At 43.1% G+C, this 72,089-nt stretch overlaps 1 protein-coding gene across 1 annotated transcript; it reads left to right on the forward strand.

Annotated features, from left to right (window-relative positions):
- The first annotated feature begins 24,223 nt into the window (after window positions 1-24,223).
- Window positions 24,224-41,762, forward strand: LOC132086146 (arrestin domain-containing protein 3-like). Its single transcript, XM_059491612.1, is given in 11 exon segments — window positions 24,224-24,348; window positions 26,238-26,333; window positions 26,561-26,610; window positions 29,151-29,232; window positions 34,004-34,040; window positions 34,043-34,153; window positions 35,791-35,893; window positions 36,364-36,620; window positions 38,940-39,102; window positions 39,924-40,078; window positions 41,706-41,762. Coding segments are annotated over 11 exon segments (1,236 nt in total).
- Window positions 41,763-72,089: the final 30,327 nt, after the last annotated feature.

The raw sequence follows: 72,089 nt of genomic DNA on the forward strand, positions 1-72,089 counted from the left end.
TTCATGCTAGCATCTGTCCATAAACAGGGTTCAAATAGATCTTTTTCTGTAAGAGCTGGGTAGGTTTTCTTTGGCCACAGCAGCAGGGATTCAAATGTCCTTCTGGGGACTTTACCTGTGTGCTGCTGATCCACTTGGGATTTGCATTTTGCCTGCCGTATTTCCTTGACACAGTCATTAATTGTGTTGATGCCATGTTGAAATCTTCTTTTAATGCTTTTCAGTATCTGCCCAATCAGTAGAATTGGATGTGTCTCTTGAAAAATCTTTTGTGTTATTATTTGAGATGGCTTCTGGAATATGAGGAAAGGAGACTCTGTTTGTATTTTGTGGGTTTGAGTCCTGAAAAGATGCTCCTCCTTCAGGCTTCGAGGCTGATATAATTCCTTTTCCTTCTGTATAAGGAATTGGTGGTTGCATTTGTTGTTGCATATTATTAGAATTGGAGGGTGCAATATAGGAAGTGGCCAGGGGTGGCGCTGCAGCAGGTTGACCATCTTGTTGGTCGCAAAATGGCGTCGGCAGAAATACATAGGTATTGTTCACGGAAGCGCCAAGAATGCCGCCATTTTTCCGTACAAAAGACGTGTGCAAGGCACCACCATCTTAGTGTATGGAAGATGGGTAGAGGACGATGCCATTGTTGAAAGGGACAGATCCTGCACACAATATCTGAGCTGAAAGAAAAGGTCTGTGAGGAATTTCTGCCAGACCGCACCATGGTATGTAACAGACTGTGCGAAGGGAGAGGCCATCGGTGCTGCCGAGATGCCTGAGGGCATCCAAGTGTTAAAAAGAGAGCAGGCTCCTGGTACTAAAGTGATTTCAGCATTTATTGTAAGAAAAAGAAAGGCCTAAAGCATGGGGGCCCACGGGCCGAGCAGGAGTGTTCCCGTCGAGGATGCTGCAGCGCCAGAGCTGGGTCTTCTTTTCAGCAGCGATGTAGCGATGTCTCCAATGGAGCTGCAGACCTTTAGTGGGTCAGAAGCCCCTTTTTATCCTGTTTTTTTGTCCTTTTGGATTGGTTTCTTTTTGGATCCTTCATTTGCATTAAGGCGCTTGATTGGCCGATTACAGTTCTGTCCAGGCTGGCTTGTTTTGCTTGGGGGGTGGTGCAATTTACTTAGGTGTGTTATGGTACTTTGAGTACCATATTTCTAATAAATACCCTTGTAATCTTTTTACAATATAACAACCAAACTAACAGTACATGCTTTACAATTATCAACTATTTTACAACAGTTTCTAACCTATTTTTAACAATTCCCCCCTCTAAGTATTTGATCAGGCTTCCAGTCTGCATCAACCTTTTAAAATTCAACTTCTACTATTCTCAGTTTCTCGCACTGTTCAAGCATATCTCTGGCATTCTGATTATTCTGTTCTTTTATTAACATTACCTTTTCGCCATTTTTCCCTTCTACATTACCTTGCAGCATGATGCTGCTTTGGACAATGCTGGTTACTATCCGGACTAGACATGGGAATTGCACATGGTAGTAATATTACACTTGTTAGTGCACACACCACAAAGAAGACCAATTTCTCCCACCATTTACTGTTCCAGGTGAACAAGTTGTCCCACCAATCGGATTCTCCAAACAAGGGGGTCCATTTTTGTGTTCCAACATGGGTTAGTTTTCTAATATTTAGAGTAATGTTTGTAATTGCATGACTATGGTCATCGATCTCTAGGCAGCATTCTGAAGTATTAAATTTCCCACTGATCCCTCCTTCCCTTGCGAGGAGATAGTCCACTGCCAATCAAATCTGGTAAATTACTGATCGTGTTTGTTGTTGCTGCTGGTTTAAGAGTGGTCAGAGTTGTTTGATTGGACATTATTTCAAGTATTGCTTGTAAATGGATGATTTGATTGAGCATATACACTGGGGTTCTGTGCCCCCAGGATCCATCTTGAGCCCAGGTAGCCGGCCCATACGTATCAATAATCCTTTCTGGGGTCCAAATTTCATTGTTCCAATTTTGGGTTCCACCAAATAAACTCCTTTTCTTTCTGGACAGATCATCATATACTGGGACTCCCAGGTTTGATTTCGCATTCTTAGGCAGTAAGAAAAAGAATTATTTTATTGCTCCAATTGTGCAACTCCTGGTCCACCCTCTCGGTAATTTCACATATGCCGTGTTACCACAGATCCAAAATAAATTTTTAGGTGCATCCCAGAAATTAGAATCTTGATTTGTTATATGTTTCCAGTATTTGGATAGGGTTTCTATGGCCCAGAATGGGTTAATATAATCTCCTAAGCATTCAAGCATTTTTTCTTTTTCACTGTATACACATCTACTTTCAGTTTTTTCTATTGACCAATATGAATGGGGAGTTTTTGGGATCCACCTGGTGTGTGTGTAATTTGCTGCCAGATATCTTTTACATGGAGTTTCTCTTACTTCAATAGTATACATTTTCCTTTTTCTTGATAGACACTCTTCCCCTATTATTGTTGATTTAAGCTTCCACTCTCTTTCCCTTCTTTTGGGTACTACCATGTTTTTTCTTGATGTAATCCATTTAAAAATGTCTAGAGGACTTAAACTGATACCATCCCATGGCCTAATTTCACTTAAGTGTGTCCCCCTGCACACCCAACAATCAGATTAAATTCTTTTGTAATTGTTTCCACCATAACAATAAAAAGATTCTTTTATATATTTGTCCCTCTCTATCCCTTTGTCTTTTCAATTGCACTTCTTTCTCTTTGAATGTATCCTCTAAGTTGGTTTCACATTCTTGTTCAAAACATACCCATCTTTCTTTCATAGGTCACTCTCATGACATCCTCTGGCTTGGGTCTGCAATATTTTTAGCCGGCCAATATATTTTATCCTCTTTACAGGCTGTTAACTGGGAGTGATCGATACATTTGGGATTCATGTTTGTGTGTACTCTGATTAATACACTTACTGTATCTCCTCTATACAAGGGCTAGTAAAACTTCTCCCAAGTGTTTCCTCCACTTCCACCAAAGTGGATGAGTAGTAGTGTTAGCGTTCAGAAACACATAATCACGAAAATTATTCTGTCAGTGCTTTTATTTAGAGCTCTGGGAATCGGGGTATTTCAACCCAAATCTGATTCCAACTATACATTTGAGATGAACATGTTTTTATATTCTATCGTTATATAACTTTCATTTTAATTATTAAACTTATATTGTTCTATTGTATACATGGACTTCAGCCAAGCATAGCCCCCCTTAAATTTCCAACATAGTTTCTCATGATTCTTCTTATTATACAATAATTATATTTAATTACTAAACAGTCATCACATCTAACAATTACATAATTTATCATACTGCTTACGCAGGTGCAACACAAAGCCTAACATTTCAGAGTCTATTTTAACATTTTCCAAGGGCCCCACTATCAGTAGCATTGCTGCCAGTGGGAGTCTGGTATGGGCTGGCCTCCTCACCTCTCACTCCACAGGGGTTTTCTCGGTGCCCAGAGAGTATTTCCCGGACGTAGTTCCTGATCCAGTCTTGCCTCCCACCTCTGGTTTCCCCTTCTTCTGCAGACATTCTGCCATGACCCTTATTGCCCCGACTCCCTTCCCTCAATTTGCTCCCAATTAGGGTTGCATGGAGAGTGCTCTATGGAACAGAAGCTGAGATATTATTTTGACTGCAAATTCTTAGCTAAACAAAACTTAAACTTATACTATAACTATAACAAACATTAACAAACTTTAGGGATACACAGATAACAATGTAGATTTTTCCCGTGGGGGGTTGTGTTCAGGGTTGCGCTTCTTTCGGTGTCTTCCTCAGGACCAATTTCAAGTCTTTATCGTCTCTGTTGGCGATAGTCCATTCGCTTGTCTCAGCTGGGGGTTGTACTGGACCCTTCACACGACTTGCATGAGTTCACCCCTGTAGCAGGCACAGGGCCTGCAAGGGCCCCATGGCGAGCAGAAGCCTATGTATAGGAAATGCCAAATCATGGTGAATAAGCTAGAAGCCCCTCTTCTGCCTTTGGACCCCTGTGTTGCCTTCTGGATCAAGGCAAGGCGACCTGGTTCTAAGGATCAGCACGCCGACCCAAACTCTCCAGGGTCGCTCGGGCCAATGACACACGCAGACATCAATATGATGGACGGTCAAAAGGCATTTATTACTTCTTCTCGTGGGGTTTTATAGTCTTAGGGGTGCTCTACGTCAAAAGGGGGTTTGTCCTTCTTATCTATGGTTAGTAAGGAATGGAAAAGTACTGGGTAATGAATGGAAAGTTACTGGCACTACTGTTAGTGGGGCCACATTCCTACTGTTAGTGGGGCCACATTCCTAGGGTAATCTCTTATCTTAGAGGAACAAAGGGTCCTGCCTTTCCGTGACATCGCATAATCTTCCGCAGCGCCTTTCCCTATCTTCCACATCTCCCCCCCTTTTTCACAAATGAATGAGGTAGTCATATACATAGGTACTGAAATGAGGTATAAGGTTTTAACTTGACAAGGGAAAGGGGTTTTGGAAAACCTGAGTAAGCTTTTGCCAGACAAGTTCGGAAAATCTTGTGACTGGCAGTGTTCCCTGGTTGAATTCACAGCAACTGTCGTCGGCCTAAGAACTGGATGTTGGTCCGTTCCAGGCGGCTCTGAACGAACGAGACCAGTTTGTTCAGCAGGCATGGTCCGAAGGTAACTGTTAGAAACAGCATCGCCAATGGACCTATCCGGGCAGAAATCAGAGTGGTTAGCCAAGGTGATTGATTGAACCAGGACTCGTACCAGCCCTGTTGGGCTTCCCTGTCTTTCTGTCTCTGAGCCAGTCTGTTCCGGAGTTCTGCCATGGAGTCTCTCACTACTCCTGTGTGGTCTGCATAGAAACCACACTCCTCTTTCAAGGTGGCACACAGGCCCCCTTGCTGCATGAACAGGAGGTCCAGGCCTCGCCTGTTCTGCAGGACCACTTCTGAGAGTGAGGAGACCGACTTCTCCAGAAAGGAGATGGATTTCTCGATCCTTTGCAGGTCCTCATCAATGGTCTGTTGCAGCTGGGACAGTCCTTGGTGCTGGGTGGCTAGGGCTGAGACACCCGTGGCCATTCCGGCTGCTCCCAGGTCGAGCAGCATTGCGATAGTTATACCTGTTATTATTTCTCTTTTGTGGATCTGGCTGGGTCCCTCAAGAAGATGGTACATTTCTTCGTCTGAGTGGTACAGGACCCTAGGAACAATCAGAACTTGGACACAGAAGTCGTTAGAGTCATTGAATTTGGGAAGGAACACACAAGGACTCACTCCGGATCGCTGGCAAACCCACATCCCAGATGCGGATGGGACTACCCATTTATTGTTTTTCCTGTTAGGCTTGACAATTTTGGTGCAAACGTTGCCTTTCTGCCTAGCTAGGGTTGCATTGCCAAAGCATCTGCCTCGGCCTGTGACTTGACTCAGGGTGATTCCTTTGCGAGGGGTATCCCATCTGCACTGGTGAGGGGCATCGGCTGAGGAATAACTGAAGGGAGTGTTTAGAGCGACTCCTTCATAAAAGGGGGGTTTGACATCGTAACAAAGCCAGCAGGATTCGGTTAGGTTAGGGTTGGATTCGTTCAGGGATACAAAGGTAGCTTCTAACATACGAAGGATTTGGTCTGAGTCTGACTGGGTTAAGCGGCTCATCTGAAAGGTTTCCGCTTGACCGGTCGGGACATTGCTGACCCCTGTGGGTAAGGTTTTGGGGTAGGTTATGTTTCTCCCTTTCGGCACGCTTTTAATCGCTTTGTTGGGTCCGACCGCTCGGGGTACCGACGGTTGGAGCCTGGTAATTTGCACGTTCACCCTCTCTTTTGACCCTTGAAGGACCACTGTCCACGTTTTGCCTGTGGCACAGCTAGGGTGATCTGGCTGCAAGACTGTCATGTTGTAATCAGTGCATGCCCGAAATCTAGGGATTTTATGTTGGTTTCGATGGAAGTTTCCGTGAGAGAAGAAGGGTGTTTTGCAGCCGATGGGTGCCCAGGTGAACTGTAAGAATTTGTCTGGCTCTTGTGGATCCCACCCAGGCCCCAACGGTCTGGCATCTGTAACTATGGTTTCGCAGCCCCAGTGCCCACAATATCCCCACCCTGGGTGATTGCAGTAGCTTTTCCCAGGGTTTGAAGCTGGGCACCAGTAGGATAGATACGAGTGTGTGACGTGTGGGGAATAGGGGTTTACCCTTGGCTGTCCTGGAAACAGGTCGGTGATGCGGAGCACGAAGGATGGGGTATTTGATGTGGTGATTTCTCTGAGTACTTTGCCACTACTAAGGTGTCGCATGACCCACCTGAAGGGCCGATGGGGGTAGTGGTCTGGGCTGGCTTGCCCTCTGGTGACAAGCCCTAACAGCAAAATCTCACAGAAACACCCTTGGTGCTTGGGTCTCACCCGTGCGGGTCTCTCGGGCGCTGCCTGGCGGCTTGGTGGTCTGTCACTTTCCTCTGGAACCGGGATGTACGCGTCACGAGGACATCCCACGAGCAGGTCCTGTAAACTAAAACTCGCAATTCTCGTCAGTCTCATTCTGCTCGCTATGAAGGTCCGGTTTAATCGACTTAAGTGGACACCACCTGATTTTGCCGTCCTTTTTGACAGCTGCGTACCCTCGCCCCGTGAACATCAGCCTCCAACCCCGTTCCCACTCGCCTAGCTCGTTTCTAATTACTACCTGTGGGCCCTCGTCCAGCGTTCGAGTGGCCCAGTGTTTTTGGACGGGACTGTTTGTTTCATCTCCCCTAGGGAATTGATTCAGTGCCAGCAAAGCGGTTGCCAGCATACGTGCCTGATCTCCTGGGGGAATGGCATTGGCAAAGCCCTCTGCTTTTGCCAACACTTCTAGCTTGGTTTTCAGGGTCTGGTTTGCTCTCTCAACTATGGCCTGCCCGGTACTGTTATATGGGATGCCTTGCACTAACGTGATGCCCCATTTCGAGGCGAATTCCTGTACTGGTTTGGAGGTAAAATTGGAGCCATTGTCCATTTTGATCTGCTTGGGGATACCAAGCCAAGCCATGGCTGTCAGCCAGTGCTGAATTGTGGCTTTGAAGTTAGTTTTGGGGTGCTGTGTGGCTGTGATTGTTCCGCTATAAGTGTCCACTGTCACTGCAAGCCATGCTTGGGGCTTCAGCAGTTGACACAAGGTGAAGTCCGACTGCCAGATTTCTGAGGGCTTGAGACCTCTCGGGTTGACCCCGTAGGTCCAAAGGGGTAACTTCTGGCAATGAGGGCAGGTGGCTACCACATGTTTTGCGTCCGCCGTCGAGATTTTGCATCTCTTCGCCAGTGCTTTGACTCCGATGTGGAGCGACTCATGCAGTTGACGAGCTCTTTGCAAGGTCCAGACGCCTTTTGCTGCGGCGTCTTTGTCGTTGCCGATCTGGAAGTAACCTTTGACTGGGTCATGGCTGTTGATGTGGATGACTGACACGGTGCCCTGTCGTGAGGAGAGTGCTTCTTCCAGCATTAGGGCTGCTGCTGATGTTGACACACCTGGTCCTGCCATGGCTAGGCAGAGCCTTGCCACGAATATAGAGTCCGTTACGATGTTGAGGTGTTCGTCTTGGAAGAGTCCGCACGCCAAAACCACTGCTGCTGCCTCCAGTTGTTGCACTGACAGTGTGGGGTCACATGCTTTGATGCAGTGCCATTGCTCTCCTGCCTGCCACACTGCTGCTGCGGTTGAAGTCGTGGAGGAAGCGTCTGTGAAGACCGTTTGTCCCGGCTGCGGTCTGTCCTTGACCTTCGGTGGCATGTCCATGTCGACGATGGTCAGCAGCTGAGTCCAGGGTGGCTTTGCGGTGTAGGAGATTTCTCCTCCAAAGCCGGTGAGAGCAAGGGCCAGGTACTCCGATATTGTGGCTGACTCTGTGGTCGGCTGCTTGCGAAACGGAAGGTGGATGCTTGTCGGCTCGGTCCCTCGGTGTTTCAAGGCAAGTTTCCTGCCTTTCATGATGAGTCTGGCGATGCATTCGATTCCTGGGGAGAATGCACGAGCAGGTCTTCCGAGGACCACCCATTGGATCGGTCGGGCCTTTTCAGCAAGTCCTTGGGCCAGTGCTCCCACTCCCCCCTTTGGTGTAAAGTGGATGTACAGGTCCAGTGGCATGGCTGTGTTCCACCTGGCAAGCGTGCCAGTGGACATCTGGTTTTCTATGAAGTCGAGGGAGCTCGTTGCTTGCGGCGTCAGCTCCTTGGGTTCCCAGGGGTTCTTTCCTTTCAGGAGGTCGTACAGAGGGTCCATGACCTCGGGAGGAATCAGGACAATGTTGCGAAGCCACTGCAGCGATCCCACCAGGCGTTGCACGTCGTGGAGCGTCTCGACGTCTCGGTTGATCTTCATCTCGGGGGGTGTCACGTAGGAGCTTGTAATTCCTACTCCCAGGAAGGTCACGCAGGATCCTCTCTTGATCTTTGCGCTCGCGATCTCGAAGCTGTTGGCCTGAAGGGTCTCTGTGATTGTGGTCACCAGGTGATCTACTTGGCTTGTCGATGGTGCTGCGACCAGGATGTCGTCCATGTACTGGATGATGGTTGCGGTGGGATAGGAGTGTCGGACTGGCATCAGTGCTTTTTCCACGGTGATTTGGCATATGGTCGGCCTGTCGACGAGGCCTTGTGGAAGTACTCTCCATTGGAAGCGAAGGTTGGGCCACTCGCCGTTTCGAAACGCCACGGAAAAGGCGAATTGTTCTCTGTCCTCAGGGTGCAGGGGTATTGAGAAGAAACAGTCCTTGATGTCCAGCACTGTGCATGGCTGCCCTGCGGGAATGGCTGAGTTCGTGGGTAGCAGTGTCTGGACTGGACCCATGGGTCGGATCATCTTGTTCACTTCTCTCAGGTCGTGGACGAGACGATAGCCTTCTCTGGACCTTTTGGGGATCACGAATACAGGGGTGTTCCATGGGCTGGTGGAGGGTTCTATGTGACCCTTTTGCAGTTCGCGGTCGACCAGTTCCAGCAAAGCTGCCGCTCGAGGCTCTGTCAGGGGCCACTGCTCAACCCATACAGGGTCTGATGATTTCCAAGTCAATTTGATTGGCAGCGGGGGGTGTACGGCAGTGGCCCTCATGATAAATTTGTAATCCGAAATCCGAGCATGGAAAGGACATCCCGTTTCCCTGGGGCTGGGATGCTTGGAGTGAGGGTGCTTCCAGGGAAAGCTGTGCCGGCTGGGGACAGCTCGCTGAGTTGCTGCCCTTCCCCGGAAGCCTGGGCTAACGCGGTCGTTCTGCCATTCCTGCTTAAATACAATCCGCCCCGCCCCATGAAAAAGCATGCGGCTTATTTGCGTAACATCAAAAGTGAGCAGATCGTTATTGCTAGAAAGGTCATCCTCAAGAGTGGGTACTACAGCTGAGTTGATCCCTATTTCTGAAATCACTTTGGCTTCTTTTGGGTTAACTGGGGTATATGCCCTTTGTTGGTTCCCCCGTGTTCCCGCAATCCCCCCCGGGAAAGCGTGCATGGAGGCTGCCGGTGCCTGGTCCCCACAGACTGCTTTTATTTTTCCCCCATCGGTGAGTTTGTGTTGCGATTGTTTCCCGATATTGTTTAAAGCTTTATTCGGTTTCGCTCGAAACCGCATTAATTCTGCTCTCTCGGTTTCCGAGTCCCAGCCGGACTCGGTCGGCTCTTCTGAGATGTCTGAGCAGCTGTTACTTGACTCTGAGCCGGAGGCTGATTGCTGGTACACTTCCGGAGCTCCGTGCCGTTTTGTGCGGCTTCGACCCCGCTCCTCCCTTCGGGGGTGGTGCCGGTCCCTCCCCCTGGGGTCCCCCCACCTCCTGCTGGGGGAGGTCCTTGCCCTATAAGGACCTAATTTGAATAAAGTGCTCTAATTGGTCTTACACGCCTCCGCGGGGGCCGCCCCGTCTCCCCGCTCGCCCGCGCATGCGTTGTTAAGCAGACTGACTGCGTTTCCGCCCCCCGCCTCCTCCTTTCCGCCCTGACCACGCGGTCCGGCGCCATTTTCAAACGCATATGGTGGGGGGGCGTTTTTATCGATCCCTATGGGATCCGACAATCCGGCCGCGTTCTGCGCCTCCTCCGCCAGCCCCCGCCAGAACGCCCGCGTGTGCTCCCCCCCCTCCGATGGTGAGTCCGCTTGCTGAGGGGGATCTGGCGTTCACGCCTCCGCGCGCCCGCCCGGGTCAAGCACCTCCGCGGTTTGTGTCGCCGCGCCCACCCCCAACTGCGGCACGGCTAATAAACAAGTTTGCGCGGCTTTCCAGGTTTCTTGCTCTTGTCGAGCTTTTTGCAGAGCCTGGACAACTCTGCCCCATGATTTTAGGGCTTTTCCTGAGCCCGAGGACATAGTGTCCTCCGCCAGAGCTTTTGTACAATTATCCCACACGTCCGAATGTAGGACATCCACAGGGCTTTCAATAGCCACAAGCTTAATCAGTCTCGGCAATGCGAGAGTTAAATCTCTAAGTTTACATTTTATACCCCATTGTGCATGCATTTCTGTTACGACCTTCGCTATGGCTTCCATGGTCCACGCTGGTCTGGAGGCGTCCCGCCCGCTGTGGTCAGACCTGCTGCCACAGCCGCTGTCCTCTTTCCAGGAGAATCCCCGTTCCCCGGGTGCAGATCGCTTCCCAGGTTCTGGCACCAAATGTTGCCTTCTGGATCAAAGCAAGGCGACCTGGTTCTAAGGATCAGCACGCCGACCCAAACTCTCCAGGGTCGCTCGGGCCAATGACACACGCAGACATCAATATGATGGACGGTCAAAAGGCATTTATTACTTCTTCTCGTGGGGTTTTATAGTCTTAGGGGTGCTCTACGTCAAAAGGGGGTTTGTCCTTCTTATCTATGGTTAGTAAGGAATGGAAAAGTACTGGGTAATGAATGGAAAGTTACTGGCACTACTGTTAGTGGGGCCACATTCCTACTGTTAGTGGGGCCACATTCCTAGGGTAATCTCTTATCTTAGAGGAACAAAGGGTCCTGCCTTTCCGTGACATCGCATAATCTTCTGCAGCTCCTTTCCCTATCTACCACACCCCTGCTTATCTCTCTGTAAGCCTATAGGTAACTTTCCTTTAACCCTTGCTATTGGACAATTTCTGGTCCCTCTGTATCCTATATAATGGGCTCTTTTAGCCTATTTCGGATAGAAGAGCTGTCACTGGAACCCTTCTCAGACGACCCAATAAAGACATCGCTGTGGAACTTTAAACAGCCTTCTCCTCTCTCACCTTGTGTCTGCCTGCCTGCGGCACCTAGCAAGCTAAGAGCTGAAATCACAATGAGGTGATAATCACTAAAGAGCTGATATCACTTAAGCTTGCTAAGGTTGCCAGCGGCCAAGAACTGCTTGGCTATTCCGGCAGTCTGTCCCGTAGAGGACTGAGCTATCCGGACCCGTGCAGCCTGCTTGGGGACAAACCTGAACCCAGCAGGAGGCTGCTTTACACACCTGCTCCTTTGTTCTTACTGTGGTGTTTGTTGTAAGCAGCACCTGGAAGAGGCCTTCAAAGCGAGCAGTTAGTGGAGGGTTTTTCCATGATTTAATCAATATCCAGTCTCCCAGGTTAATACCATGTATTTTACAGTCCAGTGGGGAAGTTTGGGGAAGGTAGCTCCTGTTCCTTAGTTCTTCTATGGTTGTTGTTACTGTTTCTATATATTTTTGCATCGTCATCCCCCCCTCTAGATGTTCCCTAACACTGTATGGGGTAAGCAAGAAAGGCAGCCCAAGCAACCATTTCATAAGGCAAGACCCCCTAGATCTGTTCTGGGTATGGTTCTTATTCATAATAGGACTAGTGGTAAACATTTGACCCAATTCCATTGGGTTTCTAAGACCAATTTTGTTCAGATATTCTTTAAGGTTTGATTCACCCTCTCGACTCTCCCAGAACTCTGAGGGTGCCAAGGGGTGTGTAACTCCCACTTTATTCCCAAGGCCCTGGTGATTTGTTGCAGAACACTGGATGTAAAGTGGGGGCCACAGTCCGAATCAATAGTATTTACTAGCTTATATTTTGGAATAATTTCTTCCAAGAGAACTTTTGTCACAGTTTGGGCTCTCTCCCTTCTCATGGGGAAGGCTTCAACCCAGTGGATTAGATGGTCAACTATGACCAATAGGTGTTTATATCTTTGGGCTGGAATTAATCTTCCTACCCCCTGTCAGGGTCCGTCCTAGTGAACAGATGACCTGATGGTTCGTAGGAATGATCTCAGAATGCAAAAAACAACACGGTACAAGGGGGTTTGCAGTGATAATCAAAATAAATGCAGTTTTATTGAAATAACTACAGCAAAAATGCGATAGAGGGATTAAGGGAGAGAAAAAAAGAGAGAGAGAGAGAGAGAGAGAGAGAGAGGGGGAGAGGGGATATAGCTACCAATGCAGAGACAAAGTCCTTTGGTCCAGTCCAGTTGAGGGTCCGCCTACTACGCTGGGGAGATCTCAAAGGCTCTAGCTAACTCAGAGGTATTTATTATTGAAAATTGTGAGGGGGGGAAACAGATACAATAGGGAACAGATGTAACAGGTAGTCTATGTTCTCAGTAGTAAGCGAGAGCCATTGTTTTCTTGGTTCAGTGGTCACAATCTGCAGGCAAACATCTCGCTTCGGTCAGCTTGCCTCTCCCCACACACCTCCCCCGGGCTGGGGGTTTCAGTCCCAGTCCTTGGAAGGAGCAGAGGGGCCTTTTCATGTCTCAGTCCTCAATGGTGAGGCTTCTTACATCTCAGTCTGTCTGTCACAGTGGTTGTAAAACAGATGAGGATCTTCTGTGGGAGACCACCTGAAATTCAGGAGAAGTCCAGGCAGGCTGAGAGGTGGGAAAGCTTCCAAAGCTGCTATTGTTGCAAACGGGGCACGGTGCCCCCTTCTTAGCATACAGCGAAAACAATAGCTTAACACTTAGCTTTCAGGTCTCAGGGCCCGTGGCATGTGACTTTTCTCCTTCAGAGACAGATATTCTAGAGAGGGGGGGGGGGGTCTTCTCTTCAGTGGTCTCCCAAGGACGATCAATCGTGAGGCAGATGAGGGAAAATTTGGACAGACTCTCACACCCCCCTACTTAATGGTGCTTCCCTCAGGGGATACAGCCTGTCATGATTTACCTCTGCCCTTACACTACTTTTTGATCTGGTATTACAGTAATTGCCAGCATCTGAATGGTTACTCGACTGGCTCACTTATTCTTTGTTATCACTTTGGGAGGGTTCAGTTGTTAGGTTGGAGGATATATCCAGGGTTTTTTTTCTCGGGGAAATATGTTGTATTCTGACTTACAGGTGAAGCAAGCTGCAAGTTAGTGGGGGTACAAAGCAGCAGGGAAAAAGCATCAAGGGGTGGATATATATGGGGGAGTGGGGTTGTTGGAGGAGGTAAAAATTACATGGAGATTCCCTGGGGAGATAGAGGAGAGGCAGGGATCACTGGAGGGGATAAAGATAGGTTTTGAGAAGCAGGAGGCTGGGAGTTAAGTGGAGGGTAGCTTGATAGTTAGGAGGGAGAACTGGTGGGGTTGCATAGTCCAAGGGATCCCACCTTTTTTGAATAACTCCTTCGTTTTCTTAATCTTTTTCCTCTGATTTCTGCTCTTTATCCTTTTTCAGTTTGTATACCTTAGAATCTCCTTTCAATAATTTCACCCAGCAAGTAACATACTCTACTTCTTCTGAATTAGGGTTTTCTTGGTTACATACTTGCTGATATAATAAATTACATAACCACATATCTCGACTTCTATACCAGGGCCACTGTCACAGACATCTTTTCATTAAAATCCTTTCGTTAGGATTTTTCCTGCTGAAGCTGAGAAGTTTCAGCACCTAAGTGTAAGCAATGGTTATCTGCTGCTGTGGAATGCAACAGGTGGATCCGTGATTGGTCTCCTGTGGATGTTTGGATTTACTGACCACTCACGGCAGAGCTGGGTCTCGCTCTCTGCTGAGACACAGACCTTTGTTATTCATTCTTTTCTATTCTTAGCTTAGCTAGCCTTCAGAGAACTTTTCCTTCAATTTCTTTTAGTATAGTTATAATGTAATATATATCATAAAATAATAAATCAAGCCTTCTGAACATGAGGTCAACATTCTCGCTTCTCTTTTCACCCTGAAAACCCTTGTGACCACTGTCACAGGCCACTTTAAGGATTTTTGCTGTAATTTCCTCTTTGGCCAATGTTTCACACAATAATAAACCATCCTTACTTGATCTAACTTTCTAGTTGTTTCCCACTTATTCCAGTCATCCAGTAAATCACCTAGGGGGCTTCCAGGAGGAATCTTCTTATTTTTTCTCTTTGATCGCCCTCCCCGTGTACTGGGGGTCTGACCCATAGTGATTTTTAGTTACTATAAGCTTTCGGACTGGTAAATAAAACTACTTACTGTTACTGGTCCTTTAAAAGTTCTGTTTTACTCTTGTTTTACTTAGGAGAGAATATCTTTCCAATCTCTTTCTGTTTATGCTGAAAGGTCTCCTTGTAGCAATTGACTTGGGTGCCCCTGGACACTCTTATCTGGCTCCTTATCTAAGGAGTACTTACTCTTTTTCACTCTCATACACGCTGCAGGAGAGACACTCTATCTCACATTCAATAACATGTCCATTCACACATCAGACCTGTTCATTCATACTTCTCTGGTTCTGGGTGCTTTGCCTTCTCGGACCACATAAGGTACTTTTTTCTGACACCTCAGAACCGTCTCTACTGACACACTAAGTTTCCCCACTGACCTAGGTTCAGCACTCTGGAGTTTCCCTTTTCCTTTTATTGAACAGGGGAAGGAAACATTAGCAAACCTCTAAGGCTCACACGAAGCAGATCCCTGTTGTCAGAGAATCATTGGTTCATGTAGGGCCCCACCCTGACTCCTTCCACCTCCCCCAAGGCTTGGCTATCCCTCTTCCCTAGAGATAGTTTTGGAGTCAGGAGTTCGGACGTCCACACCTTGCCCAGGCTGGACTTCCCACCTTCGTACCCTGAAGGATGTGCCACACAACTACTCCTCTCAGCCATGCTGCTAAAAAGTCCTATGATACTGCAGCCCCCCTCGCCTGGGGTCGGCCTCTGGGCTTCAGTATTGCTGAGTCTCTGGGAAGGACTCAAACTGATCGCCTCTGGTGTCAGTTCACTAAAGAGGCTGATCTTGCAGATCACTCACACCTTTATGCCACAGCCCCCCACCCACCTGGAGAATGGCTTGTTTGCATGTGACTCACTCTCTCACCAAGGCCCTCTACATGCCAAGAGGGACAGTGGCTTGTCAGGCTTTAACGGGGCCTGCCCCTGGATGCCAGAAAAAGGAGGATTGGGGGGGAGTCATTTAGTCTTCCATTTTTCGCTTCCCTCCATTCCCAGATGGTCTCCTCGAGGAGATCTGAAACCTTGGTATAAGAGGTCCACACTCCGGGGCTCCGTGCCGCTTGGGCTTCTGGCTCCGTCTTGTAGTATATGGTAGAGATAATTCATGCTATATATGTTTAAAATATTGTAAAAGTCCAAAGTTATGTCTTTGACCACTCTGGCTGGGAGCATAGTCTTATTTTTATTCAACTAGTTCCTGGACAGCGTTAATATCAGGTCTGTTAACATATGAACGGGACTTCGTAGGGCCATCATCGATGACTTCCCTGGCATCTGCACCTGGGCAGATAGCATTTAAACCAGCCTGGACCATGATTAATGGAATGTCTCAGCTACTCACAAGACCTGCACCTGAAATGATTTCATCTGCCCTGCTCAGGAACTGATGTCACTCTACTACATGTGAATACAGACTCTGCCTAGATACTCAGACATTTTGTCTGGACCCTTGGACTTACCTTTGTCTGATCCTGCACATGTATAGATGCAGTTCTACATGTAAAGAGAGACAAAGAAACATTCGGTTATCCCTGCCTCAGGCAGAATAAACTGTATATAAGCGAGCTGCTTGAAACACTCGGGGTGAACCTCTGGGGGAGACACTGTCACTTTGTCAGTCGAACCTTGGTTCACCCAGCGCGCGCACCCGGGGCTGACGCTGTCTTGGCTGTGGTGGTTTTTCGAAATTCTATTTTTTTTGTTATTGATCTAATAAATCTTTGTTAAATTCTTTATAAATTTGGCTACCAATTTGATAATTTATACCAGTCTCAAACACACCCCCCCACACCCCCCCTACCCCCCCCTTCCCCCGGTCCCCTGCCTGTGGATGGGTGATACTTACCAGCTCCACTGTGCCTCATGCGTGCCTCAGGCCTCTCCCCCTGGATACCTAGGCAAGGTCCCTCTGTGGAGGAGATAGGCGGGCATCCTGTCCTTCAGGTGGGTGAGGTCATATCCCAGCGAAGCCCCCAAGCTGTTAAAAATGAGATCAGGCTCTTGGTACTAAAGTGATTTCAGCATTTATTATAAGAAAAAGTCCTAAAGCATGGGGGCCTGAGGGCCGAGCAGCGATGTAGGGATGTCCCTGATGTCCCAGATGGAGCAGCACACCTTCAGTGGGTCAGAAGCCCCTTTTTATCCTGGTTTTTGTCCCTCTGGATTGGTTCCTTTTTGGATCCTTCATTTGCATGACGGTTTAAGGCACTTGATTGGCCCATTACAGTTCTGTCCAGGCTGGCTCGTTTCGCTTGGGGAGTGGTGCACTTTACTTAGGTGTATTATGGTACCTCTAGTACCGTATTTCTTACAACTACCTTGTGAAAAACGTCAATCGCTTGTTTTTAAAATTTTAAAAGTTTAATAGTAATGAAATAGTTATAAAAATAGTAATATAATTAGAGTAATAAAAATTTGAACAATTGTGATTAGGACAATATGAGACAATAGAAACAAAGACTTACGAACAGTCCAGCTACCTCTTTCTGGGAAAAATAAGCCCGAAAAAGGACACCCGCTAACAGAGGATTAACCCTTAAAAACAATAACCTGTTGCATATTCATACACCTCATACATGATGCATAAATTCCATTCAAACACAGGATTCTGTCTGGTCAGTGTCAACTTCTTCCTCCTAATCCTAATGGTGTCTTCAGGGCTGAGCAAGGCAGGAAGAAGTTAGTTTCTTCTGATAGGAGAACAATAAATTCTTTTTCTCTGAAAGATTTCGGTGTCCTGTGGCTGCTATCTTGCTGCGAGTCCTCTCTTTAAAAACAAGTATCTGTCATAGCATATTTTCTATTTTACATTATGTTATAACCTAAAGCAAAATTTACACACTACTTCAGAAAATTAATGCAGCATAACTTTCTAACATAACACATATCATAATAATTTTATTATTTGCGAAAAGCCAGTCATAAAATATGGATTTTTCACAACCCTTTAAATCCCTTTTACAATATAATAACCAAACTAACAGTACATGCTTAACGATCAACTATTTTACAACTGTTTCTAACCTATTTTTAACACAAGGACCCGGGAAGACCGCGTCTATTGCCGTGCGGTCTGTTGGCATTTGAAAGAAAGCAGGTGTTATGAACAAAAATTTGGTTAATATTTTTTTTGTGAGAAAAAGTTACCACTACTGCTGGGCTGCTGCCTGTGTTATGGTAATTACGGGTCGTTGTCGTTAATGGTTGTTTTTGTATTAGTAAAAGCCCTGGCTGGGGCGAGTTAATGGCCCTTCTCCTGAGACAGTAATGGGTGGGGACCTCCCCGAACAGTGAGGAGAAGACACCTGGAGGGGAGGCGTTATGCAAAGTGACTCCCAAGACCAGAATGCTTTGTGGGACCCCCGACTCCAAACTCACGGAGAAACCCCAAAAACAATGAGCCACCTAAGAGTTGAGAGACTGGAGTGATGTCTGGATGTGAGGAGTGGAGTGCTGAGCCTGCAAGAGATGCTGGAAACCTTCATCGTTCCTCACCCTGTCTTGGAGATCCCCCGGGCCAGGTCTGGGAGGGGAGCGAGACTCGGACCGATCTAACAACTGGAAGGGATCACCACGCCCTAAAGGCTCCCATGAGGACTGGATCCCCCAGCTGTGCCCCCAGTGGACAAAGCTGCGCATATCCTTCTCCTCTGAGTCGTCTTGGGAGAGATGACGGATGCTGCAGACCCGTCGAGCCGCCCAATCCTGAGCTGATCACTTTTAATAAAGACATTAAAAAGGAGAAGAAGTCTCCTGGCCCTGTTTATTTCAGCAGGCAGAGAAGGAAGAATCCCCGCCACGGCGATGGGCATTAGTGAACCACCAATTGTGATTTCTGGGTCTGTTTGTAACCCTCCATCTGGAATACGAACTGTCTTCCTGTTTGCTTGTTCCAAGTGGTTCCTGTTCTCCCGCAACCTCTGTTTGCCCCCAGCTTGTCCCCATCAGGCTCTGTGAACTTGCTGAAGGCAAAGCCGTGCTTGTTACATTTAAAATTGCCACGGAGCTGCTGGGGCTGCCCCGCTGGACGCCATCCTACCTGCACCGGGCTGCGCTAATTCCTTATTTTTCGCTGTTCGCGGTGGCTGCGCACTTTGCGTAGCCTGATCTGTCTGTGCAGTTCCTGGCTGCGCAGATTGCGTATCTTGCGAGCATTTCAGGGTTTTAAACTGTTGTGCACGGGGGAGCGATCCACCCGCTCTCGGGCTGGTCCTCAGTAAGTCAGGGAGTCCCCTGTCTGTGGGGAGCGCTTCCGCAGGGTTAAAATGTCCCTGTCCCCTGGGGGAGCTATGGTTAGCGACTTCTCAGGCTCTGCTGACGCTGCTGGAGCAGGATCAGGGGGAGCTAAAATTGAGATTTTTGGAGTTCACTTGAGTTAGTAATATGAATTAAGCATTTAAAATTTAGCCTGTAGAACTATGTGTTGAAATTTAACCTTTTTACTAAAGAAACCTCTGCCATGGTACAAAGGGCATAGGAAAACACAAATTTCGGAAGCTTCTTGCATAAAGAACAATACCAGAAGAGACCAAGGGATGCAAAGAACCCAGATAAAGGGACTCCTCCGTCTCCAAGCTGATCAAGGCCGACAGACATACTCAGATAAGTAAGCACCAAGGGACCAAAAGTGCACGCGCAAAGGAGAAAAAGTTCAAAAGTTGTCGTGATGAAGACCACAGTCTTCAGCCTCAGAGACTACCGAGAGACCCCCGTGTGACCACCACAGCAAACAACGCGTGCCCAGAAGGGCGTGGATCTAATTACCATGCGAGGCGAGGACAGGCAGGGCCAGGGCTTGAATATGCATGGAAAGTTCTGCAATGTATTGCATATGGAACACCTTTGTGAATAAACATGTGGGTCAGACTGAGGCTCGGGGCACAAGTTTTCATAAGAGCTATCTCGCTTGCGCCGGGTGCTGACATACATACCCACTTCATAACTATATCTGGTTGTGGAGTCTATTTATTCCACGTATCACTTCAGGCTATCCCTCCCACTGCTTTTGGCTGCGCGGGCTGGAGGGGAGATGCTGCTCCAGGCCGTGGAATGACGTCCGACCCACTCGATCTGGGTTCCACCCTTTGTGCCGTAGCCTGGGGCTCGAAGGCGGGAGGGGGTGGGACAAATCAGACGTCTACTGGGTGCGGGGCCGCCCCTGCTGACCGAGGGGGCTGGAGAGACCCTTCTGACGTCGGTTTTGGGGCTTGGACGGGGGCAGGAGTTATGGGTGGACCATCAGGTAACAGGGGGGTTGCCACCCCAGCTCCGGAGGCTGGCTCAGCCGTTTGGAGCTGCCCCCAAGGTGTCGAGAGGGGTGGGGAAAGCGGTGGCTTCCCGAACCCCTCCCGCTTCTATCTCCGAGATACGCGTAGATGTAAAGAATTCAAAAAATGCCATGTCTGCTTCGTCCACCTCCCCCACCAACAGTTTCATCTTGGGAAATCCCCCTGGTTCCCTTTCGGGCTTTGCCTGGGCTGCATCACCCCCACTGCGCACCTCTCCCGGACCAGGGGATGACTCCAAGACAGCATTTATAGGGATAAGACCTCCCTCTTGTAATTCAGGGGGAAAGGGGGGGGGGGAACAGTCTTTCCTCCTGTGGGGGCCGCAGGTCCCTGGTTTCCAGCCTGCGAGGAAACGCCCTGCAGCCACAGAGATGTTTGCAAAGCAGCCTCTGCAAAGGGTTTCTTGCATTTTGCCGCATGTAAAACTTCATGCACAACTCTACCAACAAAAAGCAGTCTCACAGCATTTTTGCCTTTATGCGTAGCCACGTGGTAAAGCTTAGTATTTACATCTTCCCACAGATTTGGGTCAAATAAGACATTAAAAGATATTTGGGCACATCTCCCTCACCCAGGATGACAAAAGTTCCGGTTCTTGTCTTGAGACTCGAGTGAGATGCTATTTCATCAATATTTCTAGATTATTTGGGACATCCAATTCAGTTTTTGAGGGGTTACTCCCCATCCTGACTCCTTGACAGCTTACTGGACCCTAATGGGTCTGCTGTTCATGGGCCTGGTCTGTTCCGCGACCTGAATGTTACGGGAATTGGCTCCTTCCACCGGGTTTTCCGAATGTCCAAACACCAAGATGTTCACCTGCGGAGAAATTTTCCTGTGTCCTGGTTTTCATCAAGGGTTCCTGGCACAGTTTCTTCTTACTGAGCTGCCACTTTTGCACAGAGGCACCAGTTATCGGTTTCTCTGGACTAGATTGAAAGCACTTGAGACAGTAGTTCATGTTCGGACTCAGGTGTTTATTATTTCTTATCAGTGAAGCAGTCTCACAACCATGAGTTCTGCAGCCTTTCATTAGCAAGGAACAAAATGGCTATCTCTTGTTACAAGGTCTTTTAAGACTAAACTATCCAATTAAGAAATGACATCTAGATTATTTTCCCTTTTAACCCAATAACTGATCCCTCTAAGCCTGCAATGCAGATTTTTCTGTCCAATTAAAAAACATCACCCAAACCCATGAAGAAGGAAGAAGGTAAAGAAGAACAACCTGCCTCCACCTTAAAACCTCCATTTTTCTTCATATTTATTTCTATATTCTAAAATCCCAAACTTTAAGTTTTCCACCCTGTGATATTACACACTTGTGACCAACTACACACCCGTAATCCCAGTGCAATCAATCAATTTTGTAAGTCTTCTCCACAGCCTCAGGTCAAATGCAGTGCACTCTTGTGGGTCTGTGCCTTTAAGCACAGAAAGTTAAACATTCTCAGCATCCAGGGTCCCAACATAGAATATAGGCTTTTCACAAATATTAAAATGGATTTTATATGTGTGATGTTAAAGTAACTTTGTTATAAAGATATCGTTTTTATTTCTGTTGTTAATTAAGTTTAGACATAGTAGTGAAATAGCTATGCTTGTATAAAAATGCCTGCTATGATGGGATAAAATCCAATGAACACAGGATGAGGACACCTGCTACAGATATGCCAGCTATCAGCACTCACCGTTTGAAGGCAGTGGGAACCAAGGCCCAAACTGGAAGTGATAAAGAGGAGACAAAACCATAGCCAAGAAACACCCATGCTCTAAAAAGACAGACCCAAGGAGGGGCCGTGTAAAATAGTTCCTGGAAAATGTAAACTAGTTTAGAGATATGCATAAGGATCTATGAATATGCAACAGGCTGATGTAATGGAAAAGGTATTTAAGGGGTATCCCTAGATGTAAGAGTGTGGTCTTGGCTAAGTGCCAAGATACACCTGGCTGTAATAACCTTTGCTCTATGATCCTTTTCTCCTATTGTCCTTTATTAAACTTTTTAAATTTTCACAGGAGTGTGAATGTGTTTTTCGCAACAACGTAACTATGCAAACAATAGATTAGCAAATTTAAGACCCACAGTCCCACTCACAATGTAATACCCCATTTCCATACCCCAAAATAAGGGAATTTGCAGGGCACTTTCCATTTCTACAGGAGCTTAGCAGACCAGGTTTTCATTGAATGCAGGTTCCAGAACTCCTCAACTCAGAAGCGATGCTCCATTCATACAACCATGACCTCTTATTTGGCCTTTCAGACAGATTTTTACATCTGGGTCCCTCATAGAGGAGTTGAATAAAAGAAATTAAAGTAATTTACAAGTATACTAGTTTAGAACAAAGGAAGAAATGGAAAATTACGGGTGCAGTAGTGATAGCATATCAAAGTAATCCACAGGAAATCTTTTATCTGCCAACAATGAATCAACCTCAAAAATAATTCTGCAAGTCAGACCTGTATCTGTTATGTGTCAAAACGTCTAATGGTACATCTTAATTACACTTATGATTCGATAGGATGCTACCAAGAAAATTATTTACTACATATCTGGTTTTGACTCAACAGCTATTTTCCCCAAAGAGAAACAAATCACACTAATATTGCTAAAAAAAAAGGAATTTTATATTACAAAACACATACTAAAAAACAATGCAAATCCTTATGAAAAGACTGTTAAGAGGCAGGTATTTTATAAAAGTCCTGTCTTCAGGTACTTTGAAAATGCACCTCAACATGCTTTTAAGTAAACGTTCAAATAGTCAAAAATACAACCTAAGAATGTAACCAGCATTTCCTCATCTTTAGAAATAGTGAACACTCTGAGACTGCGTATTAAGGAGGGATAAACCAAGCAAAGATACATCTTTTTCTGGAAATATGTCTGCATGTAATGAATGAATAAGCGAAAAGCTTACCTCTTGCATGCCCGACTAGAACGTCCTTATAGTTAAAATACTTGACTTCTTCAGTGTAATTTTGTGTATAGGCAGTGTTGGATCCAGCATTTCTAGATTCGCTCCAACGTACTTTTGCATGTCCTCTTGCATGAATTTTAAGAGCTTTCACTCTAATTTCCCCAGTAACTTCTAAACTGATCCTTCCTGAGACTGTGTCCCCGCTAGAATACACGGGGATATTGCTGTTACTGAGACAGTCAAAGCTTATTGTCAAACTCTTCATCTTCCCCAGCACCATGATTTTTAACGAAGTGTATAAAAATACACTGCAAGGAAAACAAAAAAAAGTCAAGGTCTCATACAAAACGCGACCTTCACGTTACACTGAACAACGCCTCTGCTTGCGTAGACCCTGTGTTATGGTTTGGGCCTGGCAAAGCCAGAGCCCCCATGAGTATACCTCCTCCCTGAGGTCTGCTGTGAGATGTGACCAGGAAATAAGCAAAGCAGGCTCCAACTTAAACATAAAGAAAAGTTTATTAACTAAACTACACACACAATTACTAAACTACACACACACAAAAAAAGAAAACACAAGGAGAATGAAAACTACACAGAAACACTTCCCCCTCCTCCTCCAGATCCCCAGTACAATTCATTTCCCAAAATTATCCACACTCGGTCTGGCACCACCCTTTAGAAAATCAAATCTTCAGCTTATGAAGAGTAGATGGAGTCCTTCCTTGTACCACGGACTTCTTATCACAATTAGCACCGCCCGGAGTCCTGCTATCTCGTGACATCTCCTTTCCATGCCAAGGTGCTCTCACCACCAGGCATGGGATGGGGCAGAGGCCTGCTTTCAGGGTGGAGAATTTTTAAGGATGCCTCGTCTCGTTCCAAGCAGAGCACAGTCTCATCTCTGGGACCTTTGTCCCCCCCATTTCTTCTATACCCCCTGGGGCCGAGGGGTCTCAACACCAAACTCTCCTGGCTCCGAGCCTCCGCTTCCCCCTGCAATGCAGCCTCTGTATCACCAGGAAACAGTCCATGGATCTACAACAAAAGAGTCCAGCAAAATTGCCACTCCATCTTCCCTCATTCCTTCAACATCTCTCTTTCTCTCTGCCAGACCCCCTCACTGGCCTATTTCTTCCTTCATCTTCCACTCTTACCCCTTTCCTAGGAAAGGTAATGTTCCATGAAGTTCTCATTATCTGCAAGGGTTAAAAGCTCTCCCAGGTGACTGGGCTGCTCGCTGCCCCCCCTTCTCCTCTCAGCCGTGCTGCCGGCACATGATATCAAGTTTCAAGGTAACAGCACAGGCTGCATTCTCTACGTCTCCAAAAAGGGGGGGGGGGGGGGGGGGGGGATAAACAGGTCGCTCAATGCTCCCTCCACCCTTCCACCGGGTCCGGCCTACCGTAGATGGGCCACGTGGCTTTCCCCTCCCCCAGCCCAGCCAACAACTGGGCCGGGGGAGGGAGACGCAACTCCTTCACGCCGGAAATCCCAAGAGGGCTCTGAAGGACAAGAGCCCTGCTTTTAACTCCTTGGGTTTGTAGTCTCAAAAGGCGGATACAATACCCCACTGGTCAATCCAGGTGCTCATCTTAAAATCCGACCACCCATTGGTGACTACAGCAAAAACAACATATCCCAGATGTCCCATTTCCGGTCAAACCATGACAGCCTGCCAACCAGATCAGCATGTCCCCTACGAACGCTTCATTGGAATTGCTGAGAAGACAACGACAGCCGCCCAACACTACGATATCCGTACAAAGGCAGCTGGCCCGCACGCGGCCAGGTCACTTTAAGAACAGCTTTGTGAAAAACAACCACCCCCGCACATGCGCGAAGGGAGTCGTAGCGGCGGTTTCCTCCACCACTTGCCTGTCTTTCCTGCCGCGTTCATTTTTTTTTTGTGTTATCGCTTCCATCTCATGCAGAGTCAGAGCACTCCCTGGTGGAGTCAGGGCTTGTGAAGGTCCGCCCGAAATGAACGGGTGACGAATGATTTTTGGGTGCAAAAATAACCAACACAAGGCACAGGGGTTTTGCAGTAACAAATCAACAAGGTGCAATTTATTGATTATAACCACAGCTAAATATGCGTTTGGTTAAGGGATCCGGGGAAGAGAAGGGTAAGACAAGGAAAAAGGGAGGAAAGGAGGTCAGGGAATGGGGTATAGCTACCAAAACGTGATGTCTTCGGGGTCCCGCCGCCGAAACTCGCTGGTACACGTCTTGGGGAGTACTCAAAGGACAGTCGGACCGAACCCCAATATATATACTGTTCTTGGTTGGGGGAAGGTAACTGAAATTAGGTTTCCATGGAGGGGAGAAGTCCATTGTTTTCATGGCCGAATGCTCACATGTACGTTAAGTTTTCCCCCTCCCTGAGTTGGGAGGGAGTGCAGTCCCAGTCTCTGGACGGAGGTTGCCAGGGGGGTGCCATGGGGGTGACAATAGGGTGCCAGAGGGGTTCTTGGTTCCTTGATGAGGGGATTCTCATCTCAGTTGGTCTGTCACGGTGGTTGAAGACAGGCAAGAGGAGTTTTCTCATGGAGCGGGGGGGAGCCACCCCAGAGCTCAGTCCAGCCAGCTCAGGAGTTTGGAAGAAAGTCCAGTTCAATTGTCCAGAAAAGGGCAGGATGCCCCCTTCGAGTACAGCATGGTGTGTTCTGCAAGCATCACTTGTGAACACACTAGATAAGCAGGAGACTTTCTTTCCCAACCAGCTCAGCAGCTTTAACCCTTCGGTAGTCTTTTCTCATGACAATTGTGAGGCAAAAAATGAAGGATTTTCGGATGGACTTCTACTGCTACGAGTTCGCAGTATGGTATTGAAATACGTACTGAAGAACTGAGAGAAAAACGTCGGGGGGAGGGGGTTCTTTATACTGCTGCCTTAGAAATAATTCTCTTATGCGAAAAATTCATTCACCTCTGGCTTGCAGATGACAGAAACAGGCAAGCATGCAGGAGTCACTCATAGCAGGATGTATCCTTGCAAGTAAGAAGGAGATCCTATGCTTCTGTCAACTTAAGCAGACGCAATGACTTTCTATGTGGCCTGTCGATCCAAATGCTGACCTCGATAGTAGGTTCTTGGTTTTGTCTGGAAAGGGAACAAATGGTGGCAGGGAAGGGACAGATCTGACACATTCCAACACCAGACGCAAGACTGGTGCTGCATGTGCAGCACGTACAATCTTAAGCAGTTGTCCTGAGACACCACTGTCCTTCCCTTGGCTGCAGGCAGGACTGTGAACACTCGCTGCACAGAATGGAGTTTAACTCTATGCCTTGTACCCTACCATAGTCTGGAACACCACTCCCTGTCCCTGCCTTTTCATTGGCCTGCTGGGGTTTGTTAGCCTGTTGCCAAGGTGATGCCAGCCGCTGATTGTAGGGGCCGGGGACGTGGGGGAAGTTCCTTTGCCCGCTCTCTAGTGTGTGCTGGGAGGCAGAGCGAAGTGGCTGCAGAGGGCACATTGCCTTTCTTGAGAATGCCCACCTCTGGGGACAGACAGAAGTATTCAAGCTCCTGCCGTGCACATCCACTGGGCCAGCAAGGAGTTGTGAGCAGGGGCGGCCGTTGGGACACACGGCCCCACGGCCTCTTGCATCGCTCACTCGGTTATCTCTCCTGGCCCATGCCCCTGGCCAGCACGATCTGTAATCGCATTTCAGTAATGGTCAGCACATGCTCCTGAGAGAAGTGCAGGACTGGAGTGTCTACACGGGGCAAGCCAGCAGCATGGCCCTGTGGTATGAGGAGAGCGGATGGTGAGGCATGGGTGATGGCCCTCCCCCTTTCTCCTTGCCTCTGTGGTAGTCAGGCCAGACTGTGAGCAGAGTTGCTGAGCAAATGTAGTGGGGTGTAATGTAGATTGTATGTATATGAGTGGTTGGCAGGGGATGTGCTCGTGCCTGTTTAGGCCAGTCCTGCTCCAGCCTAGTCTGTGATTGACAGCTCAGTACTTGCTTACCATAATTCCGCTGCTGCTGTTCAGGCTCAGTGGGACTGCTGATCTGACAGGAAGTGAAGAAGGGATGAAAAAATGTATGTGCAAGGAAAACGCTATTATTTTTAATTAAAACCAAGCAAAGCCCTCCAAGCGTTTTTTTAACAACAACAGCAACAAAAAGCATTATACACATTGCTTTACTCTTTCAGTGTATTGAAGATTGTTATTTTGTGACATTACATGCTGCAGGTGCATTTACATAAATAGTGTTCTAGGGGTTTTATAATTTTGCATAGGTTTGTTTCAGCATTTCTGGTGCACTAAAGAAATTGGAGCATCGGCACTTTTGTAGAACAGTGGGAACTAAAAAATCTTAAAATGTAGCAGCGTTCCTTCATGATGCTTCAGACTATTAACAACAGGAAGGGTCTTTTGTGTAATCCCACTATATGTGCCTTTATTATGCCAACCCTTTTGTATATGAGATGCTCAATTGTTTTATCTAAATAACTGTCTGTACTGTTGAAATCAGCAGGATTTTTTTTCTGGGTTCATGGTAATTATATCGGAATAAACCACAAATTTATTGGAGCATTTCAAGCAATACAAGAAATCATGACTCTAAAACAAGGTCAGCTTTTTCATTGAAATTAGGAAATGTTTGGGTCTTTTCTATCCAAGCAAAATCGAGCTAAACTTTGAATTTTTGATACATTAACTCTTAACAACATTAATTGGACAGCTTGCCACTTCTTGTGCCCCTGAATTTTTTTGGTACTTTCTAGGTGGTGCTTGTGCACTTTTTAAAAAAATCAATTTTTGGACACTTGCTATTTAGGCTTTAGGAGGAAGCTGAATTACTAAATGTAATCAATTAATGTAGCAGAAAATACTAAGATCACTTAATACTATTAGAGAGCTCTATTTAGTTTTAACTAGAAGTCATATTGGAAAACAGTTTCCATTACAGATCTTTAAGGCAGACCTTGAAATGGCAGCACTTACAGCTATGTTAGTACTTGGATTTAAGATTGTTAAAAATGACCAGATAATACTGGCTTTCACATTTATGTATTAGCTTTTGCATGTTGTTATTGATTATAAGTATTTAGTATAGTAAAAATCATAATTCTTTCTAGCTGCTTGTTAATATATCATAATCAGCTTAAGTATGCCCTGTATTGCTCATAGAAATAGTAGTGTAATGAATATAATATCTATGTATCTCTTATAGAAATAGTATGGTGATGAATGTATTGTACTATAGACCTTAGTAAAACATAAGATGTGAAAAGGGCTTTTTGTAACTTAGACGAACAGTGTAAGGACATGCACCGACTGACCTGTCCAAGTGATAAGATAACCATGACAAAAACCAGAGCACTGGAGGACAATTAGAGAATACCATGTTAAATTTAAAGAGGACATAGTTATTGGAATTAGATCCCAATATTACCGGATGGATCGTGCCTGGGCTCGTCTGGCCCCTGCTGCTTGGACAGAGGTGGCAGCTGTGGTATTTCACCACAGAGATGCCTCTGGCTGGCTGGATGTTGCAGCTAGGCACTTGGAACAAGTCCAGGCTAATAAGAACTCAGTTTTACCTCTGGTCAAAGTCCTTAGGCTAGGTGAAGAGGAAAAGGAGACGGATTCTGAGGAGGGTTTAATCCAGAGTTTTATTCCAGGGTCACAGATCTCTGAATCTTGTAACAGCTCCACAGAGTAACCGACCGCATGGCCTCAATGTCCATTTAGGCCCACAGGGAGGGGAGAGGGAAAGGATAGGTGAGCCACCAACCAGGTGGGAGGGGGAGGGTCTCAGGGGACAATGACACATAGACAGGCCAGTGACCCCAGGACTGAGAAGCATCTTTTGAACTTCTGCCAATCACATGACACCCTTGCTGGAATGTTAAGCTTGACGGACAGCACCTAGCAAGGGAGCAAGGGGGAGGGGAAAGGAGAGGTTGGCACATCTGGGGGACTGGGAAGTCTAAAACAGGAAATTTCAACACACTGCAACAATAGTAAATCCTTATCAGAGGATGTGAAACAGCAGAATGGAGACACAAGAAGAAATAAAATATATTGACCTGACACCCAGGATGTCATGCAGATAAGCTGGAGTGAGAAGAAGCCAAAGAAAGAATTTCCTAAAACATCAGAAAGGTCAAAAGAAAGTTTGAATAATGTATGAAAAACACATGAATATGCATGTACCCCAGTCAGATGTAAAGGTATAAAGATAACATTCTATGTACTGGTGTGTTCTTTGGCTGTTGGCCAGGAGCACCCCAGCGCTGGAAATATTGTCCTTCTTTATCCTATAATTATTAAACTTTTAAAAATTCCAAGGAGTGAACTCTGTTTTTCACAAGATCATAAATTAAAACAAGTTAACTTCTGCTTTTATGTCAGACAAGTCTTGGAATCTCACCTAAGGTTAAAAATTCTGCAGCTATACATCTAGCAGTTAATACAAATGGACTGGAGAGACTTGTTTCTGAGACACTGTATTCTTAGTATTGTAAAAAATGTATAAATCCCTCTTATGCTGGAAAAGAAACCTATATAATATTTTGTGCTGTGTAAAATGTTCACAGGTGGAATAGCATATTGGGTTTTTCCCTCCTAGATGATGACAATTCGGAAGAAGGCCTTCACATCATTCATTCAGGAAGGCATGAATATGCATTCAGCTTTGAGCTTCCACAGATGTAAGTACTTACATGCAGTACACAGCTTGTGTGAGAGAAGGCTAAGATACATACCTGCTTAAGAAAATTTCTTGTTGGGGGAGGGAAACCTTTTCAGTGGTAGTAGGAGTTGTGCTCAGACATGCAGTAGAGGACAAAATCTCATTAAACTGAAGAGGTTGCTTTTAAACTGGTTAAGAGTTGTTCACAAAACAGAAGCTCATTTTTGCCCACTTGGTTACTCTTTCTTTTGACTGAGGTATGTTGGCTCCTTATGGAGGATTGGACCCCTTCACAGGAGAAGTGAGGGGAACTGGTGTCATTTGAGTCCTGCAGAGGGGCTGAGGTATCTTCTAAATTAAACAAGATTTTACTGGAGCCATGCAGGCCATCAGAACCTAGTGATAACAGTTTAACTGTTCAAGCTCAGTCTGAAAGAGATGTGGCAGGCTTAACTGCATTTGAACTAAATAAGAGTTTGCTTGGCTTTTTTTTTCTATTTCAAATAGGATGTATGGTCTCAGGCTGACCTCTAGACAAAACAGCCAGGATGGAAAAAAACCAAATGGATGGGTGGATGAAGCAAGAAACATTCCCATACCTAATCCCACTTTACTCAAAAAGCAAAGGTGAAGCAAGAGTGATAGCAGAAGTCTTAAGATAAATTGCCACACACACACACATTTGAGGATTCTAATGTATGCATTGTGAAGGGAAGATTTATACATAGAGGAGTTACCAACATGGAAATTAGCTCAAGCACAAGTTGCAGGAAAATTAAATATGAAGGAACAGAGAGAGTCTGGAAATAGATGAAAGAAAGGAGGTAGGAGGAGCCTTCTACTGTAAAAGCCAGGTATCAAAGTCATTAAGGTTAAAAAAATTAGGCAGAATATTAGACTGATACCTAATTTTAAAGCTAATAAAACATCTGCTTGTTAGAGGGACTGGCTTTAACAGAACTTGCAGATGATAAATGCTTTTACAGATCAGTTTCCGCAAATAGCGCAGGGCTTTACAGTCGATATTATTAGAATGCTGAAGAGGATGCATATGTATGGAAACTTAGAAATCAATTTAAGGTTCAAATGAAAATCTCTTCTATAAGAAGTGATAAGGATGATACTGATATTCCCTTGAGTTGGAAGAAATGTTCAAATATGACCACTAAAATAGCACAAGAATTGATTAAAACACTAAAGGTCGTGTCAAGTGACTTGAAAGAATAACTATGAAGCCATCTTTGATAATGCAGGAAAAAATGAAGGCTGGTAGGAAAAGGCCTGAAGAACACTTGTTTGACACTGCCTCCTTACCATTTCTTAATATTTTGTATCCATGGAATATTTCTAAAATTTATTTAAAACAAGACCAACGTGGTGATTTGACCTCGCTTGCCTGCCAGCCCTCCATGCAGTTGCTCTCTCATTCTTCTGCATCAACAGGCCAGGGAGAGAAAATAAGATGGACAAGCTTGTGGGTCAAGATAAAGGCAGTTTTAATAAAAAAACACAAAAGCTGCATGTGGAAGCAAAGCAAAAATAAGAATTAATTCACTAGTTCCCATCAGCAGGCAAATGTCCAGCCACTTCCTGAAAAGCAGGGCCTCAGTATGTGTAGTGAACGCTCCATGATATGGGCTATTATGAGGCAAGTTTTCTCCATCCCAGCCAGACCCAGTGCAACCAAATACAAAGCAATAGTGAAAAGAACAAATATGCTGACTGGCCTTACTGTTTTTTGTTTCTTTTTTTTCTTAAGGATACTGCAGCAGGATGAAACACTGAAAGTTGATTAGAAAATCCTTTCATTTGCGTTATTAAGAAAAAAAGTAAACATTTCAGATGTGCAAATAGAGATGTCAAACTTGTAGCAGAATGATTCTTTCTAGTAAAGTAATAGCACAGCTAATATTATTTGATATAGAAATTAGGGAGGGAAGCTTTGCCCATAACTTATATTTTATTATGATGCATTTCAAACATAGTGCAATATAAAAATTCTTCCTGGAGACTAAAGGATGAAAGTGTTAGGAAAAGACAAGTTACAGTTAATGGGACATGAAGGGAATATAAAAATCTTATGTCCTCCATCTTATGATGGGGGGGTGGGAGGGGGAAGGAGGAGGAAGAGGATAAAAGGGTAATGCTGAAAGGTTTGACATCCCTATCTGCATATTTTTTTTTCCCTCTCCAACTCCCTAAAAGGATTTTGTCGTTCAGTGTTCAGAGCGGAAGAATAGTCTTTATCTTCTATGTGTGCGTGTATATATATTAAGATGATCTCATGAGGGTAAAGGAAAATGCTCAAAAACTCTTCAGAACTTTACATAGAAATTTTTAACTACTGTACTTAAAGCAAAACAAACTACAAAAGCATTTAGTTATAGTTAAACCACTGAGATACCAGCCAAGTAAATGATACAAAGTTATTTACAGAATACAATGTCCAAAATAATAATGGGATGGTACTAATGCTAATTTTTCTTGGTGGCCTTAATTTGACCTTAAAAGGGCTGTTGCCTTCTGATATAAGGCAAGGCGACCTGGTTCTGAGGAACAGCACGGCGACCCAAACTCTCCAGGGTCGCTCGGGCCAAGGAGCACGCAGACACCAATGTGGTGGACGGTCCAAAGGCCTTTATTATCTCATCTCGTGGGGTTTTATAATCTAGGGGGTCTTCTACGTCAGAGGGGGTCTGTCTTTACTATCTATGGTTAGTAAGGAGTGGAAAGTTACTGGGTAGGGAATGGAAAGTTACTGGCACTCGGTTTAGGGAGGCTACATTCCTATGATAATTTCTTATCTAAGGGGAACAGGGGTCCTGCCTTCCCGTTACATCGCGAGATCTTCCGACCGCCTGTCCCTATCTACCACAAAGGACATGCTTTATTCTACACTTGAAAATGGCCTCTAAAGGAGATGTGTATTCTTCTGGCACTTTTCTTGCACAATTCCTTAATTGCTTCTTAGAACTTCTACAAAACTACTGTTGAATGAATCGGGGATGATATATTTCCCCAACTTTAACATTACGTTTTTCTGAGATATGGGAATGTTGCAAATAAGTTATGCTTATTATGATACATTAAAAATACAGTTCTTCATATGTCTTGGTTTGAAAGGCGTCTGCCAAGGAAGGCAGGAACCTCCCTTGGAATGGAGAATATGACCCCCCTTCCCTCCGAATAGCTTTGAAATTAAGGGGCTTTCAGGCAAACATATGGGAAAAGGAATAACAGTTCTTTACTAGTATGTATAACAAGGCAAACGAACAACAACGACAGCAACAACAAACAAAACCAGAAACCCAGGAACAGCCTTCTCTCAGCTGTCAGGCACCTTCCCCTTTGGTGTAGTTATGGTCACAGCCGGCAGGGGCACTGATGGCTCCTCAGCTGGGAAGGGCAGGTGAGATGATTTCCCCACGGCTGCAGGGGGCGCTGTGGCGTGACATCAGTCATCTCTCTGCACGTGGACAATGGCGGGCACAGCCGGCAGAAGGGATGGGAAAGGGGCTTCCTTTACAAACCCCCAGGGGCAGCTGATCCTGATGCCCCTCTGCATAGCAAAAGGAGCTGTAGCAGGGACCTCGGAAGCAGCAAGCTGGAACAACAGGGACGAACAAAATCCCGGAGTGGTAGACGAGATGTATCAGAAACGCTGTAGCTGGAGCCACCGAGCATCCTGGCAGGCAGGAGGTGTGGGCTACAGTGTAGCAAAAAACCCAGAGCAGAGGCAAAGAAACGGTGGGGGCCAGGCAGTGGCAGCCCGGCTCCCAAATCCGGCAGGGAGAGGCTCCCTGGGAGGGGGAAAGGGCTCGGGATCCCGGGGTTTCCCCTGAGGTACCCAAGCAGATGGTGAGAGCCCTTTTTTTTAGTGAGGTAGGGTGTTAATAATGTGAGAAATTATACTCACTTTTAAAAAATTTAAAAGGTTTATTAAAATCTTATCAAAACTACAACAGAAGACTGAATAGAGAAAATATTACAGCGCCCGAGAGCTAGGGATTTTTCCCGCCATGTGCTCACCCAGACAATGGAGGTTTTGCCTTTTAACCCTTTAGCCCCTCCCAAAGTTCTGTCCATCGATTCCTTCTTCGTTGTCCAGTGGTGGAGTTTGCTTCCTTAAATCTTGATTGGAGGTCAGATGTTGCCATAGTAACAAGCCGACCCTCCCAAATATCCCGAACCCAGGCCACTTCCTGATAACAATGCAAGGGAGGGGGGTAAAACATAAGTCTTTAAAACTTCTCTTCACATATATACATGATATTTGCCTTTTAATTGTGAGAGTCAACCATCGCATTACTCATCTATGACAATAACGTCCCAGTTCAGTGGCTGCTTTCACGAGCAAAGGCTCACCCACGGCAGAAGAAGCAGGACAGGGCTGGGTTGCGGCGGCAGCAGCGAATTCTCCTCCCTCCTCCTTCCCCCCCCCCCCCAGTGAGCAGCAATCAATCACCCGACTCCGAGAGAGCTAGAAGCTGCACCCAACCCCTTCCCTCAGCCCAAATCTCACTATATCTCTGCCCTTTCTAGGAGAATGCCCCCTCAGCTACGATAGTAAAGCCAGCTGCACTCCTCCCCCTTCTCTGTGGTTACTTCGTTTGTTTCTCTTAAGTACCGGCCGTTATTGTTTCTTAGCAATAAAAATGGGAGAATATTCCCTAAGAGAAAGAAACAAAAGGAGAAATCCTAAACCTCAACAACATACTAATTCCAAATCTGATCAATTGTACTGGAATGAGAGAAAAACTTTACTCGATTTTGACCTTTGTCCTGCACAGACCACTTGCTACCTCATTCGAAGGCAGACACGGCAGTGTGTGCGGTATTGGGTGAAAGCTGAATTGCATAGGCCTTGGCTTCTACCAGTAAAATTAAAGAAGGAATTTACAGTCTTTGAACATATAGACATCAACACTCCTTCGTTACTGGTAAGAACTGACAGAAATACTCATTCCTTTTCTGGCATAAAAATAATGAAGTATAATAAGTGAAAGAACATCAGCATGTAACTATACCTAATATTTATTTGCTAGTTTAAGTACAGCTCTTCTTTTAAGTATTATATCAGTTTAACAACTCTTTAACTGCTGGTATTTTGAAGGCTAAGTTATGCTGTACTTGGAGTTGCTTGATCTTTACAAGATGTAAAATGCATTTTTCAGTCTAAACTGATGCTACCAACTTGTAGACTCTCATTAAGGAAGAAATTTGGTGAACTGGTCCTCTTAAATTATAAATAATGAATAATCTATGATGGAACAATGCAATGCTTAATCTTTTAGTGAGAGACTGCAAACTTAAAAATGCAAAGGAAAAAAGTTACTGCAGTGCATAATTGGTAATTTCCATATGGATCGTTTTCCACTGATGGGGGAGGAAACGATTGCAATTCTGCATAATCCTTTTCTGAAATATCATTTCATTAAAATGACTTTAATATCACAACTGCTCTCAGTGAGGATTTGATTTCAGTCTGGCCTAAAAATCCTTTTTTTTATTCCCTTCTCAAATTTTAATCTAGAGGGGAAAGAAAATCAGAAGACCATTGAAACAGATTTCTTGTGTGTATGAGTGAAAAATCAGCTTGCAAAGGGACGTTGTAAAAACTCCATGAAAATCGAGGGTCTCTCATTTGACTTTAGTGAGCTTTGGTTCAAGCCCTAAATCCTGGTGTTGTGTAAAATATGTCTTTTTAACATAGATGAAACAGGATTATTCAGAAACTGAGGAAATAGCAGGAGTAAAGATTACAGTAGTTTAGCTTAGTTATTTTGTTTTGGAAATGCAGCATAATGGAAAGTGTGAAGATGTTCTAATCTGCTGTTAGTTAAATTAAAAGCTCTGCAGCATTATGTTGGGATGTGTAGGCTATGAAGCCTTTTGTTTTAACCTATACAGTATTTTCTTTTAGTATTGTTGTAATTGTAGCTGTAGTATGGAGGATCACAGAAAAAGCAATACAAATACACCAGTGGAATTAGTGTTTTGCGGAGAAAAGAAGAAACCTCACAACTTTATAAAAGTTGTAAAGCCCGGTATGTTTATTTACGACATGCTGGACGCAAGTCCCCCAACAAGGCATGCGTGCCTCTGAAGACCTCGGGTCTTCTTTTATCCCCCTTCCAAATGCATATGCATACAGTTTCACAATAAGTTCATACATATTCATTCCTTGTGACATTTAGCACCAGTTCTTCTTTATCAGAGGAATTCCTAGGTCTGGGGCAGATGACCTTGCGGTAATTTCTGTTTTTCTTTCTCTGTCTCCTTGCTGTCTCTGGAATGCGGCCTTTTCTTCAGCTTTGGCCCCACAGACCTCTCACCTCTTCCAGGCACTTCACCTAATTCAGAATGGATCTTTACTCTGTCTCATTAGGACAAACACTGTATCTGTATAATGTTGTTTAAACTGCTTGAGACTTTTCCTATGAAAGCAGCTTTGTTTATCAAAATATGTAATAATAAGCACATTATGAAAATTATTATTTTCCTGTGTTGGTTTAAATACCCGATGAGATTCATGGAGCTCATAATTTGATGGACAGTACTTTTCTTCTTCTTGCAGTCACCCCAAGCAGGCACAAAAGAAAAGACTCTATGTTGTTGGCTTTGTACCTCAGGCCCAATATCTTTAAGTGTGAAAATTGAAAGAAAGGGCTACACCCCAGGTATGTGATCCTATAATCAATTCTGTGTGATTTTCCTTCCTTTTTAAAGCTGGAGTCTGTACTACTGTTTTAACATAAATGAAACATTAAAGATATTTTTACCACATCAGTCTGCATTTAGCAATCTTCTCTGCATACCCTGTTAACTAAGAGAGTGCAACTTGTATCTCTAGATGGTTCAATGACCTCATCTGTTAGACTGGCATGTTTTGGGTGTTAGACTGGCTTTTTTTTTTTTTTTTGAATGTGTTGTTTTCGTTTTCCTTTTAAAACAGCTCATGAGGATCTTGTTTCTATTAGCATCAGTGGAGGTGGTTTTTGTAAGGTAGAGCAGTGATAGCAGCATTGTTATAACAGTATAAAGAATGTGAAAGTTTGCTTAAACTGCCTTGTAAATGTAAAGAGAAATTGAAATTCTGGTGTGTTTTGTTGAGTTTTTGTTTTGGTTTTTTTTTTCCTTTTTGTTTCAGGTGAATCAATTCAGATCTTTGCAGAGATTGAGAATTGCTCTTCCCGTATGGTAGTGCCAAAGGCAACCATTTACCAAACGCAGGCATTCTATGCCAAAGGGAAAATGAAGGAAGTCAGACAGCTTGTTGCCAACCTCCGTGGGGAATCCTTGTCATCTGGCAAAACAGAAACCTGGAATGGCAAACAGTTGAAAATTCCGCCTGTTTGCCCTTCAATCCTTGACTGTAGTATAATCCATGTGGAGTATTCACTGATGGTATGTTGGGCAGTCTGTTTCACTCGCGAGAATGAGTACCTTCCAACATGCCATACAAATTTCTAGCACAGCATTTTGTGATGATTAGTGTTATAAATGATCAAATTGTGAGCCAAAATTATCAAAGATTTATTAATTTGTCTGTGAGACCGAAATTCGGTCTTTGAAACCACCACAGCCAAAGAGACAGCGTCGAGCCCGGGATCGGCGCCGGGTGAACAGGGATCTGACCTCCCGAGTGCCAGAGTTCCCCCGGTTCACACTCGCAGCTTCACGCAGCGAGGTTTCATACAGTTTATTCTGTCCGATGCAAAGATGACCAAATTTCCTTTGTGTCTCTTCACATGCATCACTGTTGCTTTCCATGTACAGAGGTGGACAAAAGCCTCATCCAGGTGTGCCATTGGTGTCAATCGGCTTCGAAGGAGGAGCCATGTATTCAGATGTATCAGGGTGGCACAACTGACTACCTTGATAGATGCAATCGGCAAGGCGATAATCGCTTTTTAATCGCTTTTGAGTGGCTCCGGAAACCAACGATCATCACCCTGGAAGCTTCTATTCTTACGTTAAGGCATCGATTGTTATCTTAACGTGCATCCGGGAACTAGTTGAATCTGAATTAGACAGCTGCTCCCAGGCCGGAGTAGTCAAAAGACATGGTTTGGATTTCACAATATTTTTATACTATACATTAATAGCATGAATTATCCCTGCCATATATTACGATTAGTTATGAAAGAAATACATGTTCTGGTATTAGTGTCATGACAGGAGGTCTGGTAAGTAAATTTAGTTTAAATCATGCAAGTTCTCAAAGCATTTGTCTGTCAACTAAGCGAGCATTTAATGAGTACACTACATTTCCATGTGAGTCTTCATAGGGGCATGGACCCTAAAAGGGGCTGTGAAAAATGTGTATTTTATGACTGGCTTTTCGCAAATATTTAAATGACTATTACATGTGTTATTTTAGAAAGTTATGCTGTATTAATTTTCTTAAGTAGTGTGTTAAATATAGTTTTAGGATATAACATAATGTTAATATAGAAACTATGATATGTCAGATACTTTTTTTTAAGAGAGGACTCGCAGCAAGACAGCAGCTACAGGACACCTAAATCTTTCAGAGAAAAAGAATTTATTGCTCCCTTATCAGAAGAAACTAACTTCTTCCTGCCTTGCTCAGCGCTGAAGACTCCATTAGGATTAAGAGGAAGAAATTGACACTGACCAGACAGAATTCTTTGTTTGAATGGAATTTATGCATCATGTGTGAGGTGTATTATTGATATATTTACCAATATAGCCGGACGGGATGTGCCTTAGCTTGTCTGGCCCTTGCTGCTAAACCAAATAGCGGCAACTGTGGTATTTCATCCCAGTGACACTTTTGGCTAGCTTTGTGTTGCGGCTGGGCATGTGGAGACAAGTCCAGGCATGCTGGAGCTCTGGTGGTGGTGGGATGGAGCTTCCTCATGAAGAGGGTCAGCTCCTCAGGTTTTCCTCTGACAGACAATCTTTAAGGCAATGGTGAAGGAAAGGAGTCGGTTCTGATGGAGGGTTTTAATCCAGAGCTTTATTCTGGCCCGCAGGCCTCTGAATCCAGCAACAGCTCCAACAGAACTCCCCGAGCCATGTGGTTGCCTGCCCTTTTAACCCGGGGGAGAAGGGGAGAGAAGGGGTAGGAAGCCCACCAACCAGGTACAGGAGAGGAGGTCTTAGGGGACAAAGGACACCTGGATGGCCCAATGCCCCCCCCCTCCCCCGGGGGTAGAAGGCATCCTTTGAATCTGCCAATCACTCAAGGCCCTTCTGGAATTCCAGGATTGACAGACAGTTCTCGGCAGGGGTCAGGGTGAGGAAAGGAATGATGATTGACAAACCTGAGAGGGAATCTTCAGGGGAGGTACTCGGGTTTCTGAGATAAACCCTGAAATCATAACGCAACAGTGTATGAATATGCAGCAGGCTATTGTTTTTAAGGGTTAATCCTCTGTTAACGTGTGTCCTTTTTCGGGCTTATTTTGTCCAGAAAAAGGTACCCAGATGTCTGTAACTCTTTGTTTTTATTGTCTTATATTGTCCTAATCCAAATTGTCCAAATTTTTATTATTCTAATTATATTACTATTTTTATAACCATTTTATTACTATTAAACTTTTAAAACTTTGAAAACAAGTGATTGGAGTTTTTCACAGGGGCTATTAGAAACAAGCTCCTCATGAAAAATTTCATAGAAAGATAACTTAGACTAATACTTATGAAATGCTGATAAAACCCCACATTTTAATAATATACTTTTTCATTTTTCTTCAGGTATATGTTGATATTCCAGGAGCTGTGGATTTGTTCCTTAACTTACCACTGGTCATTGGTACCATTCCTCTACATCCATTTGGTAGCAGAACATCAAGCGTAAGCAGCCAGGGTAGCATGAGCATGAACTGGCTTGGTCTGACTCTGCCTGAAAGACTAGAAGGTAGCATGATAATACAAATCTCAATCAATTTGCTGCTCTCTTGATTTTTGTCTGCTTTATTCATTGTAGTCTTGTTAACAGAGTCAAATTACATGCTTTTATAATAAAGCCCACAGGAGATCTATTGTGGATGTTTTCTTGCCAGCTGCTTGTTCTGTGTAGAGCAAGAGATTTTTTTTTCCCCTCCCTGCTTTTCTGTCTCTATGACAGGAAGTGAAATCTAGCTTCTTTGGAAAGCGGCAGAAAAAAAAAGCACAGGATACCATTTTATCTGTGCATAACTTCATTGCTTCCAATTCCAGTATCCCAATTGCATCCTTGGTTATAAGGCATTGCAACCCATAATAGCAGTTTCTGGGCTTTCTCATCAGCCTTAGTAGCCAAGGCTTTGTGAAAAGATAATATTCTTTTCTATGGGAGATTTCTCATGGCCAAAGAAAGAATTATGTATTTCCTTCCTTCTCTTTTTGCACATCTAATATCTTGCTTTTTTTAAGTGCAAATCCCAGACCTGGAGACTTCTGGAGTACAGAGGACTGCAGTGTTCTGTCATTTCTACTTGTACAGAGAATAAATTATCTTTGGTCTGATTTAAATTTTAATGGGATAATTCAGCCACAATAAACAGTGGTCAGTCTGTCTTTGAACATAAACTTAATATCAGAATAGAACAAAATAGTCTCTCTTTTTTGTTTAACAATTTTAAAGTCGTTTATCTGCTGGTGAATCTTTCAGTGGTCGAAGTCTAATATTTATCATGTTGTATATTTTGTCATGCATAAGAACTTGTTGTTTGAACTGTATGTACCTTCTCCCTCCAGCACCTCCTAACTATGCAGAAGTGGTCACAGAGGAAAACAGACAGTCTGGCCTTGCTCCTGTAGCTGCTTTTGATGATTTTCAGAGAGCACTGCAAGGACCATTATTTGCATACATCCAGGAGTTTCGTTTTCTGCCTCCTCCCCTATATTCAGAAGTAGGTATATCTGTCAGACTATGATGATTTATATATTGTTTGTGGCTGATTTTTTTTTTTTTTTGTCTGATGGAATAAGTTTACAAACCTGTTTCTCCTTCCTAAAATTGGAAGAAAGCATTAAAATTATGAACATGGAATAACCTGGTTTTGAGGAGGATTTTTGTTTGTTTGCAAGATGCAGATGAATTGCATCATGAGTTTTCCATGCCTGTTTTACATCATGGGTTACCCTTTTTATAATTTTTTTCCTTTTTTTTTTTTTTTACGTGAACTCTGCAACCTTAAATGTAAAATGTGCTCCATGAGGTGCCTTGGCTTCTCCATCATGCTATGTCCTGGAACTGCCAACAGGGGGAGGTAATTCTTCTTGGCAGCACTCTTCCCTAGTCTAATACTTTCTGGAAATTTTCGAAGTGGTGTTTGCCATTTTAGAAACATAATTTTTAAAAATTTAAAAATTTGTGTATTAAAAATAAGGTTTCAACTCTTTCACCTCTGCCGCTTCCTAACATTTTATAGCAACCACTAATCTGTTTTGCCTGTATGTGTGTTTATGTTCTCTGAACGTAGGCCTTTCAGAAGTTTCACGTAGAAAAGTGATGTATTGGTATTAATTTATGACTTAAGTTTTCTGAAGTACACAGTTCTTCAACACTTTTGTCCTTCACAGAACTAAAAATGCAGCCACCGAATAACCATGAATGAGATGCAAATTTCAAAGCTTTTCATGTTGTTGTTTTTTTTTTTTCAAGAAAAAGAAGTGATGTAGGACAAATGAAAAAAAAGTGTCCTCTGGCCATATTTGGTCTGAATTGATCCACTTTAGGAAAATAGCATTATGTAACACGACATCTCCCCCCCTGGCTTGAAATGCAAATCCAAAGGGCTACATGACGTTAACTGATTCAATGTCTAGAAGATGCAATGTACGTGTAAACTATTCTTTCATCTTTTTTTTGAGACCTAAGTTAGCAGGCTTGTACCCTTTAATTCTCCCATTGAGAGGAAGAAGAGGTAAAGTTTAGAGCACATGAACTTTTTGAAACATCCCATAGGATATTTGAGTATGAACTACTTTAATTTAAAAGTAGAATTATTTTTTTATTGATACATTTCTACCATTTCAAGAAAAACTTCTTTGCTTCTCTCAAGTAAATATTTCTTAAATTATGTTTCCAGTGGTATGTGTTAAATAGTCTTTTTTGTATATATCAGATAATTCAAAAGACTTCTGTGTGAGTAAAGGAGAAAAAAAATTTTATAGCAGTTATTCCTGCTTAAATTGCCATCAACCTGTAGTTTAAAGTCTTCCACTGGATCTAATATTTCTATTACTGTTTATCCAAAGTTTTGTGTAACTAGAAGTTTTTCAGTTATTTCAATAACACCTGGACTGGAAATGCCACATATTATAATTGTCTTAAACTTGTGAATTTTGATTTTTATTCCTAACAATTGATGCTGAAATGCACTGAGTTGTCATGGCTTTTATTTTTGTTTTTTTTTTTTTGTTGGTTTTTTTTTTGTTCTGGGTTTATTTGGTCAATTGTTTGGTTGGGTTTTTTTGTTCTTTATTTTTTCTTGCTGTTGTTGTTTTGGGGTTTTTTCTTTTTCTTTTGGTTAGATTGATCCAAACCCACATCAGCCCACAGATGAGATACTGTCTTGCCCCTCTCGTTGAAGGTATCCATAAAAACTGACTTCACTTGGGTTTTGAATCCCACCTTCTGTGTTGAAGATCAAGGTATCATAGTGGAGACTTGCTTTTAAAGGAAATGATATTGCTCTTGCCTGTATGGTGAATAAATGAAAAGAACCTGTGATCATGCTTTTGACACCTACAGCACATCATAGGACTGCTCCACATGCTTGAAAACTTGCGTCCCCTTCCATTAAATAGTAGCACATACTAGGAGCAGCCTTATTAGCATGCAGTCAGGTGTTTCAAAACACTCAAACCATGTTGTAATGTTGTAAGAGAGGAATGGCTGCTTTCTATGATTCTATGAAAATTTGCACATGCTTATTACTTGTTATACAGTTAAGTGTCACTACAACTTATTTGTGATGGACTGTTGTTACCAATCCCTCCCCAGTTGTTTGTGATCTGTACAACAAGGAACAAATGACAGCTTTACCAAAAAAAAAAAAAAAAAAAAAGAGATGAAGGCTGACAAATTGACAAAATTGACAAATGCCCTGACTTTTAATTTGATGTAGCCTGCACTTTGCCTGCATATGCACATGCTCAGAATTGTCCTTGTAGGCTGATCATGTATCACCTCTTCAGCTTGGATCCTATTGTGGATTTATTTACAAGCATTACATGCCTTCAAAGTCAATCCTTGATGTATGTTTTGCAGCCAAATGTAGTAGATAAGCAACAGATAGGTGGGAGAAGAGAGAACAGAAGGAAACTAATGAGACGTAATCAAGATTGTATACCTTCTTGATTTCTTAAAATAATTTGTTGCCTTTGTGCTTTTATTGCAAAGCAATGTTTTGTTACAGACTGCCTAAAGATCACTAAATCTCAGGTGAATTAATCACTTGCCAAACTGTTAGAATACTATTTGTTTCATGTTGCACTGTTATTTATATTTGTGTTTTGGTTTTGTTCATTGAGGGGGATTTTGAACAGGGACATGCGCAAAACTTACAAAGTGAAAGCAGCATCAGCAGACACTAGCAAAGTGTGAAAAGAAAGTGTGAAAAGGGGATAATCAAATGCTGTCCAGGGTTCACGGGCAGAAATAATGTTAACAATTAGGGATGGGACGGAGAAGGTTTGTTGGTTGGTTTGTGTTTGGTTTCATTTAAATAATATGTAGTTCCCTAATAATCAAAAATGATATATAAAATGAGTCTCCAGTAGAAAGCGTATTTCAGACTGCAAGAAAAAATTGAACTGTGGCAACTAAGCAGCAGCTCAGTTTGCCCATTTGGTATTATCTTCAGGGTTTATGATACTCTGTCACAGAATCATAGAACACCAGATTGGAAGGGAGCTCAAGGATTATCTGGTCCAACCTTTCTTGGCAAAAGCATGGTCTAGACAAGATACCCTAGTACACCTAAAAAGTGTCCAGTGTTGGGGAATCTGCCACTTCCCTGGGGAGATTATTCCAATGGCTAATTGTTCTCATTGGGAAAAATTGTTCTCTCGTGTCCAATTGGAATCTCCTGAGGAGTAACTTGTACCTATTACCCCTTGTCTTTTCCATGTGACTCCTTGTAAAAAGGAAGTCTCCATCTTCTTTGTAGCCACCTTTTAAATACTGGAACATGGTGATAACGTCTCCCCTTAACCTTCTTTTCTCAAGGCTGAATGAACTCAGTTCTCTCAGCCTTTCTTCACATGGCACCTTCCCAGTCCTTGAATCATCTTTGTGGCCCTTTTCTGGACCCTCTCCAGCCTGCCCACATCTTCTTTTGTATATCAGGGACCAAAAGTGAACACAGTATTCCAAATGTGGCCTGACAAGGCACTGAGTAGACTGGGAGAATGACTTCTTTATCTCTGCTGGTGGCACCCTTGTTGATGCAACCCAGCATCCTGTTGGCTCTCTGCCACAGCAGGTCACATTCACTCGTATTCAGCTTGTTGTCCACCAGGATCCCTAGGGCCCTTTCCACAGAATACCTTCCCATTGGGATAGATCCTAGCCTATGCTGCATTCCTGGATGATGTTTTCCAGGTGCAAAATGTTTGTCTTTGTTGAACTTCATAAGGTTCTTGTTAGTCCACTCTTCCAGCCTATCCAGGTCTTCCTGCAGGGAGGATCTTTCTTCTAAAGTGTCCGCTTCCCCATTCGGTTTGGTATCATCAGCACACTTCATCAGGGTACACTTAATTCCATCATCCAGATTACTTATGAAGATATTAAACAGCATTGGGTGTCATAGACATCTTTTGTGAAAAATCCTTTCTTTAGGATTTTTCCCCCTTCTGGGAAGCTGTGGCCCCAGAAGGGGAATGTAAACAATGGTTATCTGCTGCTGTGGAATGCAACAGGTGCACCTGTGATTGGCCCATGTTGGGTGTTTACAATTAAGGGCCAATCAAAGGCCGAGCTCTCTCTGGGACAGAATCAGAGAGAGCTCCTTTGTTTATTCATTGCTTTTTTATTCATAGCATAGCAACCTTCTGAACTTTTCTCTCTATTGCTTTTAGTATAGTCATAATGTAACATATATATCATAAAATAATAAATCCAGCCTTCTGATCATGGAGTCAAGATTCTCACCTCTCTCTTCACCCTGCAACCCTTGCAAGCCCAGCAACAATTGGGGCCCAATATTGATCCCTGGGGGACCCCACTTGTGACAGATTTCCAGTTTGAAAAGGAGCTATTTACCACCACCTTCTAGGTGTGGCCTGTCAGCCAGCTCCCCACGCACTGCACAGACCGCTTGTCTAGACCATAACACATTAGTCTCTGTAGGAGGAGGCTGTGGGAAACAGCATCGAAAGCCTTGGAGAAATCCATGCAGACAGTGTCCACTGCTTGCCCCACATAACCAAGCCAGTTACTTAGTCATAGAAGGTGATCAGGTTTGTTAAGCATAATTTGCCCTTGGTGAGTCTGTGCTGGCTTTTCCCAATCCCATGTTTCATTTGACTTCTGATAGCCCCAAGGAAGATTTGTTCAATAACTTTCCCAGAGACTGAATAAGACTGATGGACATATAATCTCTGTGATCCTCTTTTAATCCTTTCTTGTAGATGGGGGTGATATTAGCCTTCCAATCTCCTGGGCAGTCCCCCGATCTCTGTGAGTTCTCAAAGGTTATGGAGACCAAGCAGCCTTGCAATGATGTCAGCCAAGTCTCTTAACACTCTTGGGTGGACAGTGTTAGGGTCCATCGATTTGTTGGGGTCAAGCTCCTGTAACAGTCCACATGCCAACTCTTTCTTCATTGACAGTAGGTCTGCATTTGCATCAACCTGGATTTTTGTTCCCAAGGCCTGGGGCCCAACAGTGCTGGGTGAAGAAGACAGAGGAGAAGAAAGTGTTGAGAACCTCTAGCCTCTTCAGCATTGCTGGTGACTAATTCATCTCTCCTGTTTAACATCAGGTCCATATTTTCCTTCTGTTTCTTACTGTTTACATACACAAAGAACCCTTTCTTCAGATTTTTGACATCTCTGGACAATTTCAATTTGTTCTGAACTTCTGCTTTTCTAACTGCTTCTCTGCATGCCCTGGCAGTGCCTTTGTAGTATTCAATAGCTATTTGTCTGCTTTTCCATCTCTGGTATGCGTCTCTTGGTTTTGAGCAGACTCGGAGGCTTGCAGTTTAGCCAGGGGGTCTCTTGCTCTGCCTATTTGGCGATGAATTACTTTTGTGCTTCCAAGAAAGCATTCTTGAAAAAACTCCCAACCCTCACTAGCACCTTTATCCTCTGTGGAAGCTTCCCATAGAATCCCTCCCAACTGAACTCTGAGCAAGCTGAAGTTTGCTCTTCTAAAATCTAAAACCTTTGTGTTAATACTAACCTTTAGCATGCTCAGCTGGCTCTCCAATTCCACAATATTGTGATCACTGCAGCCAAGGTTATCACTAACAGATATTACAAAGCAGATTTTCTTGATTTGTGAGAAGCAAGTCCAGCAGTGCCTCATTTCTGTTTAGCACATCCAACGTTTGTATGAGGAAGCAGTCCTCTACATATTCCAGGAACTTGATGGCTGATATATGAGCTGCTGTATTGTTCTTCCAACAAATGTCTGGGCAGCTGAAGTCATCCTTGAGAACCAGGTTCTGTTGACCTGAAGCTTGTTTAAGTGACTGAAATATTGCTCCATTTGCCTTATCATCTTGGTTTGGAGGCTGATAGACTAAAATTATTATAAAACTGAGCCAGAGTATCAATGTTACCAACCATACTCAAATTAGTTTGCTGAGAATTGCTCTGATTGCTCCTGGGCTAGTCCTGAAAGCTTTAAAACAAACAATTTATTGTCGGGAGTTTAGTTCAAGCATGGCTTAAAGAAAAAGGCCATGAAGCCATGCATTTGAGAGAAAAGTAACAGGTAGCTGTGAAGCAGTTCCAAAGCAGTTCCCAGCCTGACTTCTATAAACAATTAGTCTCTCTCAGGCATCATTGTATAAACAATAAGGTTCTCAGGCAGTCTTCCCATAACAAGTGAAACACCCTCTCTGGGAAAAGATGGCACCCTGGGAACAGATATGGAAGTTTTGGGAACCTTTCATATCACAGTGGGAACACTGGTTTTGTTTTGTGTAAACAATTGTCGGTATTGTAAAACAAAAGGAGTGGTTAGAGTTTTCTCTGTTAGCCTATCGTAAACCTGGATTTTGGAATATGCATGAAGTTAATTAACACTGTTATTTAAAGTGACTGATCAATCAATAAATGGGAGTTCGATGCATTAAAGGATGGTCGTCTCCCCCTCACTTCAGCAAATGGTGACACCCGGACGTGATAGCGGACACCACGACGATCGCGAACACCACGGGGATTGCGAACACCACGGGAAGTGAGGACTGGTTCGGGCTCCGAAGCAGCTGGAGCAGCAGATAAGCGCGAAACCAAAGCGGAGGAAAAAAAGCCGCCGATACGCGCTGTGCCCTGGTGACTATATAGATGGGACCAGCCGACACGTGCGGCCGACGCCTGGAAAAAAGCTGCTAAGGGAAAGTGCGCACTTATAAAGGTATGGAAAGGCAAGCCGCATATGAACTTTTTATTACGTTTTTGCAAAAAAGGCAAATTAAGGGAATAGACTTACGGAAGGAATTGCAAGGTCTTTTGGCTTATGGTCTGGAACGGGGAATCTTTGTGAATCCCCACACAGTTTACGAGTTAACGGAATTGCGTGAATTCGGTGATTTATTGTCAGAGGCTGCTTTAGAGAGTGGTAAAACTGCCAAGAAGCTAAGCAGGCCATGACGAGTGATATATGGTGCACTATTTTACTATCTCTCTGAGTGCAAGACAGCGGCCGCAGCTCGTGGCGCTTCCGAGTCTGTGCTACTCCGAACTCGGCACGGGCGCTCCGCCATGGGGAGCAGCCGCGGCGAGCGACCGCCTAAAATGCTGCGCTGTAGCGGCGGGGAGAGCGGAGGCAGCGGCGGGGAGAGCGGAGCCGCCGCCGCGGGAGCCGAGGCGCGCCGCCCCGGGAGAGAGCGAAGCCGCCGCGGGGGGAGCCACGGGTGCAGCGGTGCCTGCAGCGGAGTCAGCCTGCCGGCGAGTAAACAAAGAGCCCAGCGCAGGGGGGGGTTTTCGCCCGCTCCGACACACGCGCCGCGGGACTGGAGCGCTTTTTGCAGCAGGAGCGTTTCTCCCTCCCCCCTACAGCCGGCAAAAGCTTCAGTTTAAGACCTAACAGCCTAATGGATGTAACTTTTGTCAACAAAAGGAAAAGATCCCTGTTGAAATTGAGAAACCAGTGATGGTAAATAAGCGAAGTTAAAGGTACTTTTGTTCTTCCTGGCAGAGACTGAAACAGGAATCAGCGTACTGTATGCATGGGTCAAATTTCGGCCGGTTTGGCTCGGCATTGGTTGTGCTGTCTTGAAGTCGCCTGTATTGGCAGAGACTTTAACATCAGAAGCCCAGATGGCTCAGTCAGTGGAACATCAGACTCTAGAATTATATTTTGAAAAGTTTAAAAATGTTAAGATATGTTAGACTGATTGTATGAGTGAGATGTTGTGAGTGTGCTTTTTGATATAGAAATGCTATAGCAAACACGTGAACAAAGTTATTTTAGCTTAATATTTTAGAATCAGGCCTGTAAGCAAGTTATAGTAAATGCTATATTTTATGTCTATAGTAAGTTTTATCTGTTATTAAGTAGTTTAAGTTAAATTAAATGCTAAATACTATTAAGGTTAAGTTTGTTAAGTTTACTTTCTGTTAAGTTCGAGGTCTGTTAAGGTTAAATCATATTAGGTTTAAGATAAGTTAGATTCTGTTAAGTTTAAATTATATTGTTATAGTTAAGTTTTGTTAGAATTAAGAGATTTTACATGTAAGTTCTGTTGATTTAAAATTCTATTAAGTTTAAGTAAAGATAAGTTTAAGTAATGTTAAGTTCTATTAAGTTTAAATATTTTAAGTTTAAGTATTTTAAGTATAAGTGCTATTAAGTTTAAGTGACGTTAGATAGATTTATGCTTTTACGATAGGCGTTTGTTATATGACTTGTGTTCAAAGTGTTGTTGTGAACATCAGAGAAACCTTGCTAGCTGAAAATACTATTTAGTTATTAGAATTGCCTATTCTTATGTTGCAAAGAGTGTAGCACAGTTAGCCCATAGAATTTTGAAGCCAGTTAAGTTCTGTTAATTTGAAAATAAGTCTGCTAAGTTAAGTATTTTAAGTGCTTCAAGTGCATACTACTTTCTCACCACTCCAAATCAACAAAGGACTGAGAGTTACCCAGCTGATGCCATTTCAGCCAAAGGATTACAGACTGTAAAACTGATTTTGAACGTTTCTGAGAAACCCAAGGAAAAGGTGGATGTGAAAATCTCAAGGACAGAAAGGATCGTTTTCAGACTTGCCATTCACCTCCTCTCCAGGTTCACGTGAATGAAAACAGCTAACAGCCTTCTTTTCTTAGTCTAATTACCACCTACCGTGTAATGCCTGATAAGGCCGGACATTGTGGCTCAGCTGGGGGTGGTTTTAACCCTTTGGGATAAAACGCCGTTGCCGGACGACCAGGGAACTGATTGACATTATTGAATCATTATCATCTTTCCATATAACAGGACCGGCAAAAGAGAACTGCCTTGAATGTCACAGCCCACATTGTGCTGCTTGGGTTGCACTGTGTTGTGGGGGTTGTGACAAGACCTTTTGGGTGGATCAGTTGTCACTTTTTCATTTATGGTGTAATACCTGTAATTATAGACATACCTTGGAACATAATTGGGAGTGGGCACTAAGGAATGAAACAGGACTAAACAATGCCTCAGCTTTAGATCTTTATGAATCACATGAGCAGAAAATCTTGGCTTATTATCGGTGGGAGGTGCAGTGTATTTTGAAAAGGGTTAAAGCTCAAAGTGCATCATATATAACCTCTGTAAGGTGTAGAAAACTGGTGCCTTTAACACAACATTCTGTTGTAGGGCCTATAAAAGGAGATCCCAATCAAGCATTAGATAATTGCATTAGAAGGTTACAAAGGTGTGGTCTTCAGGTATCGGGAACAGTAAGGTTAAAAACTGATAAGAAAAAGAAGGTCAAAGTAAAAACAGAAAAATGAGGTTTACTTTTGTTATATTGCTAGGTGTAGTAGTAGCTGAAGAATTAAGGGTAATACAGTTTAATCAACCTAGAAATAATGTATGAATAACACTTGCTAGACAGATTAATCAGTCGTCGCTTTGTCTCAGCATTGCCAGTATGGTCTCCTCAAGAATTCTGCAGTCTTATTAATAATCGTGCCTTATGTATGCACAATATGGTAAATATTAAATTGCCTGCACAAAAAGGGTATACTGCCAGTCAGAGTGACGGCTACCGTCAATGCCTGTTAATTCAATCACTTAATACTCCTTTGCATTCTCCACCTGAGGAGTTGGAGCTTTTTGGAAGTGCAAATGCTAGTATGACCAGTACTTCCAAGGGTGGATGGTTCAGCTTTGATTACTCTAATTCTCAAAAGATGAATCAGCATAAACAAACATGGGCAACTCTGGATTCATCTCTAAGCCCAGACATAGTGTCCAAACAGCTTTATAATCAATGTAAAGGCTCTAATATCATGACACCTAAGAAATTACCTACAGGAATATTTCTAATTTGTGGAGATAGAGCCTGGAATGGAATACCTGCCCAGCCTCAGGGTGGACCTTGTTATTTAGGCAAGTTATCACTATTCCACCCTAATATATCTGTGTTAATGCAACTAAGTCATAAGACAAGCAAGCAAAGGCGCAGCCTACATAACTTAGACTGTAGTCAAATAGGAGATCCATGGTTCTGGAGTAGATTTAAACAAGTGATGGTTTCAGCTCTCCTACCATGGGGTGCTGCAAGCAAAGCAATGACTCTAGCAAAACAAATAGGGTGTTGGGCTAAGGGTGAATTGGACATCACAGATGTTGGATATGTTAACTGCAGATGTACAGGGTGTTAATCACGCTGTTTTGCAGAATAGAGCTGCCATAGATTTTTTACTACTAGCACAAGGCCATGGCTATGAAGAGTTTGAAGGGATGTGTTGCATGAACTTATCTGATCATTCTGTATCTATTCATGCTAAGTTAAAAGAGCTACGGCTAGGGCTTAATAGCCTTAAAGAAGAAGAAGGATTGGGAATTGATGAGTGGCTTAAAAGTTTAGGATTGGGACCATGGCTAAGAAACCTTGTAAAATATGCTATAGGGATATTAGGTGTACTCTTGTTGCTTTTACTTATCTTACCTTGTTTCTGTAGCTGTATCCAAAAGATGGTTAGTAAGATGATAGAGAAAATGTGGCAAACTAACCTACTTTCTCAAAAATAAAAAGACGGGGGAAGTGTGGAGAGTTTAGTTCAAGCATGGCTTAAAGAAAAAGGCCATGAAGCCATGCATTTGAGAGAAAAGTAACAGGTAGCTGTGAAGCAGTTCCAAAGCAGTTCCCAGCCTGACTTCTATAAACAATTAGTCTCTCTCAGGCATCATTGTATAAACAATAAGGTTCTCAGGCAGTCTTCCCATAACAAGTGAAACACCCTCTCTGGGAAAAGATGGCACCCTGGGAACAGATGTGGAAGTTTTGGGAACCTTTCATATCACAGTGGGAACACTGGTTTTGTTTTGTGTAAACAATTGTCGGTATTGTAAAACAAAAGGAGTGGTTAGAGTTTTCTCTGTTAGCCTATCGTAAACCTGGATTTTGGAATATGCATGAAGTTAATTAACACTGTTATTTAAAGTGACTGATCAATCAATAAATGGGAGTTCGATGCATTAAAGGATGGTCGTCTCCCCCTCACTTCAACAATTTATAACAAAAAATTTCCATTTTAGGGCCAGTTCTCTTCAACATCTTCATAAATTACTTGGATGCAGGACTCGATGGTGAACTAAGTTTGCTGACGATAATAAAATGGGAAGAGCTGTTGACTTCCTCAAAGGCAGAGAGGCCCTGCAGAGAGACCTTGACAAATGAGAGGGCTGGGCAATCACCAACCGTATGAAGTTCAACAAAGGCAAGTGCCAGATTCTGCACCTGGGATGGGGCAACCCTGGATGTATGGACAGACTGGGGAACAAGAGGCCGGAGAGCAGCTGTGCAGAAAGGGAACTGGTGGTCCTGGTCAATGCCAAGTTAAATATGAGTCAGCAGTGCCCTGGCAGCCAGGAGGGCCAACCATGCCCTGGGATGCATCAGGCACAGCATCGCCAACCAGTTAAGGGAGGTGCTTGTCCCGCTCTGCTCTGCACTGGTGTGGTCTCGCCTTGAGTCCTGGGGGCAGTTTTGGGTGCCACAATATAAGAAGGATATAGATCTATTAGAGAGCATCCAAAGGAGGGCTACAAAGATAGTGAAAGGTCTAGAGGGGAAGCTGTATGAAGAGTGGCTGAGGTCACTTGGTTTGTTCAGCCTGGAGAAGAGGAGACTGAAGGGAGACCTCATTGCAGTCTACAGCTTCCTCATGAGGGCAAGTGGAAGGGCAGGCACTGATACTGATCTCTTCTCTCTGATGATCAGTAACAGGACCCGAGGGAATAGCCTGAAGTTGTATCAGGGGAGGTTTAGGTTGGATATTAGGAAAAGGTTCTTCACCCAGAGGGTGGTTGGGCACTGGAATGGGCTTCCCAGAGAAGTGGTCACAGCACCAAGCCTGACAGATCTCAAGAAGTGTTTGGATGATGCTCTCAGGCACAGGGTGGGATTCTTGGGACTGTCCTGTGCAGGGCCAGGAGTTGGACTTCGATGATCCTTGTGGGTCCCTTCCAACTCAAGATATTCTGATTCTATGAAGCAAACAAAAAATCCAATGGCTTTAATCATACATTCATCTAGAATGCGAAAACTTATATAGAAAAAGCACTGACTCCTTGAACATATTCTGAAGAAGAAATGAATGATGGAGCTATTAGATCTGATCAGTGTTTTTATGCTAGAGATTTGTAAATGTAAGTTTTCTTTTCAGAAATCATGTAAAAAAATAAAACCAACCACAAAAAACCCCACCCAAAACCAAAAACCACCAACAAAAACTATTGTCTGAGACATGTCTGATGTTGACTATTTAAAAACTAATTCATCATGTGAATCCTTGTGCAATGAAACAGCTCAGAAGGGAGGAGAGGGGAGGGAAAGCTGATGTTTCTGTATTGTGCTCATTCTTACAAAGTTATGCCTTATTTTTAAGGATTCATAAATATAATAAAATAGGCTTTTCCATAAGTGGCCTTTAAAAGAACATGAAAGATATTTTATGTTCCAAAAATGATGACAGGGTGATTAAATGAGAGTCATGTCTTAAGTGATTCAGTTCAAATGTTTGGACTTTGATAAGCAACAATTGGAAACTGGGTGATGTCTTATGCTGCCATTTTTGTGACTGTCCTTTCCTTCAATCCTTTACAACCAGACAAAATTGTACAAGTTAAAATTGTTGACATAAAAGGGCATTTGATGATTTACTTTTTTTTCTTTTTTGTTAACAGACTAGGGAACAATTGTTGATATATGTAGCATTGAAGCACTTATCCCAGTATATTGGAAAAACTATATATGAAGCAAAATTGACCAATGTTGTCATAATTTATGTTGCATCACAGGCTGTGATCAGAGTGAAAAATTCTTAAACCTTATCAAATAAAGATTTCCCACTTAAACTTTTTATTAGTTGTTCAGAGGCATTATAAGTTCATAGTTGTAGCCCAATATTTGATATAGAATCTTGATCTGAATTAGGAAAAAGTAAAATCCAAGCATTAGAGAAACAAAGTGCAATATTAAATGTTTGCTTTACAGATTCTATTCTATGGCTAGGTTTTGGCTGGGGTTTTCTGTTTGGTTTTTTTGTTTGTGTTTCTTTTTTAAATTAACTTTTGGTGCTGAATATGTCCTTATGGACTTTGTTTTAAGAGAACTATGTGGAAAGCAATTAAATTTTTTCTATTGTTCTTCCTTGTGAAAAAGAAACTCTAAAATTTTGTTTAAATGCTTTAATATGCTTTAATTGTAATCTGTAAGATTGTTTGTGACTTCACCATTGAATATGTGTCTTTGTGTAAGACAACAGCCATAGGGATCAAATTGCTATCGGAAATGCATATGCTATGTATCAACTACATAGGGATAAACTATTTCTGGAGCTACACCACTGATTAGTACAAGAGCTGAGTTTCAGCACCTTCAGTTCCTTTGCCTTGTTTATATCAATGGTTTCTTAGGGCTAGGTTTCAGTTGGGAAGCTATAATACAATCTCCTAAACTTAGAAAATACCAATAACTTACAGGATATTAATGGTTTTTTTCAGGACACCGCTTAAAAATTACTGTAACTGGTGACCTCTGATCAAGTTATTTAGTGTTTTCCAGTACAAATGGTGGGGGCGGGGACTGCACATTTTTGTAGGGGTGGGAGGAAACTGGGGAAGGGGAATTACTTTAAAAGCCAGAAAACTCAGTGATTTGCAGTTGGGATCTGAAGGTTGGTTTATTGAACTGGGGTCAATAAGGTGTGTCTTGCTGTTTACTTAGAAGTCTAATGTTACCAGATGTTGAAAACCACTATCTGTGATTTGTGTTTTGGTCAGTAGAGCTTTGCAAGATATTAATACAGCTCCTCAACATTCCAGAAATGAAGCACTGCCATAGCATCTTGTTTCTGTATACTGCACACAGCTGAACCTCTGAAAGAATGGACTATCATCATTGCTTAGTATCAAAGTGTCTTTTGACCTAAGGCAAGGTTCACTAGGCTAGCAGGTGGGACTCAGGAGTCCAGTAAATGCTGTTCCTGACTGTTGGTGTTGAAGGTACCGAAGACCGCTAAATTATCACGGTATTGTTACAGGAGGTTTTATGGTATATGCTACTAACATAGACAACACAAACATTGGATCTAACTCCTTGTAGAATGCAAACAGTAGACTTCCTAAATGCGTGAATTATTGTATCAAATATAGCATTTTTTATTTAATTTTGAATTTGCAACTGCCAAGTAGGGAGAATCCAGAAAGATCTTTTAGGTTTTTTTTTTTTCCTATTAATACCACTGTGAATCATTTGTGCTTGAGTTTTGATTGAAACCAATAGGAAATGTAAAAAATAAAGTTGTCTCTCATTATGATTATAGACTCAGAACTCCTTTATAGCTGAGTGACAATGATTAGAATATTTTTTCTAAGAAGAGCATGACCCTTTTTAATAACTGAAGTTTGTAATGCTATGTGGTAATGTCAGATTTTAAATTATCATCAGTGTCATTGAAGGGACAGACACTTTGAGCATTTTTGTGCAACATTTTCTTGAAATTACATTTTTAGACCACAATCACTGCTCATTATTTTTTTCTACCTTTAGGTTTATTGCTAGTGATGCCTTAAAGACCTAGAAATAAAACAACACACTTTCCAGACAGTATTAGTATAGGAGGTAATATAAAGGGTGGTCTTTATTGGAGGGCTTCAGGGGCAGATATGGAAAAATGCAAAGCCCACATGGGGTGAATACAGTTTTATAAGCTTGGCAGATTAGCATAATTGGCAAGAATCCCCAATTAGAAGCACAAGTGATGAAGTAATTCCCCCCTTTTGGTTCCACCTCTTCTGTAGCTCCCCTTTAGATAGGAACTAAACTTTGTTTATGAAAATGTGTCTTGAAGAGCTGGTTTCAACCTTGGCTCCCAGGAAGAACCAAGATAGGATAGGGGCTTTGGACCCCCCTGGGATTTGGAGCCTCTGGAATGTGTTTTGTCTTTCTGCCTATCAGGGTAGGGAAAAGTACTGGAGTGAGCTAGGAACTATATAACTGTTCAACAATAGCCTACAGAGCTATGAATATATATATATATATATATATATATATATATATATATATATATAAAGAAATTATAAAAGCAAAAATCATTCTGGCAACACTAGCATTAACAAAAAATTGGAAATGAACCAGTTTTACTCTTTGAGATATGGAGAGTTCATTTAAAAAAACCCAAATATTTTGTATTTCTGAATATTAAAATATGTGTGCATGCATACAAATCTGTGCTATACCAGGATATAAAACTAATGACTCTTTCATATCAGCTATCCATAAAAAAAATATAAAAGGATGATGAATCATGAAACTCCAATATCTGAGAGATATTAGGCAACATTGTAAAACTGATCAATTTTTTTCCAGTTATCTAGTTAAAATAACACTTATTGATACCTTTTTATAATTAAGCATTTCATGTTTTAGGAAAATCAGCCAGTAATTTACTATAAACTACAGCTACCTTAGTTTTTTGCAGGACAGCAGCACTCACAAAATTTCAGCTACAGAATCAAAGAACATTCTTCAGAACAGATAGAGTAAGCTTGTCTTTTGTCTAGTAATGAACTTTCTACAGGGACACTTCTTTGCTAATGTGAATGCTGCTGCTTTGAACTGAATCCTGTGAATCAAATTATATGGCTATATGCAACTGCAGAGTCAAGTGTCCAATATGATTTTTCAGTAGGCTTCTGTTACAAGATGACAGCTGTTCCTAGGAATATTGATTTGACTGGAGAGTCCAGCCTGACTCAGTCTAGTCACAGACTTTCCACATTCCATGAATTTTGAGCAGAATCTTCTTCAGAGACTCTCAGAACTTTAGGAGATGCCAAGGACTTATACTTGCATGACAGTTAAAAAGGATTTTTTTTTCCTAGTGAAAGCAATGTACAAGATATGTCATCAGGTGTGTTTCAACCGCCCTCTGAATGATATTCTTGAAATAGGAAAAAAGTAATCTATTTGTTCTCTAAGTAATCATTCACTCCCTGTCAGCTGCAGCTTGCTCTTTTTAGAGCTACGTCTCCATATCTCCTGACCTAGTGGTAGCTTCTGAATAGAGGCTAGATGATGCTGTGGCTTACAAGTTGAATAGTGTACCTTTAATCCAGTTCATAACATGAAATATTTGGAATTTAGAAGGACATTGTATTTTTAATTTGTTTCAAGCACTTTTCTATAAATGCTTGCCACATTTGGATGAAAGACGATAACTTAAAACAGGGAAGGTGAGAGCATGCAATTTTTAAGGGGGTAGAAATATACAATCGCAAAAAACCAAACGAACCCCAAACTCATATCCAGGAACTGATATTGAAGTGCAAAACCAGGTATTAAGCATTAAGTTTGCCTCTTTGGCAGTAGAGTCTGATCCCTTATACAAGAAAAACAAAAATCTAAGATGGTGAATCACCACACATGACATCAGTGAGACCTGCCATGAAATCCCTCTACCGGTTCCCACTAAGGACAACAGAGGGAATTGTGAAGTGAAAGATGATTCCCTTCTTGTTCCTGTGCATCAGGCTATTCTAAAGTATGCCTTTGACATGCCTGCTCTTCAACAAATGTTGGGAATGGGAGAACTCAGAACCTGTTAGCTGTTCATTGATTTAATAAATGTTCTGTCTAAAATGATTTTATGAGTGAGATGTCATTCAGTCTTTCTCAAAAGAGATATGGCACTTGTTTTCAACTGCATAAAATGGGAAAACATAAGAGGAAGGAAAAATCACTACAAAATATAGTATTATTTTTTTTATCTGAAAGGGCATGCCATTATCTAAATATAAACAATCTCTTAGTGTCATCAAATTGTCTAAAATCCAAATTAAGCTTCCCACTAGACCTGGTCATATTAATGTTCAAGGTGAATTTGTCATGCTTGTCCATCAGTCAGCAAACAGAATATAATTTATTTTTCCATGTTTCATTCAGCTCTGAAGATATAAACCATTTACTGGTGTGGTGGGTTTGGTGTTGGCTAATCACTAATATACTTACTTTTTGTTGTGAGATAGGATTAGGAGAAAGGCAAAGTAGGCTTAAAACTTTTAAAGGGTATAAAGAAGATTTTATTAAAAGTAGCTAGAAGGAAAAAAGTAGTAAGAATCAAAACAAACCTTCTAGAACACTTCTCTTCCCCCTACAACTTTTTCTCACTGAAAATGTAAAGAAACTACACTTAAGATTTCTAGTCCGTTTACTACTTCTAAAATAGTCTTTTTTTAGTTTATTGAGGGAGAGAAGTCTTTTTTGTTAAGGTTATGGAGACTTCTCCACAAGAGGAAAAATAGTTTTTTTGTGGTTCTCAATTTTGTTACAAGTAGCAGCTGTCCAGGGAACTCTGCTATTGTGAAATCTTTCCCATTTCTACAAGCCTTCTTATAGCTTGTTGATGGGCTATGTTGACTTATGTGGTATTGTTTTCAAGATGAGTTGTTTAAAGGTAAAAGTTTTCATTACCTATTTCTAAAATCATCTTTATCTCTGGGAACAGAGATTTTTTTTTCTTTTTCCAGAAGCACAGGACTACTCTTCTCTCTCTCTCTCTGTTTAAACTTCTCATGGGATTACAGTTATTTTAACATCTACTTATTTTACAATGGAGGCTTTTCCTTGATAATAATTTGAACACTTTTATCTCTCTATAATTTTATGTGCTATAAGGAAAAAGAGTCTTTTCTCTATAGCTTACAAGAGGATTTCAGCTCTAAAAACAAGGCATCTCCTCACCCCTCTCATCTGGGACAACTTTTTTTTTGGATTACTTCGATGACTTCATGTTGTTCTTTTACATATTTGTCAGCAATGGAGAGAGACGGGGAGACTGATTTGGTGATCAGAATCTGATTTTATTGTGGGATACAAAGGCTTATATACTATTTCAGGGAGATTAGTAATGTGTACTACAATGATTAGGTTGAAATCACATACACAAACTTATGCATATAACAACATCTCTTGCTTGCAGAGTTTAATAGGATTTTCTTTTTCTGGTAAACCTGTCTGATTAAATCTTTTTGCTATCTAGATCTAATTTTCAAAGTTCTGTTTGCTTTTGCCAAGGCATCCTGTTATCAAATCTCTTATGTTAACCAGGTCCAAAGCCCATCATCTGTCTTGTGTCCCCCAACATTCCAACGCATATTTGCATCTTGGTTTTTTCTCTCACTCAAGGGAGGATTGAAGTATTGAAAGGGTTAACATTACGCTTGAGGTCTACTTGACTTGCTGGTAACTTGTGGCAGGGAGCTGTGGTTTGCTTGTGTCAAGATTGCCTTCATGGTAGTTTTTTGTTTTTTTGTATGGGTTGTAGAGGTCTCAGGTCTCAGCCGCGCTGAGAGAAGGGGATTTAAAGATGAGATCTTTACAGCTGTGGCCAGACCTGCTCTTGAGTGCAATTGTACGGCACATACAGGACAACCAGGGAATGAGGCCCAGCCAGCATAGGTTTAGGTAAGCCAAGTCCTGCTTGGCTAACCTGATCTCCTTCTATGACCAGGTGACCTGCCTAGTGGATGAGGGAAAGGCTGTGGATATTGTCTATCTGGACTTTAGTAAAGCCTTTGACACTGTCTCCTGCAGCATTCTCCTTGAGAAACTGTCTGCTCATGGCTTGGATGGGTGTACTCTGCTGGCTGGATGGCTGGGCCCAAAGAATTGTGGTAAATGGAGTTGTAGCCAGTCACACATGGTGTTCCCCAGGGCTCAGTATTGGGGCCAATTCTGTTAATATCTTTGTCGTGGATCTGGATAAGGGGATTGAGTGCACCCTCAGTAACTTTTCAGATGACACCTAGCTGGGCGGGAGTGTTAATCTGCTTGAAGGTAGGAAGGTCCTGCAAAAGGGATCTGGACAGATTGGATCGATAGGCCAAGGACAATTGTATGAAATTCAACAAGACCAAGTGCTGGGTCCTGCAATTGGGTCATAACAACCCCATGCATCATCTTTGTGGCCCTCCTCTGTCGCAGACATTTCTCCACAGAAATCCTTCCTTTCATATTTCTGTGTCTTCGGGAGCCAGAGGACCCCGAAGAGAAGGTAAACAATTATTATCAGCTGCTGTGGAATGCAATAGGATTCACCTTGATTGGCTCATTTTCTATGTTTATAATTAAGAGCCAATCACCAGTTCAAGCCAGGGGACTGAGTCCTTGGCCACAACTTTGTTGTGGGTTCTTTGCTATCTCTTCTCAGCTTAGCTAGCTGCTCTGCAAACCTCTCTCTATATTCTTTTTAGTATAATTATAATGTATTATATCATATATTAATAAATTCAGCCTTCTGATCAAGATACAAGATTCACCGTCTCTCTCTCACCAACTGCGACCCACACAGGTCGCGGTAGTATCTGGTGACCCCTCGTGTAAGAGCAAAAATTAATCTGATAAGACCAGAGGAGCAAAATTGCTGCACTGGGTAAAAATCCTGTATGTGTAGCATTTGATGGTTGCTTTGAAGTGACCTCAGAAAGTGGATTCAAGCCAGGAGCTGAAGAACTGAAGATTTGGACAGAGTTCACAGCCAAGGCTGACCACAAAGAGAATCTTTCTTCTGGAAAACGATCAGGAAAGATGATGGAAAAGAGCAGCAGACCTGTGGAGCTGGCCAGAGCAAGCTGGACTCTTTCAAAAGGTACTGTTCACTTTTCTATCCCTGATGAACCAGCCCTTCGTAGCTTGTGGCTGTTCGTATGGCAGACCCATGCCTTGCCAGAAGAGATTCAATTCTCCTCTTCAGAGGAAAAGCTTATTGCCCTCTGGAAATATTGGTGCAGAGAAGATGGTTGCTTTTTGCCAGAAACAGATATCTATGGGTTCTTTAGATGGGCAAAGCTTTTTGGGTTCTTTACTGATATTCTGTATGCTTTGGATGTTTTTGTCTGGGAGTGCATGGACTCGATTATCCAGTGCGTCTACCTGGAGGGACGCGTGTTGCCTTCCATCTACTCAGCATTTATAAAGCTTTTCCCAGTCCTGAAGCGCAGAGCAGCTTGTTTTCAATGGATATCTAACTGTTATGGCCAAGCTCCGTTTCCACCACCCTTGGCAGAAGACCCGGTGGGGGAGGACTTTGGGTTTTTTTCCCCCCCCTGCTTCGCGGCGGGGGGGGCCGAAACTTCGCGGCGCGAAGAAGTTTTTTTTACTCTTGCTCCGGAGCATGCTCAGATGGAGTGTTCTCCTTCCCCCCCTTGTCTCTCTCCGGGGGGATGGGAGCGGCCGCTCAAGCCAGCGCCGGCCTCTCAGACTCCGCCTTCAGAAACGGGGGCGGCACCGGTCTCCGAGGTTTCCTCCACGGCCCTGCTAGAGCCGTCACTCCAGGAGATCCCGTCTCCGCCTCTCCAGGAGGTCCCGCCCGCGGTTTCACCGGCCTCCCTGCCCCCGCCAGAGCCTGTGTCGGAGAAGGCCGAAGAGATAGCACTTCCGTCGATTGACCTGTTGCTAAGCAACGGCGACGCTCCGCTGTCTCTCCCAGCTCCGCTGCTGCCGGTTTGCACTGCGACGGCGACTGCGACTGCGCCTCCGCAGAGGACCCCACAGTCAGCAGCAGAAAACGGAGTTGAACCTGCGGGACCCTCGAAGCAGCCCGCGGCTGATCCCACGCTCAGCGCGGTTCCCCCCCCCGGTTCCGGCTCCCTCCCCGGTTCCGGCTCCGTCCCCGCTGCTTCCACCGGACGTCCCAGCAGCCGCCCTGGAGGCTGGTCTCTCCTTCAGTGGAGCAGGGGCTGCCCGCCAGCTCACTGTTGTGGCAGTCCGGCTGCCGGCTTTCAAGCTCGGCGGTTTGGGGGGTGGTTTTTCGGGGATTGTCCCATGGAGGCCGCCGCCTCTCTTGTGCCCTAGCGGCGAGGGGGAGGGGGCTCCCGAAAGTTTTGCCTTTGGTCCCCAGCCCAGTGGGGGTGGTGCCGTGATGCTGTGGGAAACAAACATTCCCAGACCTGAGATGAAGATTCTCGGGGCAGCTTCTATTTCCCTGCTGCTGGCATGCCTCAGTGGTTTAGGGGAAAGGAAGCGTCTCACTACCCGTGCTGCCATTGTGCTAGCAACAAGGTTCAGGCCTGTGGGAATGCACAGCCTTCCTCATGGGTTTGGCCTGGGCCGTTTGGCTCAGGAGGTTCCTGGGCCAGGGCCATCATTTGGCCTCCTTGTGTTTCTAGGGGTTCTGGTTTGTCCTACCGGTCCGGGTCCCCCTGTGTGAGCCAGTTTTGGGGTTCCTGGTCCAGTATGGGCCAGGGCCCCTAGGGCCTTTCCTTCTCTGGCATTGCTCTGCTCGGCTACTGCTCTTTTGCTTTTCGATCAAAAAAAAAAAAAAAAAAAAAAAAAAATTAAAAATTAAATAAAAAAGATTGAAAATAGGCGGGCAGCAGCTCTGAAGTGCTGAAGCACTGAAGGGCCAGAAAAGGACATTCTAAAAATTGTTCAAATTGTTTCAAATTGTTTAAAATTGTGTTATGCTGTTTCAGGACAAAAAGGACTCTAAGGACTCTCAGATGTCCAAAAGAAACAACTTCAGCTGATGGACTGTTCCTGAAACTCAGCTGCATGGACTTGAATTCTCTTTGCATTGTTTCTTGCAATTTTCTTATACTGTAGGATTGTTTTAGTGAATTGTTGGTATTCTATATTTTATAGGTGAAGGAATTTCCTGTTCATTCCACATCAGCATTTTTCTTTTATTTTTATACAATTTAGAAAGGTGAGATGTCGCAGACATTTCTCCACAGAAATCCTTCCTTTCATATTTCTGTGTCTTCGGGAGCCAGAGGCCCCCGAAGAGAAGGTAAACAATTATTATCAGCTGCTGTGGAATGCAATAGGATTCACCTTGATTGGCTCATTTTCTATGTTTATAATTAAGAGCCAATCACCAGTTCAAGCCAGGGGACTGAGTCCTTGGCCACAACTTTGTTGTGGGTTCTTTGCTATCTCTTCTCAGCTTAGCTAGCTGCTCTGCAAACCTCTCTCTATATTCTTTTTAGTATAATTATAATGTATTATATCATATATTAATAAATTCAGCCTTCTGATCAAGATACAAGATTCACCGTCTCTCTCTCACCAACTGCGACCCACACAGGTCGCGGTAATACTCCTCTTGTATGGAAAATCACGCTATGCAAAGCCAGTGTCCATAAAGGAGGCAGAGGAGTCCTGCAACTTTGTCTGAATAAAGGGAGAGAGTCCACTGGGCCACATGCCCACAGGGTTGTCTCTCTCGAGGTTTTGGAGGGCTCAGCCTCCTTTTATCCTAAACTCCCGGCCGCATGTTGCCCTCCTCCTTTCCCTGTTGGCTGAGGTACTATGAAGGTACAGACTTCCGGAACCACCTACCACATATCCTCCCCTTGAACCTGTCATTTTACCCCAGAAGTTCAGAACTTTAGGCTTGTGCAGACCCACTTGACTGTTTCAGGAGTCAAGCTGTCTGGGCTCTGTAACAAACCGGGCTGCTTGAAGTTAGTAGAGACATTAAGACCCATTTAAAAGACGTTAAGACCCATACCCTCACCCATTTCATAGTAAAGACATCTACCCTATCAGTGCCATCTTAGTTTCTGTTACCAGCTTCAAAAGGTGCTTCTTCATTTCTCCATTCATGGTTTCTATTTGATCTGAATTCTCAGGGTGCCAGGGGGTATGGAGGTCCCAGTGAATTCTCAAAGCAGCCATAATCCCTTTGTCAGGAAAATTAGCCCACAAACACCAGAGGTTATGTCCAAAAAGGAGACAGAGGAGTACTGTAACTTTATTTGAAGAAAAGGAGAGGCCATGGGGCATTTCCCCTGGGGTCTCTCACATTGTTAGAGGATGCAGCCCCTTTTTTGTCCTAATTTCCCAGCCACGTTTCCCTCTCTCTTTCCCCATTGGCTAAGGTCCTTGAGAGGTACAGACTTCTCAAAATGCCTAATGCCCAAGATCCCCTTGAAATGTATACCCCCCCTCTTTTTCTTTTTCTTGTGTCAATCAGTGGACTTCCTATGGAATTTATGGTTCTTGCCATTGTTTCTTTCATCTCTCTGTATCTAACTTTATTTATCAGCAGACCCACAGTTTGTTTGTAAAGACAAATCCCTCATTCCTTTCAATCCCTCCTTTTTTCTTTTCTCAATAATTGTCTTTACAAACTTTAATTATCATTGACTTACTTTCCCATTCCTGGGTCTTTTTGATTTTGCAATTATTTGCAGTGACATAATTTTCTGTCCTTTTGTAGCCATTTCTGGATTTGTAGGCATGGCTACTACCTGCATCCCCTTGATCACATGTTGAACAAGTTGCACTAAGCAAGGGATCATGCGTGGTAAAAAGATGAGAGTTGCTACAGCACATAAGAGGAAAAACAGCATCCGTTTAACCGATAGTCCACCAGGTAACCATAAAAACATGCGCCATTCCCATTCTTTCTACATTTGGACCGATACATGAGCTAACTTTCTTATTCCCTGCCGCAGTTGGGACAGACATGACACGACACAACACTCCGAGGTTCATGCGGCAATAACAATACTTTATTGTTCACCACTTGCTTTTATATGGTTGACTCCGATTGGCTAGAATCTTGGTGCCACCCAGTTCACTGACCAATAGCTATCTGCATACATGCTTGTCAGGGATTGGCTGGAATCCGTTCTCTGCAGCCAAGTCTCTCCGCCTCTCAGTGCCCTCTCTCCCAAAGATGTTTCCTTTCTATCACAGGTATAGGTTGATCGAGTTAAGGTCAGGGTTACTTGTGCCTGTGAGGCTTTCGGGTCAGCTGTTAGCCATCACAGTTCCCTTTGCTATTTGTTTCCTTACTTTTCCATTGTCATCTATTTGCAAACACCAGTTTGAGCAATTTAATTTTCTACACACTCCCCCTTCTTCTGCTAATAAATAAACCCAAAGATGAAGTCCAGTCGCAAACACTTTTTCCCACATATACACCTCCTGTTCTATTTAGCCAATAAATGCCTCTTTCAGAATAAAGTCGCTATCAGCAATGAAGAGAGAGAGACAGGGACTGAGTGTGATGGTCAAAGAATCAGACTTGATTGTGGGATACAAAGGCTTATATACTATTTTAGGGAGGCTAGTAATGTTCTACTACAATGATTGGGTTAAAAATCACATAAACAAACTTATGCATTTTAAGCATCTCTTACTTGCAGAAGTCTTGATGTAATTTTCTTTTTCCGGTAAGTCAGTCTGATTGAATCTTCTTGCAATCTTGATTTAATCCTCAAAGTTCTGTTTGCTCTTGCCAAGGCATCCTGTTATCAAATCTCTTATGCTAACCATGTTCGAGGTCCCTCATCTGTCTTGTGTATCCCAATATCTCCCCCTTCTTTTTTCAACCAAAACCACTCCTTCAATGGCCTTAATAATTAATCTCTGCACACATTGAAAAAAGCAAAGTATCATGATTAATACAATTATTATCAAAATCATCACATACATACCCATCCTAAAAAGAATCTTTTAGCTAAAAACTCCAGCCACTAAAAGGCTCAGGCTTGATCTTTATAAACTAAAAACATTACTGATGGCAGCCGCAGGAGGGGGGGGGCATTGCTGGATTTAGAAAGGCTGCCAGAAGTATAATTGTACCAAAAGGTTTGATTCTTATACACGAGGTGATAGGGAGAAACATTTTAAAGTTTTAGACTGATTTCTTCTTCTGTACTTAAATGTAACACAAAAATCCATTTCTACATAACCCAGGGGATCTAATTCTTGGGGTTCCACCAAGGGTGTTTTAGGAAAGCAAAGGGTCAAATTTGATTTTATTTGATTCAAAAATTTTTAGTGTAAATATTAGTGTAAAGTTCTGGAGGGGCTATATTCCCCCCTACTTTTTTGTTTTTAATAACATGTGTTTCTCATTATGAACATGAAGGCATCATAAAAGCATAACAATATGTAAGAAAACAATAAACTTATACTAAGTAAAAATAAATCAGATAATACATGCAATTAGTCATACATGAAAAATAGAATAGTGATTTAAATCAATGCATTATCAATTTCTTAAGTATTGTACTATTGCTTAGAGTCTGCAGTAATTGGCAAACTTCATTTTGAAAGTGAGGGCTTAGAAAATCATTCCTGGGAAAGATTTCCAAGTTCACTTTAAAAGGAGGTTTATCCATTATAGGTCCAAATTAGGCAAGTCAAAATTACTCGAGTATAGTTTTGGTGTAGGAAACACTTGGGTTTATTTGGTATATTTCTCTACTAGTTAAGGCTAGGACTTGGCCAGGGTCCAGGCTTTTAACTGGAAGAGTCTCTTTAATATATTTTAGAAACCTCTTAGTAATAGTAGTTAGAAAAGTAATATGTCTTACAAATAGCTATACAACCATATGTGAAAGTTTTCAAATCAGCTGGCTTTGTCCTTTATCGTTAAACAGTCAATGGTACCATAGACAAATAGCAAATGAATAAAGTAATGCCTGTTATAAAAAGTCAGTGAATTCATATTATAAGATTAACAACATAATCAGGATTACTAATATATCAGTAGAAATTGTCTTAAGAAATTGAGGTTATATTTTCCTAGACATTTATGCACATATGACATTAAAGCAAAATGTAAAAAAGAAAGCATTAAATAACTTATAACTGATAACAGTCATAATATGGAATTGTTACTCATTCTTCAGTGCTACCTATGGAAGATAAACCAGCAGAGATTGTTCTTATTTTTATAACAAAATAGCTCTATTGTGCAATTTAAATAAGCAAATTTTAACAAAACTTAAAATCAGTTTCACCAAAACTTAACTGTGAGAAATGGCTACTCACTTTTCATAAATTTAGAAAGATTTATTAAACCTTATCAAAAATACAACAGAAGACTGAATAGAGAAAATGTTATGGCGCCAGGAGCAAAGGATTTTCCCCACCATGTGCACACCCAGACAATGGAGGTTTCGCCTTTTAACCCTTTAGCCCCTCTCAAAATTCTGTCCATTGACTCCTTCTTCACTGTCCAGTGGTGGAGTTTACTTCCTCAAATCCTGATTGGAGGTCAGATGTGGCCATAGTGACAAGCTGGCCCTCCAAAATGTCCCAACCCCGGCTGTCCCTTGATAACAACGCAGGGGGTAAAACATAACTATAAATCTATAAAACTTTTCTTAACCTATATATATGATATTTGTCTGTTAATTGTGAGAGTCAATCATCACATTACTCATCTATCACATTAACTTCACTTAAATGTAAGAGAGAGTATATCTAAAAGAACTTAAAGTTAACATTATTGAACTGATCCTAACAGCATTTAACAGAATTTAAAATAACAGAACTTGAATAATACTTAAATTTAACTTTGCTTAGTCTTACTAATACTTAATCTTAACAGTACTTAAAAGAATTTAAAGTAATTTTGACTCTATCATTACAAAGAAGTAACCGAAAATTTGTCATATAACAGTTAAACACCAAAGTAAAAAAACATGCAAGTAAACAACTGTACTGAAATATTTACCATACAATTACCTTGTTAGAAATATGGAGTAAAAAGCAAGTACTTAATAGAGCTGACAGTGGAGTTTATATATTAATTATAGATAAGTCTCAAATAACTACTGCAGATAACATTCAAGGTTTGTCTTGAATGTGAGCTAACGAATCTTGAAGTTATGACTTATCTAATTACTCTCAGTGAACTATGCAGTTTTGCTATGTTATGAATATGTAAGACACCACCTCTATACAAACACCTTTGAATTTTTCTAGTTACAATCCTGTTAAAAATCACAATTCACAAGTTACTAAGATTAGAAGGTTAATTTTAACACAGAGCTTGCCAACTCAAGCTAAGAGGGGGTGCCGCACCCCCTGCTAGCAGTTTGTAAAGATTTCTTGTAGGTTAGATTTAAGTTTGGCTAAATTAAATAATGGGATATAACCACTGAAGGCTAAAACAATAAAAATTTAGTTATACAGTACTAAATAACTGTACCCAAAAATTCACAACAAAATACATTGTTTAAAATAAGAAAGTGAGTAACTGGAAATATAACCAGTTTTACCAGGGCTGGGTGTTCCTCGGGGCTTTAGATCTGTATCTGGTGTTAGTTTGGTAGCTGGGCTGCTCCTTCCAATGCTTGAAAGTGCCTGAAGCACATCAGCCAGGGACCATTGTGGGGGTGTCTGGTGTCCCAATGAATCATATACAAAGTTTGAATGCATAAAAATTCCCCACTGTATCAACACATCCCTCCCCCACAAAACCAGGGCAACTGAAAACACAAAAGGTTTAACAGTGGCGATCTGCCCATTAGGCCCTGTTATCTGTGCCAAGTGTTAGCTTTGCAGGCTGTCGGAGATTTCCACCCACACCAGAGAGTACCTGAATTGTTAATGGCCAATCACTGGGCTGTAGCAGCCACGGGGCCTGCAAGGCCTCCCTGGCGGTCACTTGCCTAAGATAAGAAATGCCTAGTCATGATGACTGGACCAAAGAAGCCTCTCTTCCACCTTCGGACCCTTGTTATTTCTCTGTGTAAGAACACAGGTCATATTTGCCTCGACCCTTACTATTGGACTGTTTCCCAAAACCCCTATACCCTATATAAACCCCTGCCTCTGCCTAGTTTGGCAGAAGAACTGTACCTGACACCCTTCACAGAGGCTGCCAATAAAGACACCTCTGTGGAACCTCACAGTGCTCTTCTCTCTCATCCCTGTGTCTGCTGAGGCACTTAGAAAGCAAAGAGCTGAAATCACTAAAGAGCTGAAATTACCAAAGAGCTAATCTCACTAAAAGAGCTAAGCTGCTTGATAAGATCGCCTGTGGCTGGGAGCCTGCCTGGGGCACCTGGGCAGGTAGTGCTAGTGGTGTTATAAATGATCACTCGAAAGCCAAATTATCAAAATTGTGAAAAGATTTATTTCTCTTTTTCCGCGACCAAAGTATGGTCCTCAAAACCACCACAGCCAAAGAGACAGCATCGAGCCCGGGATCATCGCTGAGTGAACTTGGATCTGACCTCTAGTGCATTGAATCCCCCCTTGTTCACCAGAGCTGCTTCTAGCTGGGATGTTTTATACAGTTTATTATGCCCGAAGTGAAGGAGTCCAAGTTTCTTTCGTAACTCTGTATATTCATAGTTGGTTCTTTCACTGTGCAGAGCTGGACAATTGCCGTTTCCTGGTTGATAGCCAGCGTTGATTGAATCCTGGGAAGTCACGTATTCACATGTATCTTTCTGGTGACTTTGGCTATCTTGATCGATGTTATCAACAGGGGATGATCACTCTTAGATGCCTTCCGATAACTTGGGGTAATGGCGCTGGGTGCTTCTATTCATGAGTTAAATGCCGATCATTATCTGGCCTTTCGGAGTTTGAATAGACATCCAGCTCTCAGGCTGCTTGTGGTCAGAGACTTGTTTGTATTTCACAATCTTTATAAAATACATTCTTTTATAGCATGAATTATTTCTAACATATATTACAGTGGGACTTTGCTATCCGGGACACCTACAGCAGCCAGGGTCAGACAGACCCAATGTCCTGGGTTGACTATATGATGCTTTTATCCCCAATCGTCTCATTCTGTTTATGTTGAATAATAAGTTTTGCACCTTTAAGAGTGTTCCAGAGAGTGAAGGGGGGGAGACAAGAAGCGCGCAGTTTGTTTTCAGACACTGTACTCCACTCCTCCACATTTCCTCCTCCTGAACTGTGTTGTCTGTGGATGCACAGACAGCGGGACAGAGCTCTTTTTCACTTTTTAGTTAGTGTTAGCTAGCTGAGGCAAAGAAGTTCCCTGGACTTTTGGGGTTTTTTTCCTTTTCTTTGGACCTCTAGAAACCTGCTCTGGACTGAACACCCAAAAGAGCACCGGCAGCTCGCACCTGTGGCCCACTGGGCCAGGCTTGGGCCGCGGCATTTCCAGCACCGGAGGGACTGATAAGAGACTGAGTGAGCTGAGCTGCAACCCAGGGAGGGGACTTTCTGAGTTTGTAATCTCTTTTGGAGTAGCAAGAGGTTTCACTGTTTTATATTGTTTAGGTTTAACGCAGTCCAGGAGCAGGAATGTGGAGGAGTGAGTGCAGTGTATGAAAACAAACTGCGCGCTTCTTCTCTCCCCCCTTCACTCTCTGGAACAAGTCTTAAAGGTGCAAAACTTGTTATTCAGCATAAACAGAACAAGACAATTTGGGATAAAAGCATCATATAGTCAACCCAGGACAACCTCCTTCCCGACTTTGAGGAGCCAACAGGATTAAGGGGCAGAAGTTGAGAATAACAAGAGAACACCCTTTGTTTGAAAGGAATTTTTGCATCATGTATGAGATATATGAGTATGCAACATGCTATTGCTTTTAAGGGTTAATCCTTTGTTAGCAAGGTGTGTTTTTGCTTGACAGAAAGAGCAAAACACACCTAGATGTCTGTAATTCTTTGGTTTTATGGTCCTTTATTTTCCTAACACTTGTTGTCCCAATTCTTATTACTACAATTTTTATTACTATTTTTATATCAATTTTATTACTCTTAAACGTTTAAAATTTCAGAACAAGCGATTGGCGTTTTTCACACTTGCAATGAAAACACAAACAAATCACAAACATTAACAAACTGACAATGCAAACAATTATGGTGGCACTTTAAATTTCATTGGTTTTCACACAGCTCCATCTCATGCTGGTAGGTTCCTGTAAAAGTGAAAAGTTGGCCTACTAGACCAATTATTAAAATGAAGTAAAAACTTCTTGTGGCTAACACAAAGTGACAGAATCCATGTGAAGAAATGGTTATCACATTTAGGTGTGATTTTTCTACTTGCAGTTTCTGTGCTCTCAAACTGTTTTCCTTATCTTCAGTGCAGGGATGTTTGAGATTCCAGGAAAAGAAAAGAAACAAACTTCCCCAGCAAAATATGCCTGAATTTAACAAGATGTTAATTGCATTAACTTAGGTGGAGTTTTAGCTTTTATTCTATGAGGTGCTTGTTCCACCACTTTTGTTGTTTCTCATAGGTTTTCAGTGGGGTTTCCTCCAACTGATTTTTCAGCGAAGGGAGTGAGACTGCTTTTAAAAAATTGTGCAATGGTTGCAGCTGGTAAATTAGGCATTTGAGTTGCTTTTGTTTCAGGGTTTTAGCAGGCTTCTGCTTTTTGCCCTGGAGCAGTTAGCCTTATCAGTTTGCTTCTTTTGTTTGAGTGGTTTTCCTTTTGGACATGATCGAGTTCTGAGGCAAGCAATGCCACTGCCTAAAGCTTTTCTTGATAATCAATCACTTTTTTAGTAGTCAATCATCTTTTAGTAACCAATTGCTCCCTCTTCCAATTTTTTTTTAATCAAGACAACTCCAGGGGTAGGAAGGCGACTAATAAATTAACCAAAGAAGGATAACAAAATATTTTCCCCTAAAGTTTTCTTATAGCCCCCACAGAGGAACCTAGGCTTGCATAGGGACAACACCATCCCCACAAGACAGCCACTGCAGAACTGGCCTCAGGATTAGAACCTGCCAATTTTAGTTCTCCACAACAGACCACAGACTGGTGGGTGGAAGGTTCCCCACAAGACAGGAGTTGCAGAATTGGCTTCAGGACTGAAACCTGTCAATTCTTGCTTTTCAAAACAAAACCCACAAAAAGCACAGGGGCATGGGTCCCCTCCAAACAGGAGCTTTAGGCTCTGCACTAAACCACAAGTTGACAAAGGAATCAAATCTTCAAATTCATTTACCACAATTTCCACAATTACCTCAGAGAAAGATGCCTTCAAACTTCTAAGCCTACAGAAGAAACCACAATTTCTACGACCTCTTCAATAATCAAAGATCTTTTTTGACAACTTTCCCCCCTATTGGAATATGATCCCAATATTACCAGATGGAACGTGCCTGGGCTCGTCTGGCTCTTGCTGCTTGACCAGAGGCGGAAGCTGAGGTGGTTTTACCTCAGAGACACCTTTGGCTAGCTGGATGTTGCAGCTGGCACTTGGGACAAGTCCAGGCAAGCAGGAACTCAGGTTTACCTCTGGTGGAAAGGCTTTAGGTGATGGTGAAGGAAAAAGGAGACGGGTCCTGCTGGAGGGTTTGATCCAGAGCTTTATTCCAGGCACACAGACCTCTGAATGTTGCAATAGCTCCAACAGAACCCAGAACCGTGGGGTCGCCGTGTCTTTTAAGCCCCAGGGAGAGGGGGAGGGAAGGGGCAGGTATGCCACCAACCAGGTAGGAGGGGGGAAGTCTCAGGGGACAAATGACACCTGTATGGCCCAATGTCCCAAAGGCTGAGAGGCATCTTTTGAACTTCGCCAATCACACAACGCCCTTGCTGGAATACCAAGATTGATGGACAGCTCTCAGCAGGAGGCGAGGGGAGGGGAAGGGAGAAAGTATTGGCACACCTGGGAAAGGAACTGGGATAGCTGAAACGGGGTATTACATCACACTGCAACACCCCCCTTAGTGATAAAATTGAAGGTAAATCAAGAGGCCCCTGTGTCTACCAGGTAACACACCTCCTCTCGATCTGGACCCACCTTAAAAGTTAACAAGGGCTCCAGGGTGGTGGGTCCTTGATATAAATGGAGCTATAAGAGAACCATAAATTCCATAGGAATTTTGACACAAGGAAAAGAAAAAGAGGGGAGGTTATGCATTAGAAGGGGATCTTCAGAATTAGGCATTTTGGGAAGTCTGTATCTCTCAAGTACCTCAGGCAATGTGGAAAGAGAGAGGGAAACGTGGTCAGGAAATTAGGATAAAAGGGAGGCTGCGTCCTCTAACAATTTGAGAGACCCCAGGGGAAATGCTGATTCTTCCCATTGTTTCTCTCATCTCTCTGTATTTAACTTGATTTATCAGCAGATCCACAGTTTGTTTGTAAAGACAAATCCCTCATTCCTGTAAGAAATGACTCCTCACTTTAAAAATTTTAAAAGGTTTATTAAACCTTAACAAAAAATACAACAAAAGGACTAAATAAGCAAAAACAGCACTGGGGACCCCCCCCCCCCCGTGGCCTTTTATACCCCTGGGGGTTGCATCAGGCAACCTTCGCCCCTCCCAAAGCCTGT

The sequence above is a fragment of the Ammospiza nelsoni genome, chromosome W (assembly GCF_027579445.1).
Source record: "Ammospiza nelsoni isolate bAmmNel1 chromosome W, bAmmNel1.pri, whole genome shotgun sequence".
NCBI lineage: Eukaryota > Metazoa > Chordata > Aves > Passeriformes > Passerellidae > Ammospiza > Ammospiza nelsoni.